This window comes from Scylla paramamosain, chromosome 5 (genome assembly GCF_035594125.1).
Source record: "Scylla paramamosain isolate STU-SP2022 chromosome 5, ASM3559412v1, whole genome shotgun sequence".
Lineage (NCBI taxonomy): Eukaryota > Metazoa > Arthropoda > Malacostraca > Decapoda > Portunidae > Scylla > Scylla paramamosain.
The window spans coordinates 20,616,665-20,688,753 of NC_087155.1; the positions used below are offsets into that span (position 1 = coordinate 20,616,665).

Below are 72,089 nucleotides of genomic sequence, written 5' to 3' on the forward strand. Positions count from 1 at the left end.
TCATTTTTTCTAGGTCTCCAGTATATGAATTTATATTTGATAATATGCTTTAGTAGTTAATATGAGTTGATGTAAAGATAAGGAAATATTTTATATATTATTTCTTTATTTCAAATCAATAGTGCATAATTTTACATTTGAATATATATATATATATATATATATATATATATATATATATATATATATATATATATATATATATATATATATATATATATATATATATATATATATATATATATATATATATATATATATATATATATTTTTTTTTTTTTTTTTTTTTTTTCCAATCTTTATTGTCCTACAATTTCAAATACCAGTCACTTAACCCCCACAATGCATATAAATCTATGAAATGGATATCATAATACTTACATGGTGTATAACCAATTGATTTAATTACATGGTGCATGAACAAATAATGTATCATTTGATTATCATATTGCAACATTTCTATCCATAATCACAAGCCTTCTTTTTAAACAGCACACACACTGTACATATATCCCTGAATCATATAGAATTAAAAAAATATTTAATTTTCTAAACAGAAAATGGCAATGCAATTTATATTGGCATATTTAGATACAAAACTATACGCCAGAATAAAAGAAAATATATTTTCTGCTTCGGGAACCTGAACATGGAATTCACTTATGTTTTGTGGCGTAGACAAGTAAGGCTTCCCTTCACACACGCCACAGTATGTTAATACCTCCTTTGCTCTTCTTGAGGCCACCTCATTTACAGATATGATCTCATAGCAACCGATGCACCTCCTTCTGGCATTTCTTTTTTACCCTTCTGCTTCTGATAAATAGTATTGTTCATTTGGAGAGTTGCCAATACTCGTACTTCTACATCTTTTACCAGGTCTTACTGTTTCAGTAAGTTATAAGTTATAAGTGACAATACAAGGGATTCTTTGAAGTTTAGGAAAGACCATGTCTTGTGAGAAATGTACTTGTTGAAAATAAACCAAGGATTTACTGGAGTTGCTGTTAGCAACTCTAAAGCTATCTTTCTGTACTATTATTTTGTTTTTCTTATGGCTGCCATTTGATCTGAAAGATCAAGCCCATTCTTAGCCTCACTGTAATCAAGAACACTTTTATTTTTATTTTTTATTTCTATTTGTTTATTTATTTATCTATTTTTTATTTCTTCACCATTTCTGGAAGTCTTGCCTGTTGGAACAAACAACTCATCATGTTCTGGTACAGTAGATAATGTTAGAACATTTTTTTTATCCTTCTAGTTAAATATTTTTTTGCCTATATCATTCTCAAGTGAAAATGTTTCTCCTTTCTTGATTTTGCCTTTGTGACTTCATGGGGAAGCCCTTTGCAAAATGCACGCACTGTGCCACAAAGATATGTTTTTTTTTTTTTCTTGCTAAAAGATAATCAGCAAGTAGAAAGGAAGTGTAAAAAAAGGAAGTGTAAAAAAATATCAGTGTAGAGAGTCATCCCAATGCCAAGCAAAGGCATCATCAACCTTGCAGTTAGTGAGTCAGTTTTACCTAGATGTTGGAAAGTGTCAATTTTACCGCAGTATATCTCAAAGTTCCATGTATATCCATCTGTAGTACACAGTTTGAACATTTTCATGCCATATTTGTGCCTTTCACCTTTTCTTTCTTTTTTTTTTTTTTTTATGAAAGAGGAATACTGGCCAAGGGCAACAAAAATCTAATAAAAAAAAAAAATTAAAAAAGCCCACTGAGATGCCCTTCCCAGAAAAGGGTCCAAAGCGGTAGTCAAAAATTGAAGGATAAGTGTCTTGAAACCTCCTCAAACAGGTTTGAACGAAGAATTCAGCTTCAGAGATACATGTGATAGCAGTGGTGCCATCTGGTTGAAATAAAGGAGAGAAAGAAGAAGAAGAAAAAAAGTTATTGGAGATATTTTTGGCTAGATGCCAGAAGTCACAAGGGGGGTTAGAGCTTAAAAGATTTTGACACTTTCTATTAATGACGGAGTTTTTGGCTAGCTGGAGAACAGACTTGGCATGGTTCCGGACAGAAATATAAAGTGCATGAGATTTTGGTGATGGAAGGCTTAAGTACCATTTGTGGGCCACCTCTCTATCATGTATAGCACGAAAACGAGCTATGTTAAACCAAGGTTTGGAAGGTTTAGGTTGAGAAAAAGAGTGAAGAATGTACGCCTCTATGCCAGACACTATCACCTCTGTTATGTGCTAAGCACACAAAGATGAGTCTCTGACACGGAAGCAGTAGTCATTCCAAGGAAAATCAGCAAAATACCTCCTCAGGTCCCCCCAACTAGCAGAGGCAAAACGTAAGAGGCACCTCCGCTTAGGGGGATCCTGAGGAGGGACTGGAACGATAGGACAAGATACAGATATGAGATTGTGATTGGAGGAGCCCAATGGAGAAGAAAGGGTGACAACATAAGCAGAAGGATTAGAAGTCAGGTAAAGGTCAAGAATGTTGGGCGTATCTCCAAGACAGTCAGGAATACGAGTAGGATGTTGCACCAATTGCTCTAGGTTGTAGAGAATAGCAAAGTTAAAGGCAAGTTCATCAGAATGGTCAGTGAAGGGAGAGGAAAGCCAAAGCTGGTGGTGAACATTGAAGTCTCCAAGAATGGAGATCTCTGCAAAAGGGAAGAGAGTTAGAATGTGCTCCACTTTGGAAGTTAAGTAGTCAAAGAATTTCAGAGGAGTCAGATGAGAGGAATACAGCACAGATAAATTTAGTTTGAGAGTGACTCTGTAGTCGTAGCCAGATGGTGGAAAATTCGAAAGATTTAAGAGCGTGGGCACAAGAGCAGGTTAAGTCGTTACGCACATAAACGCAACATCCAGCTTTGGATTGAAAATGAGGATAGAGAAAGTAGGAGGGAACAGAAAAGGGGCTACTATCAGTTGCCTCAGACACCTGAGTTTCAGTGAGGAAAAGAAGATGAGGTTTAGAAGAGGAGAGGTGGTGTTCTACAGATTGAAAATTAGATCGAAGATCGCAAATGTTGCAGAAGTTAATGAAGAAAAAGTTGAGGGGGGTGTCAAGACACTTAGGGTCGTTGTCAGAAGAGCAGTCCGACCTGGGGATATGTGTGGTCTCCTCCCCAGATCGGGACTCCAAGGTTGGTGTAGGATCATAGTTTCATCAATGGAGAGTTTGGTAAACTAGTAAGTGTCACCAAGGCGGCAGCAACAGACATGTCCCCTTCTCACACATAAGAAAATTATCAAATATGCCTACAGTGTCATTCTATATACATAAAGATGCGATGAGTTTATGTAATATACTTTTCTATACAATTCCTTCTAAGTAGTAAAACAGGTAAAATCGAACTGTATTCATGAACTAATGTAATTAAGTTGATTTTCTAGTGAACTGGCATTGAGATTTCTTTGGTCATCTCCATTTATTTGGTCCATCTTCCAAAAAAAGTACACCATTGATTGGAAGTGCATTAAAGTAGACAACAGTAAAAATGAAGACACCATGTCTGTGCCACTTAAAGCTCCAAATTACATAGATCAATTTCCTAGTATATGGAAACAACAATTTTAATTGTAAATAGGTAACTTGAGTGTCCTGGGGAGAGTAATGCTGTATATCTAGCCAAAATAAACATCTGACTGGCTGGCCTTAGTTGAAGTTACAAACAGTTAACTCCTGCTACAGTGTCCAAGCCACTACCCAATGAATCTGTGGCTTCCTGTATTCCTATCCCATTATGCGAGAGCAGTCCTGAGAGATGTTTGATTACCTTGCCATGTCGCTCGCTTTCTGAAAGAGATGCTAAAATCACCACGAAAATAACTATATCCATGTATCACGATGTTACCGAGTATGTTATGTCATACTATATAGTATAGTCTTATTTTTCTTATCTTTTCATTGTCCATATCAAAAGATTTTAGACTTGTAATATGCCGTATTTAAAATACTAGTAACAGTATTACTTAATAATCACGAAAAATATTTATGTTTTTGACCAAGTTCTCTCAAAATTATCCATACAAGATATTGAAAAGTTGGTGCAGGATTTCGAAAGTATCATAATCAATCATATCAATGTTCTATGCATCTGTATCCACATGGGATTTACAGCAACAATATTTTAGCTCGTGTCACTAGGAGACATGCGGTAGCGATGACATCTGGTGGATTAGTTCCGAAAACTCCCAATTGCTGCTTTAGGTCCTGGCATGTATACATTTCGAAATCTTTCCGCCAACATTTCAGAGAAAGGCTTCACTTTATATATTTTGTGTTTGTCTGCATTAGTATTGTTGTCTGAAAAGTACGATGCTCTAAGCAGAGGCTGAAATCGATCTCAAGATATCGTACTAGATATTAGTTTGTTGTCATAGAGTTGGCTTGTAGACCAGTATAAGTGTAACTCTGGCATGGTGTTTATTCACATATAGATGAGTAACTTTCTCATTTCTACGTTGTTTGTATGAGTCCATTCTCTAAGTCTTGAGCTCCTGGTAATTCTTTGTGAAGAAATTAGTTGATTTGCATATAGGTTGGTTTCCCTTACTAGGATATCTATTATTTCATCTGTCACAAAAAGTGAATATACATCTATTGGCCATATTTCAATCACTGATGAAGGTGGTCTTATGAGAAGTTTTTCCTTTTCAGTGATTGGAAAAGCTCTCTGTGTGGATGTGGCAGGTGTGAAGTTGCCCATTGACGATGCAACTACATCATCTACTGAATCATCTGCAATATTTGACTCATCACACATATTATCATCAAAAAGAGCATCAGAATCAGTTAGTTCATCTTCAGAGGAGGAGGAGGAAGTCTCAGTTTTATAAGATGAATAAGATGACTCATAAGAGAGAATATCATCGTCATTGTCAGGATCTTCACGTGTTGAAGACAAGTAGCGTCCATAGAATGTTGCCTTATCCATCTTTCATCACTGAAATACTCATAAAAATATAACACAGATAATATATATATATATATATATATATATATATATATATATATATATATATATATATATATATATATATATATATATATATATATATATATATATATATATATATATATATATATATATTCACTTTTTGTGACAGATGGAATAATAGATGTCCTAGTAAGGGAAACCAACTTAAATGCAAATCAACTAATTTCTAATATATATATATATATATATATATATATATATATATATATATATATATATATATATATATATATATATATATATATATATATATATATATATATATATATATATATATAAACAAAATATGTCCTTCAGTGGGTCATATTGCAAGAAAATTACTTATATATATACAAATAATGCGGTCTGACCCCGGTTAGATGAATCGCAAGTGTGTGATAGTTTATCTATTTATTTATTGTAATGCTATATGACCCACTGATGTCCATGTTCTATAGTGATGGCAACAATCTTAGCAGTCCTTACAGACATCACTCACCTCCGCTCGGTATGAAAGCTATGTATGTGTGTGTGTGTGTGTGTGTGTGTGTGTGTGTGTGTGTGTGTGTAGATTTCCACCTTAACGATGACGTGGACCTTTATGTCTGGCGTACAGCTATGAGAGCTAGCGCGATACTAGTGCGACGGAGAAGGTTTCCTTGCTGCACTGGAAGGGAATCCACCGCGCTGCTAGTCGTACTCAATTAACGTATTAAGGCTCAAGACGTCTAGTGCTGTTTGTTCGTCCATTGTGTTGTTTTAAATCTTATGAAGAACACATCCGAGGTTAGCAGTGAAGGGGAAGACGTACATGGAGGTTTTAATTCCTTGCTTCCTTGCATGCTGTTATAACTATTTCTGGAATTCTGTTCCAGCGGTGTTGGAATAATCAATTACCCCTGGACACTGTTAGTTACTTACCTTTCTGTTATAGGTACAGTCAGTCGTGGTGAGTTTCTGTGGTTTTCAGGTGAATGTCAAAGGTGGACCTATAAAAACATATATACTTAGGTATGTACAAAGTTCTGGGAGAAGGGTGTAGCGTGTACGAGACAGCAGTTGTCCTGTAAGTGGTACAGCTTTATACCCTGGCAAGAAACTGCCGAACTCTCATGGCCATGTTCTTGAATCTTTCGAGTTTTCCACCATCTGGCTACGACTACAGAGACACTCTCAAACTAAATCTATCTGTATTGTATACTTCTCACTTAACTCCTCTGACTATAAGAAATTCTTTGACTACTTAACTTCCAAAGTGGAGCACATTCTAACTCTCTTCCCTTTTGCGAAGATCTCCTTTCTTGGAGACTTCAATGTTCACCACCAGCTTTGGCATTTCTCTTCCTTCACTGACCATCCTGGTGAATTAGCCTTTAACTTTGCCATCCTCCACGACCTACAGTAACTGGAACAACACCCTACTCGTATACCTGACCATCTTGGAGATACGCCTGACATTTTTTACCTTTTCCTTACCTCTAATCCTTCTGCTTATGTCGTTACCCTATCTTCTCCGTTGGGCTCCTCCGATAACAATCTAATTTCTGTATCTTGTCCTATCGCTCCAGTCCCTTCCCACAACACCCTACCTGACCATCTTGGAGATACGCCTGACATTTTTTACCTTTCCCTTACCTCTAATCCTTCTGCTTATGTTGTTACCTTATCTTCTCCGTTGGGCTTCTCTGATCACAATCTCATATCTGTATCTTGTCCTATCGCTCCAGTCTCTTCCCAGAATCCCCTAAGCAGGGGATTCTGGCGTTTTGCCTGTATTAATGGAGGGTACCTGAGGAAGTATTTTGCTGATTTTGCTTGGGATGACTCCTTTCGTGTCAGAGACCGGTCTCTGTGTGCCGAGCACAGAATAGAGGTGATAGTGTCTGGTATGGAGGCGCACATTCCTCACTCTTTTTCTCGACCTAAACCTTCCAAACCTTGGTTTAACACAGCTTGTTCTCGTGCTATACATGATAGAGAGGTGGCCCACAAAAGGTACTTAAACCTTCCATCACTAGAATCTCATGTGCTTTATATTTCTGCCCGGAACCATGCCAAGTCTGTTCTTCAACTAGCCGAAAATTCCTTCATTAATAGAAAGTGTCAAAATCTTTCAAGATCTAACTCCTCTCGTTATTTCTGGCACCTAGCTAAAAACATCTCCAATAACTTTTCTTCTTCTTTCTCTCATTTATTTCAACCAGATGGAACCACTGCTATCACATTTATCTTTAAAGCTGAACTCTTCGTTCAAATCTTTGCTAAAAACTCTACTTGGGATGATTCAAACCTTGTTCTTCCCTATTCTCCATCTTCTGACTACTTCATGCTACCTATCAAAATCCTTCACAATGATGTGTTCCATGCCCTCAATGGCCTAAACCCTTGGAACGCTTATGGACCTGATGGAGTTCCTCCTATTGTTCTCTGAAACTGCGCCTCCCTGCTTGCACCTTGCCTAGTCAAACTCTTTCAACTCTGTCTCTCAACATCTACCTTCCCATCTTGCTGGAAGTTTGCTTACATTCAGCCTGTTCTTAGAAAGGGTGACCGTTGTAATCCCTTAAACTACCGTCCTATTGCTTTAATTTCCTGCTTATCTAAAAAAATTTGAATCTATCCTCAATAAGAACATTTTTAAACATCTATCACTATACAACCTTCTATCTGGTTGCCAGTATGGGGTTCTGTCAAGGCCGCTTTACTGGTGATCTGGCTTTTCTTACTGAGTCTTGGTCATCCTCTTTTAGAGATTTTGGTGAAACTTTTGTTGTTGCCTTAGAAATTTCAAAAGCTCTTAATAGAATCTGGCACAAAGTTTTCATTTCCAAACTGCCTTCCTTCAGCTTCTATCCTTCTCTCTATAAATTCACCTCAGGTTTCCTTTCTGACTGTTCTATTGCTGCAATGGTAAATGGTCTCTGTTATTCTCCTAAATCAATTAACAGTGGTGTTCCTCAGGGTTCTGTCCTGTCATCCACTCTCTTTCTATTATTCATTAATGATCTTCTAAAACAAACTTCTTGTCCTATGCACTCCTACGCTGATGATACCACTCTGAACTTTTCCACGTCTTTTCATAGAGGTCCAACCCTTCAGGAAGTAAACAGTTCACCCAGGGAAGCCACAGAACGCCTGACTTCTGATCTCTCTAAAGTTCTGATTGGGCTAGAGGAAACTTAGTAATGTTCAATGCCTCAAAAACTCAATTCCTCCATCTATCAATTCGACACAACCTTCCAGACAACTATCCTTTCTTCTTCAAAGATACCCAACTGTCTTCCTCTTCTACACTGAACACCCTCGGTCTGTCCTTTACTTATATCATAATCTAAACTGGAAACTTTACATCTCATCTGTAGCTAAAACAGCTTCTATGAAGTTAGGCATTCTGATATGTCTCTGCCAATTTTTCTCGCTTTTCCAGGTGCTAACGCTGTACAGGAGCCTTATTCGTCTATGTATGGAGTATGCTTCACATGTCTTGGGGGGTTCCACTCATATAGCTCTTCTAGACAGGGCAGAATCAAAAGCTTTTTGTCTCAGCTTTTTTCCTATAACTGACTGTCTTCAACCCCCCCACCTCTGTCTCTCTCTCTCTCTCTCTCTCTCTCTCTCTCTCTCTCTCTCTCTCTCTCTCTCTCTCTCTCTCTCTCTCTCTCTCTCTCTCTCTCTCTCTCTCTCTCTCTCTCTCTCTCTCTCTCTCTCTCTCTCTCTCTCTCTCTCTCTCTCTCTCTCTCTCTCTCTCTCTCTCTCTCTCTCTCTCTCTCTCTATATATATATATATATATATATATATATATATATATATATATATATATATATATATATATATATATATATATATATATATGTGTGTGTATGTATATTGTAATGTACAGCGAGATAAAGCAATATAAAATGAAGAAAGTAAGAACACATGAAAAAGAATGATGAAGGAGAAGAGAGAGAAAGAGAGAGCTAGAGTACAAATACCAGATGTACGATTAAGAGTGACCGCTCGCTGCCGTTATCTTACCATAAGAATTTCCATGCCCAGAGACTCTCCTTCCCTGATTAATTTACCCTATTTCCCTTTATTCAGTCAGTTTGAGTCTCACGTAGTCTACAGCAGACAAGTTGTCCTTAACAATGAACTACTCAGTATTCATATAGCCCCCTTTGTTTAATCAGTAGAATTTCCAAAAGTAAAGTGTTTTATTCAAGTAAAGACAATGCGAGGAGGAGCAGTGTGTGGGCAGGTGTCTGTATGTGCGTGTGTTGCATCATCTCCCCCCCCCCTCCCCTTTATCTCTCTTTGTTCCTCCTCGTGGCACCAGGGCGGGAAAGTGTTGAGAACACTTTCCTACAGGGCGGTCACTACCCAGCAGTTGGAAGAAGCAGACATACTGAGACGTGCTCTAATATTTGAAGGAAGCTAAGGCGGGATACTAGTTAGCCAGGTTACTTGACTTAAGGGGATAAGTGTGTCATTACTGGCCGTATGCCCCGGCCCATTTATATAGAATAGGAGTCTCCATAGTAGTTTGCCAGTAAGGGTAGTTGTTTATTATGCAAATTATACCCTGGAAAGTGATTCCTCGACAGTGTATGAGTCCAGGTTGAGCTTACACAGTGAACAGTGACTGAGCCTCCTGTGTGTCCATGGGCATTCTTTTGTAGTTTCTTGTGTCTTTTGTTAGTAACCCTGTTTTGTCTTAAGTGCTACTGCGGTCTGATGCAGTTCACCCACAGAGGACCTAAGTAATTAGCTGCATAGCGAACTTTACTCACTCCTCAGGTCTTGACAAGGCATGTTGTCCAAGAAGCAGTAAATGACACTACTAGGCTTGAGGCTATAACACTCTGTTGGGCAGTGGGAGAACTGTCACAGTGGGCCAAACCCCAACAGGGTATTATACCTCGATCACATATGTGTTATCATATGTTAACTTTTCCTAAATGTGGTTGTCGATTCTTCTACAGCTGTCAGTGTTAAGTGTTGCTTGGAGTATTTCCTTTGTCTGTGGGTAGGTAAAACAGACTGACAACCTCAAATTATTATGACCTGGAGTTACAACTGTTGTGAAAAGGATGCAGGAGTCACAAGGGACCCTGTACACCCGTTTTTTTTTTTTCTTTTTTTTTTATCCCTGCACTGAGTTCACGTAGGAGGTAGCTCAGGGAAGCTAGTCCAGGTGCGATAGCTTGATGAAGTGGCTGGGAATTGTGATGATAACAGAAATTGGCGACCTCGCCAGGATAGCTGGGAGCTTCATCGCCACATGGAGAAGACAGTTTGTTGTTTGTTTTATTGTCTTGTGTGCCCACATTTAGTGTAAACCACGGAGAGCAAGAGCAAGGATGACTCATGACCTAAGTCCCCCATCTCTGCTAGAAGCGGCAGTGTAGATTTGGCCCAATTCGGTGTGAGGACACCTAGTTCCATTCATAGCATCCACGGACGTGTTAAAAAAAAAAAAAAAAAACACAGCCCTGCCCACAGCGTTGGTGGCTTCTCCAAGACCGAAGGTATGTCTGAAAAGATGAGATTTATGCTGGAGATGAGGAGAATGGAGCTTGAGGCCGAGAGGGAGAGAGAATTAAGAAGGCTTGAATTAGAAGCTGAGGAAAGGAGATTGAAGACTGAGAAGGCTAGAGAAGCCAGGAGGTTTGAGGCCGAGGAGAAGGCCTGATTACTTGAACAGGAGAAAGAGATGAGGCTACTTGAAGCCAAGAAGGAGGCGAAGATGCATGAGAGGGAGGAAGCTGAAAAGAATAGGCTGTTTGAGTTAAAGAAGACTCGGATTGAAGTCAATTCATCTCATGGCTTGAGGAGAGAAGGAGTTAAGGAGGATACAGTAGAAAGACAGATGGTGAGGAGTCTGAAGTTGATTCCTGAGTTTGATGAAAAGAAGTTGACAGAGTGGTTTAGCGGATTTGAGAAGAAAGCTTCAGAGCTTGATTGGCCTCGGAGAGATGGATTGGCCTTGTTGCCAATATGATGAAGGGTAAGGCCTTGGAGGTGTATGATAGGATGTCAGTTGAGGATTTGGAGGATTATGAGGAGTTTAAAGTTGACATCCTGAGAGCGTATGAGCTGCGGCCGGAGGCATATAGGCTGCAGTTCCGCGGAGGGAAGAAGAGGCCCAGTGACTCCAGTTTAGAATGTGCTCGCTATCTGGGGGAGACTTTTGAAAAGTGGATTGCAAGCGAGCAGGTCACCTCCTACCATGAGTTAAAGGAACTCATGCTAATGGAGCAGTTTATTAATGTGACCAAGAAGACGTTAGTACCACTGCTCTGCGAGAAAAGGTTCAAGACCTTGAAGAAGGCAGCAACGTAGGCAGATGACCACAAGTTGGCGCACCGGCCTGTGCCACGGTGGATTGGTAGTTCGTCTGGTGGGGCTGGTGATGTGTCCGGTGGCGTGACCGGCGCCAGTTTGTCTGGGAGTCCATGTTATGTAGTGGCTCCAGTAACAAGTGTTGGCGAGTAAGTCCTGTAGGTAACAAGTCTCCACCAAGCCCATGATGGAGACAGTCTGGGGGCATGCAACGCATCTCATTTCTCATTATTGCAAAAACACTGGGCATTTCAAGTACAATTGTCCTAAGTTAGTGTCCGCCACTGCTTCCAAGACGACCCAGAGGCCGGTGGCCTTGATTGTGTTCCATAGTCGGGACCAGCAGGGTGATGAGATCCAGGCTGTGTTTAGTCGTGAGGGTGGAAAGGCTGTTGTGGCCGCTCTCTCATCTGTTGTCACCTCACCGTCCCCTGTGAGGTCTGAGTTGGACTGGTGCCGTCCATTTCAATGCGAGGACACTGTTGAGATTGATGGGGTTACGTATCCTGTCACAGTTTTGAAAGACACAGCAGCACAGCAGTCGCTGTGCAAGAATGTGACTGGGAGGCGAGTTGCTTCCGGTCAGCCTGTGTGGTGCCGGCGCCGCAGAGACCTTCGCTATGAAGGAGCTATGCCTGCTAGTGGCCGCAGAGGTGCGGGTGGCACTAGCGGAGTACCTGCCAGTGTCCGGTATTGATTTCCTTCTGGGGAATAACCTGGCAGGTGGAAGAGTTTGGGTGCGGCTCCCATCCTCGGACGCCGACCCTAATGCGGAGGCTGCTGAGACTGCTGACTCTTGTTACTCGCCCGAAGGCGTCGGGTGCCCGCGAGATCCGTGACTCCTGGGGTCGACTGCAATAAGGTAGGACCACACCACAAAAGGAGCGCAGTGTTTGTCTTGATCCCGCAGTGAGGGCAGAGTGCCCAGAGGCCTGTCCCGCTACTGTCAAAGGTTTTGAGGAGCCAAAGTTAGACGCGTCTTTGAGTCAGTGTGCGGGGGCTGACTGCACAATTGCAGAGCCACCGCACAAAGCACCTGAATTTGTGGAGTATTGCCAAGGGTGAGGCTGGAGTGATGAGTCTGGGTTGTGTGTTTCATGGCTTGCCGCACCCTTTGGAGCCTCTCAGAGGTGGCACTCAGGCAGAATTGTCACCTGTTGTTGAGGCTGTGGGCGCAGTTGCTCAGTCTGGGCCCCAGCTAGTTGTGTCTGGTATGTCAGGGGTCGCTGCTGAGGGTGGGGAGACTCCTGACTCTGCTGGGGAGGTGGGAGTTTCCTTCCCTGTAGGGTGCACTGGAGGCGGGGGGCAGACCAGAACCCTGCCAGGATCAGACACAGTGGGTGTTTGCTCACGTGGTGAGCCACCCGTGCTGGTAGTTGTGTCTACAACTGTCATTATAGTTAAGGAGGGTTCTGCCCCTCGTGTATGTGCTGCCCCACTACTTGCCAAGGCAGGAGTGGATGGCAAGGAAGTTGAGGGTCAGGGAGAGTTTGTTGAGAACAACACTATTGTGAATAGCCGGCAGAGAGAGGAGGACGGATGTTTGTTGCTCCATTTTGATGTACCATCCGCAAATAAGGAGGAACAGGTGCTGGAAGTACGTAGCGGCCTGGTGCTTGGCCGTTTTGGAGTCAGGTTGACTCGGGAGCGTTTGGCGTGGTTTTGGTGGTCGGGTGTAGCCACGTTTCTTAAGCATAACCGCGAAGGTCAGGCTGGCAAGCCTGATGACGTCTTGTCTGGGGCTATTCTCCGTTGTGCTATGGTTAGTGTTGTTTTCCCTGGTGTGGGGATTGTTTGTAATGTTGCTCGCCCGATTCCCTTCTTCCAGGGCAAGTTATGATGTATTTGACGTGAGCGTTACGGCGCCGCGTCGAGAGGCAGCGCTGTGTAAGGCTGTTGGTGATAGTGTGTTGCTTGCTGCTCAGGAAGCACCCTCAGTATTGCCGGGGGCTTTGTTCGGCCAAGCTGTTAGTACTTGACAGGTGCTGGGCCCGAGATGTGCAGTATGTGTTGATGGATGTCAGTTTCCTCAAAAAGCGACAAGATATCACATATGATGAAGGAGGTTTGCACACGGGAGCAGTTGCTGGGACCAGTGGGGCTGGCCCAGTGGCACGTTGGCCAGGCTCATGTTGGAGCTGGGGTTTGTTTTGTGACGGCCACATGTGCTGTGTTTTGCTCTGTGTGCTGCGTCCTGAAAAGGAGCAGCCATCAGCTCGCTGTAGCGATACCTGTGTCATCAAGGGGCCGGCGGGAGAAGTGCAGAGTGATTGTAGTGTTGTACCTGACAGTGAGACGCAAGCTTGATGGTGTCACACCAGGGAAGAAGAATTCCGTTTTACTGAGAGCGACACAAGGGCGTCTCTTAGTTTTGCCAAAGAAGTGGCATTTTTGTTTTATCAGTTTTGTAGGTGTGACACGGAGGCTCCACGGAGCCAGGAGCTGGCAAGCAGGAGTAAGGGTGTGAACAGGGCAGGCCCAATTGAGAACAGTGTTTGGCCGGGAAGTATTTTACCTGGCTCTGCCGTGATGTTGCACCAGGAGACTACAGTCCCTGGTGGGCTCATTGCGTGGTGCAAAGATGCAAGAATGTCTTTGCATGGTGACTCTGGTGTTTGCGTTGTATGAAGGAGAAGATAAAGATGGAGTAGTGCGTGTAGTGAAGAGAGGAGGAGAGGTGAGAGTAGATGGACAAGTAGAGAAGGCAGAGGACAGAGAAGACGACGGAGATGGAGGAGAAGTGGCCAGAGTCACTTCTCAGTCAGTCAGAGTCACTACTCAGTATTCTTCTAGCCCCATTAATTTAATCAGTACTGAGCAGACGTACTGAGACGTACTCTAATATTTGGAGGAGACTATGGCGGAATACTAGTTAGCCGGGTTACTTGCCCGGGGATGAGGGCGTCATTACTAGCCGTATGCCCCGGCTCATTTATATATATATAATAGGGGTCTCCAAAGTAGTCTGCCTGTAAGGATAGTTGTGTATTACACTCATTGTACCCAGGGAAGTGACTCCTTGGCAGTGTATTAATCCAGGCCGAGCTTGCGCAATGAGTGGTGTCTGACCCTCCTGTGTGTTCGTGGGCACTCTTTCGTAGTAGTTTCTTGTGTCTTTTGTCAGTAACCCTGTTTTGTCATAAATGATACTGCGGGCTGATGCAGTTCAACCACAGAGGACCTAAGTAATTAGCTGCATAGTGAACTTTACTCCCTCCTCAGGTCTTGACAAGGCCTGCTGTCCAGGAAGCAGTAAACAACACTACTCAATTTGAGGCTATAACACTCTGTTGGGCAGTGGGAGGACTGTCACAATGGGCGGAAGCCCAACGGGGTATTATATCTCGACCACAACACACGGGGAACTGGTTAGTTCTGGGGAGGAGATTAGTAAAATTCTGGATGAGCATTTTCTAACTGTCTTCGCCTAGGAAAAACATGCAGGATATGCCAAATAGTGAACAGATCTTTAGAGCAGATAAGAATGAGAAGCTGACAGATATTTCCATAACTAAGGAGATAGTGGAACAGGAGATAGACAGGCTAAAAAAGTTCAAGACACCAGGACCAGATGAAATATATACCGGAGTACTTAAGGAATGCAAAGAGGTTATTAGTGAGCTGTAAGTTTCTATCTTTAGGAAATCACCTGAGTTCGGTGAGGTACCAGTAATGTGGAGGCTGGCTAATGTAGTACCCATCTTTAAGAAAGGAGATAAAACTTTAGCGTCTAATTATAGGCCTGTCAGCTTAACTTCTGTTGTAGGTAAAATACAGGAGTCAATAATAGCAAAGAACATTAGGGGGCATTTAGACAAAACATAACTTGATAAATCAGTCACAGCATGGCTTCACGAAGGGGAAGTCTTGCCTGATGAACTTGTTAAGTTTTTACAATAAAGTGTACGAGGCAGTAAATAATGGTGATGGTTATGAAATCTTATATCTGGACTTTAGTAAAGTGTTTGACAAGGTACCCCATCTGAGTTTCCTAAGAAAAGTTAGGGCACACAGGATAAATGGGAAGGTGTTAGGCTGGATAAGGTCATGGCTAAACGACAGACAACAGAGAATTCTAATAAATGGCTCTAAATCTGAGTGGGGTCATGTAATTAGTGGGGTGCCACAGGGATCAGTATTAGGGCCATTGTTGTTTTTAATATATATCAATGACTTGGATAGTGGAATTAGTAGTGATGTTACTAAATTTGCGGATGACACAAAGATAGGTAGATTAATTAGGTCAGAATCGGATGCCATCGCCTTGCAGGCAGATTTAGATAGAATGAATGAATGGACGGATAGATGGCAAATGCAATTTAATATCAACAAATGCAAAGTACTTAGTGTAGGTAGAGGAAACCCACACAGTAGGTACACAATAAACAACGAAACTCTGGTAGGTTCAGGGGGTACGAAAAAGATTTAGGAGTTATAGTTAGCTTTGAACTCTAAGAAAGCAATTTATAGAGGCCAGAAACAGGGCAAATAACACTCTTTAGGAGTATTAAAAGTAGAAGGTCCGAAGTAATATTAAAGTTATATTTGGCTCTGGTTAGGCCTCATCTAGACTATGCTGTGCAGTTCTAGTCCCCACATTACAGGAAGGATATAGGTCTATTAGAATAATTACAAAGGAGAATGACTAAAAGGATAGTGGGGATGAGAAGTATTCCTTACGAGGCGAGATTGAAGCTGTTAATTTTACATTCTTTATAGGTGTAGGTTAAGAGGGGACCTGATAGAAGTCTATAAGTGGTATAAGGGCTATAACAAGGAGGACATAAGCAATATTCTTAGGATCAGCAACCAGGAGAGAACAAGAAATAACGGGTTCAAGCTTGAAAAATCTAGGTTTAAGAAAGAGATAGGAAGAAATTGCCTCTCAAATAGAGTGGCAGATGAATGCAATAGACTCAGTAATTATATTGTTAGTGCTAAGACATTAGGGCGCTTTAAGAGAAGATTAGATGGGTTTATGGATGGGGATGATAGGTGGAAATAGGTAGGTATATTTCATACAGGGACTGCCATGTGTAAGCCTGGTGGCTTCTTGCAGCTTCCCTTATTTCTTATGTTCTTATGTTCTTATGTTCTTATATACATATTATCGTATGTTAACTGCTTTTTCCTAGACATGGTTGTCGATTCTTCTGCAGCTGTGGGTGTTAAGTGTTGTTTGAAGTATTTCCCTTGTCTGTGGGTCGGTAAAATAGTCTGTCGACCTCAACTTAGTATGACCTGGAGTTACGATTATTGTGTAAAGGATGCAGGAGTCACAAGAGACCCTGTACACCTGTATTTGAGCCCTGCACGGAGTCCACGTAGGAGGTGGCTCAGGGAAGCTAGTCCAGGTGCGGCAGCTTGGTGAAGGGGCTGGGAATTGTGGTTGTGTATATATATATATATATATATATATATATATATATATATATATATATATATATATATATATATATATATATATATATATATATATATATATATATATGTATATATATATAAAGAGAGAGAGAGAGAGAGAGAGAGAGAGAGAGAGAGATGAAATATAAAAAGAATTAATGATCAAGGGCCACTGCAGTGTTGTAAGGCACCACCGTTAAAGAAAAACCTGAAGCGTTTCATTTACACTAAGTACAAACAGTGCAGAGAGAAATCAAAATATTTTCAAATTGTTCCGGATGTGAGTGCATCGTGTTGAAAACGCTGTGCTCGAAACCAGAGTGCACCAGTGTGTTACTGTAACTAATCTACTCCACGACAGCCATTTTCCAGTGCTTACCTACGAAACGGAGTAAGGAAAACTGCTGTACGTCAAATTCAGATCGTAGAGATGGCTGTGGTGCTTTGGGTAATGCTGTTGAACACTATGGTGACGTGGGCAGGCAAGCCCCAAGCGATTTTGGGACTTCAGCATCGCTTACTGAAGACTAGTAACAATCTCAGAATGGACAGAGATGGCGTGTATGGAGATGGAGCGTTTGGGATGAACTATATCCTGCCTTGGTGGACGCAGAATCACAACGAAAGACACCCTCCCGTAACTGTCAAGCCTCGCTCAGCATGGAGGAATGTGGCTTTGTCAGTGCCAGTAGGTGTTATGGCCAGTAACAACGACAAAAAGAAAAAAATGAGGCATTATGAACATGTGAAACGAGAGCCAGAGACCATTATTTTTAATGAATACAATGTTGTATTAGTCATATTGTACTTGTATGAGTGTTTGTATGAGAAAATAAGTATATTAAATGAGCTGCTGCTTGAACTGGATAATGCTTTGTCTGCAGAGAGCATTGCCTTAAAGAGAACTATAGGAAGCTGTTCCGAGCTTTTATACTCCAGAAAACAGTCTGGTTACTACACTATATATCTAGACGACGGCATGACGCGACCAGTCACCGTGTACTGCGACATGGAGACAAGAGGCGGAGGGTGGATGGTGGTGCAGCGTCGCCGTAAACGTATCGAGAAACATGTCAATTTCATTAGGGGATGGAATTCTTATAAATTGGGCTTCGGCAATCCAAAAACTGAGTTCTGGCTTGGATTAGAAAATTTGTATATTCTTACTAATCGGCAAAAGTATGAATTACGAATAGATCTCAAAAGCGAGGATGGCAAAACTGCCTTTGCCCAATACAGCAACTTTTACGTAGACGGGGAGGATGAGGACTATCGCCTGCACGTCTCAGGATTCATGGGAACTGCTGGCGATGCATTCGGAGGAAAATATGGCAACACTGAAGACGGAGGAGACGTATCAAGAGGAGTACCGTTCACCACAATGGACCGTGATCGCTCATCGGGAAACTGCACCTCGAAGTATTACGGTGGATGGTGGTACTTGAACTGTGGATGGAACAGATTGAACTCTCCTCACCTTTCAGCAACAGAACATTATAGTCAAGGAATGAAATGGTCCACCTTTACCACAAAAATCATCGAAGATTCCACTATGATGATCAGACCGGTAGCAAACAGTGACACCTACATGGAAGTCTCTACTCCTACATGCGCGCGGGAAAGTATCAGAATGACCACCGCAAGTTTTTGGACACTGTAATCTCGTTTAACTATAGTTTAGACTATTGTTTCTTTTAGCCACAAGGAATTATTGGTGCAATATGGTAAAATGTCACAAGGGTTTTTGATGCAAGAGAATAAAGTTTGTAATTCTGAATATACTTAAAGTTGATTTTAAGATAAATATATATGATAATATGTTTGGCTCTATAGAGTATATTTATTCTTATCAAATATCATGAATTGCATGTATTTCTCTAGGACTTATAAGCTTTACACCTCAATACAATAAGTGATACTGTTGTTGATAAAAATGTTGTTGATCCTTTTTACAATACTTGTAGAGAGCCTGCTTTGGCTGTAACAGTCTCGTCTTTGACGAAATTTTAATTGAAGCTTGAATTAGTACATTGTATCTCAGCGACCATCCTTTTTTCCAAGAATTACCAAGTTTTTTTGTTACTGCTCTTGGGATAAAAAGAGAAAAAAACACTACTTTACTTATATTCCATATTCAAAACATCCCTGAACATATTAATTCATTATTTTGAAACATGAAAAATAAAGGTCCTTTTTTTCAAATTCACCCCTGAGATTCCCGCCCCTCCAGTCATAATAAGACGTTAATAATTCTATTAAAATTTTGTTGAAGGCGAACCTGATACAGCCAAAGCAAGTACTTTGTAAATATTGTAATAGAAAAAAATGAAGGAGCCCAGTCTTCCTTCTTATTTTACCGTGATTTCATAGAAAAAAAATTTTGATGAGGACGACTTTCTACTTCATCATTTATTTTGTCATATTTATAAAGAAATAAGGCAACGAAAAAATTTTTTTTTTTTTTTTATTGATAGTAACACATTGTATTGAAGTATAATCACTTTAAGTCCCTGAAAAATACATGCAATTTACAAAAGAATAATGCACACTCTGTACACAAAGATCTGTTCGCTGGCAACACTCTCTGACCTGCAGCTCTGAATATATTCATTATGAGAAACTTTTGTTGTTGAAACTGAAAGGAGTTTTCTTCAGTGTTTCAAGGTTCCCAGTAAGTCTTTCGGAGCCTCACTCACTTGACCACTAAAGAACAACACACCCCCTCTAAAAAAAAATAAAAAAATATATATATATATATATATATATATATATATATATATATATATATATATATATATATATATATATATATATATATATATATATATATATATATATATATATATATATATATATATATATATATATATATATATATATATATATATATATATATATATATATATATATATATATATATATATATATATATATATATATATATATATATATATATATATATATATATATATATATATATATATATATATATATATATATATATATATATATATATATATATATATATATATATATATATTGCGAAAACACTAGCAAAGAGATGCTTCGAAACTTTATATTATGACTGCTATATCATCCTGCAAGTTTTATAAGCCACAATTGGCCAGTAGTAGTTATCTTTTTGACCAAAAATGCTTTAAATAGGACAGTGTATATTATGTTCTCTCTCATATTTAAATACAACACCATTAAACAAAATACAAAATGTCTGCCAAAGCAAACAATCAGTCCTGTATAATTTCTTTTATTTAACAGAAAATATCACAAGCCCTGGAAGAACACCTATTTACTTCAAAATGGCATATACTTCTAACAGCGAGGGATTAAAGCTGCTGCACTCTCTATGAATGACTCTTCAGCAAGGAACTGTGCAATCGTTTTCTACCCCCGGCAGCAGGACAGCATGACTTTCTTCAGTGATCAAGTGGCCACTTCCAAGAGATAGAATACACCTTTACTGTTTGTATTGCATATTAATAACAAATGACAACCAACATTTTTCTTTCGATTTTTATTCATTATTTTATTATAATGGTTATTTCAGTTTTATATTTTTTGCCTAAAAGTATTGTTATCTGAAGGTGGTTACATTATATATATATATATATATATATATATATATATATATATATATATATATATATATATATATATATATATATATATATATATATATATATATATATATATATATATATATATATATATATATATATATATATATATATATATATATATATATATATTGTTATCTGAAGGTCAGTGATTTGTTTTCCACTTATTGTGTGGATATTAAGTGACACTGATGGTCTGCTAACTTCCAATTTATTCAGAGTGCTTTCCTTGATGAATGAAGCATCAGACTGCTCATCCAGCAGGGCATACACTAAGACTTTATTCTCTTCATTACTTACATGATGTAACCATACAGGAACTATCATGGTGTGCATGTCATGTGTCACTGATTCTGTAACTTTGACCTTATTTGCTACTACTGTGGGTTTATCATCTTTAGGCTGAGTTGTTTGTGCTGGCACCCTTTGGTTCTCAGTTCTTGACATATCATCATTGTGAAGAGCTGTGGGATGGTATCTCTGACATACTTTACAAACTTTCCTTCTTCTACAATCCTTTCCTTTGTGACCCATTTTTAGACACCCTGTACATAACCATTTTTCTTTAGCAAATTTGTACCTAGTATTACCATCAAGTTTGGCAAATTCCTTGCAATCATCTAAATCATGATCCTTTGTACAGTAGTGACAGAATCGTCCTTTCCTTTCCTGGTCCTTGGGATACTGTTTGTTGGCTTGTACATTTACTTTACTTTGGAATGACCACATTGGTTTTTCCTCAATTGCTTTAGTCATGAAAGTTCTACTCCCTCTATTCTTTGTCATGATGTTTGATTCCCTTGGTTTCCAATTGGTTGCCTATGTTTGAGTTTTGATCCAGTCATTTACTTCCTTACTTACTGAATTCCAGAAAACAAAGGGATTGCTTGCTCCTTTTGCTTCTTTCTGGACAATTCACATAACATTTCAAAGGGTGGGTGGTGCTCTTCATCACTACCAGGAGAGTTGTCATTACTGTTAGTATCAAGATATATCATTACTTGCTTTCTCCAGTCATGAACAATATGTTCAGGGAGTTTTGCTAGCACCTTTCTCTGCTCTCTAGGGTCATTCAGAAATAACAAATGAGAAGTGTGCTTCATTGCAGCTAAACAGCACTTCAAATAATCTGAGAATGCTGTTAATGCTGAACCATTATGCGGAGAGATTGGTAGCCAATTCATTAACTTTTTTTGTGTAAGCATCAGCTATGATGCTTTTGTTTCCAAATCTATCCCTAAGAATTTTCTTTGCTTGCACATGGTCAGCATCGGAGTTAAAGTGCATTAACATTTTAATGGCATCCTTTGCCTCACCAGTTGTATACCTGTCTAAGTAGGCAAGTCTCTACCAATAGAAGTTTTAGAATTTAGATTCTACATAAGTTTCAAAGTTTTTCAACCAACTTGGAAATTCCATGGGTTCTCCATCAAAAGTGTTTGGTTCTATTGGAGGGAGGCTCCACTTGGGATCAGGTGTGTTGATTGCAAAGGTTCCCCCAGGATGGGAAAAGGATTGATGATTCTGTCTCACATTATTAGGCATGTTGACATTATGAGTGTGTCTACGTGAGCTTGGTACAAGACTTTGAGCTGTAGGGTTGAGATTTATTGCCTGAGGTTCACTAAATATTTGTCCATCTACTTCATTTGTCATCAATTCATTATCTCTATTGCAAGAAGGCTCCTGTGGGTCATGGAATGTAACATATTTGTGAGGCATGGCATTGTCACTTTGTTGATTTGCAATTGCTTGTGCTTTCATTTCATTTTGTGACTGTATGTATTGTTGAAGATAACTTTGCTTCTCTACACTTTCATCATAACCTGGAAGCATTTTTACTTCTTCAACTAAGCTAAGAGCATTAAGTTCTGCACTAGCAACTGCTAAATCTCTCTCTTTCTTTTTCTTTGCAAACATTGCTTGGTCTCTAGCTAACCTAACTTCTGCCTCTGCTAAACTATCATGATATTCCATTTCCTTTATAAGTCTGGCTACCTTTGCTGCTGCTTCTTGCTTTCTTTGTGCTGATGAGCGTGATGAAGTAGATGAGACTCTAGAATGTCTAGTCCGTTTGCTAGAACAAATTGATCCTTTGTCATTCTTTAACTCTTTTCTTTTACATTCTATACTTTCTAATATTTCATGGTGAACTCGTTGATTGTGTTCCAGCTCTTCATTTAGCTCCTCTGACTTTTCTGGCTCTAGTTCCACCAGTTTTTTGTATTCCACATAATACTGACGAAATGCCTCTATTACTTCACTTGACATGGGCTCTAATTCAAAAGGGCTAATTACAATTTTTAGTCCTTTCTTAATTTTGCTGGTAACACTGCTCCATTTACACTTACAGGACTCTGCTCTTCCCTTGGTTACACTGACTTGATATTCTCTTCCTTTGTCGGTCAGCACTCGCTCCCTGACACTAACTTCTTCATTACAAGCTTGACCCTTGTCGACTTGCTCACCCTCACCTTCCCCAAGGCCATCTACAGCATTAATTTCCTCAGTATCAGACATATCTAACAACTTAATTGTGTCAATACTGAGACACTGAAAGAGCAATTAAAATTACCACTCTAATACTAGCTAATTGTGGGTAATTTCCACTACTCAATTCAGTGCACATACATACTATTATACTTTCTTGCCTGTGACCATGGGTTCTACAAAATGGTGGCGAGGCACAGTGGGTAGAAGGGAGTGGTTGTCGTCAAGGGTAGAGCTGACCCCAAGGCCTCAGAGGTCAACCTATAGGCTTACGTCAGCATCCCCTCGTCCTGTGACTCACTCTTGCTACAGTTTCACATGGAGCCAATTTCTTGCTTGTAGGTCGAGTTTTTACTGTAGCCGCACCGGCTAGGCATCAGTTGGCTCTCAGGTGATCTGTTTTACTGATCACACCCATCATCGTAGGGTCTAGGAAAGGCAGTTCTCTCTCTCTCTCGTTTATTGATGAGGTAGGCATGACCATAAGAACTGCGAACAAGTTCTTGGTCTCAATTTCTTACAAAATAACATTATACACTGATATTTAACACTTTCAACATATTGCAATATTCATTAACAATACATGCAATTAACTTGGCACTATGACAATCAGTTTTTACTACAAAATTAAAGCATTTACCTCGGTCACCATCCTACCCGTCTTTGTCTGAGCGCGACTTGGCCATGAGTGATGCCCGCAGGCGACCAGCGGGTTAACCCCACACTACCAACAAGTGAGCATCGGCTTCAGTGCTTAATATAGCATTGAATACTGATACTTACACATATTACACATTTTCATGCAAACAGAAAACTATTGAACATTTCACTTATATATGCCGAGGAATAATGACATGAGGTACATACGCTTTACATACAGTAACAATTATCATGGCGACTCCTACACCAGCCTCAGAGTCCTCATCTGGGGAAGAGACCACAAATGTCCCCAGGTCGGACTGCTCTTCAGATAACGACCCTAAGTGTCTTGACATCCCCCTCAATTTTTTCTTCATTAACTTCTGCAACATTTGCGGTCTTAGATCTAATTTTCAATCTGTAGAACGCAAACTCTTGTCTTTTAAACCTCATCTTCTTTTCCTAACTGAAACACAGGTATCAGAGGCAACTGACAGTAGCCCCTTTTTTGTTCCCTCATACTTTCTGTATCTTCATTTTCAATCCAAAGCTGGATGTTGCATTTATGTGCGCAACGACTTAACCTGCTTTTATGCCCATGCTCTTGAATCTTCCAAGTTTTTGACCATCTGGCTACAACTACAGAGTCACTCTCAAACTAAATTTTTCTGTGTTGTATATACCTCACCTAACTCTTTTGACCATAAGAAATTCTTTGACTTCTTAATTTCCAAAGTGGAGCATATTCTGACTCTCTTCCCTTATGCAGAGATCTCCATTCTTGGAGACTTTAATGTTCACCACCAGCTTTGGCTATCCTCTCCTTTCACTAACCATCTTGGTGAACTAGCCTTCAACTTTGCTATCCTCCACGACTTAGAACAATTGGTGCAACACTATACCTGTATTCCTGACCATCTTGGAGATATGCCCAGCATTCTTGATCTTTTCCTAACCTCTAATCCTTCTTCTTATGCTGTTACCCTCTCTTCTTTGTTGGGCTCCTCCAATCACAGTCTCATATCTGTATCTTGTCCTATCACTCCAATCCTTCCTCAGAATCCCCATAAGCAGAGGTGCCTCTGGCATTTTGCCTCTGCTAGTTGGGGGGACCTGAGGAGGTATTTTGATGAGTTTCCTTGGAATTACTACTGCTTCTCTGTCAGAGACCTGTCTCTGTGTGCTGAACGCATAACAGAGGTGATAATGTCTGGCATGGAGGCGTACATTCCTCACTCTTTTTCTCAACCTAAACCTTCCAAACCTTGGTTTAATACAGCTTGTGCTCATGCTATACATGATAGAGAGGTGGCCCACAAAATGTACTTGAACCTTCCATCACCAGAATCTCATGCTCTTTATATTTCAGCCCAGAATGATGCCATGTTTGTCCTCCAACTAGACAAAAACTCCTTCATTAATAGAAAGTGTCAAAATCTTTCAAGATCTAACTCCCATTCTGACTTCTGTTACCTAGCCCAAAACATCTCCAATAACTTTGCTTCTTCTTCTTTCCCTCCTTTATTTCAATCCGATGGCAACACTGATATCACATCTATCTCTAAAGCTGAACTCTTCACTCAAACTCCTACATTGGATGATTCAGGGCTTGTTCCTCCCTCTCCTTCACCCTCTGACTACTTCATGCTACCTATTAAAATTCTTTGTAATGATGTTTTCCATGCCCTCACTGACCTAAACCCTCTGAAGGCTTATAGACCTGATGGGGTCCCTCCTATTGTTCTTCAAAACTGCACCTCGGGCTTGCACCTTGCCTAGTCAAACTCTTTCAACTCTGTCTGTCAACATCTACCTTTCCTTCTTGCTGGAAATTTGCCTACATTCAGCCAGTTCCTAAAAAGGGTGACCATTCTAATCCCTCAAACTACTGTCCTATTGTTTTAATTTCCTGTCTATCTAAAGTTTTTTAATCTATCCTCAACAGGAAGATTCTTAAACATCTATCACTTCACAACCTTCTATCTGATCGCCAGCATGGGTTTTGACAATGCTGCTCTACTGGTGATATTCTGGCTTTCCTTACTGAGTCTTGGTCATCCTCTTTTAGAGATTTTGGTGAAACTTTTGTTGTTGTCTTAGACATATCAAAAGCTTTTGGTAGAATCTAGCACAAAGCTTTGATTTCCAAACTACCCCCTACGGCTTCTATCCTTTCTGTAACTTCATCTCAAGTTTCCTTTCAGACCATTCTGTTACTGTGCTGTGGTAGATGGTCACTGTTCTTCTCCTAAATCCACTAACAGTAGTGTTCCTCAGGGTTCTGTCCTGCCACCCACTCTCTTCCTATTATTCATCAATGATCTTCTAAACTGAACTTCTTGACCTATCCATTCCTGCGCTGATGATATCACCCTGTACATTTCCATGTCTTTTCATAGACATCCACCCCTTCAGGAAATAAACAGCTCAAGTGGGGAAGCCACAGAACGCCTGACCTCTGATCTCTCTAAGATTTCTGATTCAGGAAGAGCAAACTTGGTATTGTTCAATGCCTCAAAAAACTCAATTCCTCCATCTATCAACTCGACACAACTTTCCAAACAATTATTCCCTCTTCTTCAACGACGTTCACTGTCCCCCTCTTCTACACTGAACATCCTCGGTCTGTCATTTTCTTATAATCTAAACTGGAAATTTCACATCTCATCTCTAGCTAAAAGAGCTTCTATGAAGGTAGACGTTCTGAGACGTCTCTGCCAGTTTTCTCACTTCCCCAGCTGCTAACTCTGTACAAGGGACTTATCCGTCCATGTATGGAGTATGCTTCACATGTTTTTGGGGGGGTTCCATTCATACTGCTCTTCTAGACAGGGTGGAATCAAAAACATTCCACCTCATCAGCTCCTCTTCTCTAACTGACTGTCTTCAGCCTCTCTCTCATTGCCACAATGTTGAATTCTTTTTTTTTTTTATGTAAGAGGGACACTGGCCAAGGGTAATAAAAATCCAATAAAAAAAAAAATGCCCACTGAAATGCCAATCCCATAAAAGGGTCCAAAGCGGTAGTCAAAAATTGAAAGATAAGTGTCTTGAAACCTTCCTCTTCAAGGAATTCAAGTCATAGGAAGGTGAAAATACAGAAGCAGGTAGGGAGTTCCAGAGTTTACCAGAGAAACAGATGAATGATTGAGAATACTGGTTAACTCTTGCGTTAGAGAGGTGGACAGAATAGGGGTGAGAGAAAGAAGAAAGTCTTGTGCAGCGAGGCTGCAGGAGGAGGGGAGGCATGCAGTAAGCAAGATCAGAGGAGCAGTTAGCATGAAAATAACGGTAGAAGACAGCTAGAGATGCAACAGTGCGGCGATGAGAGAGAGGCTGAAGACAGTCAGTTAGAGGAGTGGAGTTGATGAGACGAAAAGCTTTTGATTCCATCCTGTCTAGAAGAGCAGTATGAGTGGAACCCCCCAGACATGTGAAGCATACTCCATACATGGACGGATAAGGCCCTTGTACAGAGTTAGCAGCTGGGGGGGTGAGAAAAACTGGCGGAGATGTCTCAGAACACCTAACCTCATAGAAGCTGTTTTAGCTAGAGATGAGATGTGAAGTTTCCAGTTCAGATTATAAGTAAAGAACAGACCGAGGATGTTCAGTGTAGAAGAGGGGGACAGTTGAGTGTCATTGAGGAAGAGGGGATAGTTGTCTGGAAGGTTGTGTCGAGTTGATAGATGGAGGAATTGAGTTTTTGAGGCATTTAACAATACCAAATTTGCTCTGCCCCAATCAGAAATTTTAGAAAGATCAGAAGTCAAGCTTTCTGTGGCTTCCCTGCGTGAAATGTTTACTTCCTGAAGGGTTGGACGTCCATGAAAAGACGTGGAAAAGTGCAGGGTGGTATCATCAGCGTAGAAGTGGTTAGGACAAGAAGTTTGGTTTAGAAGATCATTAATGAATAATAAGAAGAGAGTGGGTGACAGGACAGAACCCTGAGGAACACTACTGTTAATAGATTTAGGAGAACAGTGATCGTCTACCACAGCAGCAATAGAATAGTCAGAAAGGAAACTCGAGATGAAGTTACAGAGAGAAGGATAGAAGCTGTAGGAGGGTAGTTTGGAAATCAAAGCTTTGTGCCAGACTCTATCAAAAACTTTTGATATGTCCAAGGCAACAGCAATAGTTTCGCCAAAATCTCCAAAAGACGATGACCAAAACTCAGTAAGGAAAGCCAGAAGATCACCAGTAGAGCGTCCTTGACGGAACCCCTACTGGCGATCAGATAGAAGGTTGTGAATTGATAGATGTTTAAGAATCTTAATGTTGAGGATAGATTCAAAAACTTTAGATTGGAAGGAAATTAAAGCAATAGGACGGTAGTTTGAGGGATTAGAACGGTCACCCTTTTTAGGAACAGGTTGAATGTAGGCAAACCTACAGCAAGAAGGAAAGATAGATGTTGACAGACAGAGCTGAAAGAGTTTGACTAGGCAAGGTGCAAGCACAGAGGTACAGTTTCGGAGGGTTTAGGCCAGCAAGGGCATGGAAAACATCATTGCGAAGAATTTTAATAAGTAGCATGAAGTAGTCAGAGGGTGTAGGAGAGGGAGGAACAAGCCCAGAATCATCCAAGGTAGAGTTTTTAGCAAAGGTTTCAGCAAAGAGTTCAGCTTTAGAAATAGATGTGATAGCAGTGGTGTCATCTGGTTGAAATAAAGGAGGGAAAGAAAAAGCAAAGTTATTGCAGATATTTTTGGCTAGATGCCAGAAGTCACAAGGGGAGTTAGATCTTGAAAGGTTTTGACACTTTCTGTTAATAAAGGAGTTTTTGGCTAGTTGGAGAACAGACTTGGCATGGTTCCAGGCAGAAATATAACGTGCATGAGATTCTGGTGATGGAAGGCTTAAATACCTTTTGTGGGCCACCTCTCTATCATGTATAGCACGAGAACAAGCTGTGTTAAACCAAGGTTTGGAAGGTGTAGGTCGAGAAAAAGAGTAAGGAATGTACGCCTCCATGCGAGACACTATCTCCTCTGTTATGCGCTCAGCACACAAAGACGGGTCTCTGTCACGGAAGCAGTAGTCATTCCAAGGAAAATCAACAAAATACTTCCTCAGGTCCCCCCAGCTAGCAGAGGCAAAATGCCAGAGGCACCTTTGCTTAGGGGGATCCTGAGGAGGGATTGGAGTGGTAGGACAAGATACAGATGTGAGATTGTGATCAGAGGAGCCCAACGGAGAAGAAAGGGTGACAGCATAAGCAGAAGGATTAGAGGTCAGAAAAAGATCAAGAATGTTGGGCGTATCTCCAAGATGGTCAGGAATAGGAGTAGGGTGTTGCACCAATTGCTCTAGGTCGTGGAGGATAGCAAAGTTGAAGGCTAGTTCACCAGGATGGTCAGTGAAGGGAGAGGAAACCCAAAGCTGGTGGTGAACATTGAAGTCTCCAATAATGGAGATCTCTGCAAAAGGGAAGAGGGTCAGAATGTGCTCCACTTTGAAAGTTAAGTAGTCAAAGAATTTCTTATAGTCAGAGGAGTTAGGTGAGAGGTATACAGCACAGATAAATTTAGTTTGAGAGTGGCTCTGTAGTTGTAGCCAGATGGTGGGAAACTCGGAAGATTCAAGAGCGTGGGCACGAGAGCAGGTTAAGTCATTGCGCACATAAACGCAACATCCAGCTTTGGATCGAAAATGAGGATACAGAAAGTAGGAGGGAACAGAAAAGGGGCTACTGTCAGTTGCCTCAGACACCTGAGTTTCAGTGAGAAAAGAAGATGAGGTTTAGAAGAGGAGAGGTGGTGTTCTACAGATTGAAAATCAGATCTTAGACCGCGAATGTTGCAGAAGTTAATGAAGAAAAAGTTGAGGGGGGGTGTCAAGACACTTAGGGTTGTCGACAGAAAGGCAGTCCGACCTGGGGACATTTATGGTTGCCTCCGCAGATGAGGACTCCGAGGCTGGTGTAGGAGTCGCCATGATAATTTTGAAATTTTTGAGTGAAGGGTGTGTGTTATTAGGTGCTTGTAGTTTTGTGTGGAGGAAGAGAGTTGTCTTTAGAGGACAGGCTGTGACTGCCCCCTTGTGTTGTGAGACACAAAGGGAGACGTTCAGTGAGGTCACAGTTGGGTTTAATGATAAGATCACAGCACCCCCTGAATAGTGTTTTAGACCTCCCTGGGAGTAATTATCGTTTCGCAGGTGTCTACTACCTCCTCTTTGCTCTCTTCCACCGCTATCTTCATACTAACTGCTGTTCTGATCTTGTTAACTGCATGTCTCCCCCTCCTCCCGCGGCCTCGCTGCACAAGACTTTCTTCTTTCTTTCACCCCTATTCTGTTCACCTCTCTAATGCAAGAGGTAACCAGTATCCTCAATCATTCATCCCTTTCTTTGGTAAACTCTGGAACGTCCTGCCTGCTTCTGTATTTCCACCTTTCTATAATTTGAACTCCTTCAAGAGGAAGGTTTCAAGATATATTCTTTAATTTTTTACTTGAGGCTTTTTTTTTTTTTTTTTTTAGTTTGAGGCCTTACGCACAGCACTTGTTCTGCGCTTAGGAAGGGGCAGCCTTGCGAGAGCGTGTAGGTTCCCCTATATGCGACCCCATACCAAAGTAGCATCGTCATCATTGTCATCATCAGTGTTTGTTTACACCCGCAGGGTGGAGAAGAGGGAACAGCGGTGAGCAAGTATAAATTACTCTGAAATAAAGAAAGAAAAGTAAGCATTAACTATAGCTTGAACTGCGCTTTTCATAGGTTTCGCAGAAAAGATTCTATGATACGTAGTGAAGCAATGACCATGTTATATATTATCGTATTTGATGTGTTCAGCTGGCGCATTACCCGGCCAAATGCAAGAAATGTTCGGTAACTATTTTAAAAAGGGTATTGAGGATGTACAAACAGTTATATAATTCTAGATTTAAGATATTTCACAAATATTATTACCTGATTCTTACCTAGTTAGACTCCCAAGTGGGAATTCCATCATAGCTAGCACTCCAGCCCTAAAGAGAATTACCAAAGAATGCGTAGCAATAAAAAAAAAAAAAGAGGTAAAACTGCAGGGTTGGACCTCCTCTCTATTCATTAAAAACACATTGCAACGTGATAGAGTACTTACTATAGAACATGTCTGTGATGTTTTCAATGTGGGGAAGGCTTTTGTAAGGCCGTAGTAATTAAATTAATAGCGCGCCGCCTCCACAAACTAAGTCCACAATCATCCCAAGGATATAAATTAGGTTAGGTTAGTAACCCTAGGGGGGGTCCAGGGGGGGCGCAGCCCCTCCGGTTAGGTTAGGTTAAGGTTAGGTTAGGTTAGTAACCTTAGGGGGGGGTCCAGGAGGGGCACAGCCCCCACAGTTAGGTTAGGTTAAGGTTAGGTTAGGTTACTAACCTAACCTAACCTTAACCTAACCTAACTCGGGGGCTGCGCCCCCCCTGGACCCCCCTAAGGTTACTAACCTAACCTAACTTATATCCTTGGGATGATTGTGGACTTAGTTTGTGGAGGCGGCGCGCTATTAATTTAATTACTACAGCCTTACAAAAGCCTTCCCCACATTGAAAACATCACAGACATGTTCTATAGTAAGTACTCTATCATGTTGCAATGTGTTTTTAATGAATAGAGAGGAGGTCCAACCCTGCAGTTTTACCCATTGATGGAAAGTGAGTTCCAGACTTTCACCACTTTAAAAAGATTCTATGCCTGGCATCACAACAACTGTAAGGAACAAAGATTTTGTGACGATATCTTTTCGTGCCAATACAAGGAACCAAAGTAAATAAATCAGTAGGAAAAATTGGAGAGAGATCATGAAAAATCGTTCAGCACATAAGGAGACCTCTCGCAAGTGAGCATGATGTCAAATGACGAAATTACGTTTTATTTTTTCTTCAGACCAGAAATTATCTTTATTTATTTATTTCTTTTTATTTTTATTTATTTTATTTATTTTTTTGTGTGTGTGGATTCTTTATTGAATCTAGTCCTTGATGAATGTTAGTATCATATAACTCTTTTGCTCATAAAGAAAAAATATAGTAAACTTAAATTTTGAAGAAAAAAAATCAGTATATAAAAAGAACTGATCATGTTTACTTCATATTCTAGGTTTCTTTAGTGCATATCCTCAAGTGTTAAAACATGGTGATTCATTGCTCAGCAACTTAAAGTTTTAAGAAAAAAAATTCTTTATATTTTTGTTAGTTTAGAATTAGCTGTGTTAATATTATAATGTCTAGAGCTATGAATCATCATAGTATCATAGTATGAAGTGACAAATTCAGTCATGCTCCAAGCTTTTAGATAGCCTCATAACTTCTGGAATTTTATTCAACATATGGGCATAATGTATGTTTTGAGAAAAAGGCAAAAGGAAAAAGTTTTTTTTTTTTAGCAAGGGTACCTGTTTTGTTTCAAAGAGATTTCATTGGTCTTATCTTTTTACAGTTTACAAAAAACAGTAAATAGGTCATAGAAACTGCTATTCCATAATGGGGTCTGGATGGGACTGTGCATATAAGTCAAGAGATGAGGCTGACTGACAGAATCTATCTCTGCCTTTTTTTCTCTTTGAAGAGGCAGTCTTGGAGGCTACAGAACAGTGCCTCTATGTTCTGTGCTTTCTTGGAAGGTCTTGGCATCTTTAGAGGTAAAAGGAAGATTATAATGCTGCAGAAGACAGAAAAGGCGTGGAGAAACAGAGACAAATAAGCACAACTTCATCTGTTGAAGGCCCACTGAACACACACTCGCTTTCAATGACTCATTGGCCATATTTTAGCAAAATAAAATAAAAAATAGAAAAATAAGCATGATGTAAGCACAGCTATTGACAACTGAGTTGCCAATGTGTATATTTCTGGCACTTAGGTGCAAAAGGGGTAAAAAAAAATATTTTTCCCCAGGCTTCGGAAATACCACACAGCCATCACGCCTCCCTCCCAATACAAAGCAAGGCCACAAATTGAAGGAGGAATATCTTCATGAAAACATGTATATCTTTATTTTTTTCATGAGTGATCTCCTTAATAACTTCCCCAAGTAATATGGGGATAACGTTAGTGTCTTCTCCTGGGGTTAATACTTACATATCAGATAGAATTAAATTAAGATTGTATGATATCATGCAATATACGAGTATATCAACTTCCAGAAATTTGTTAAAGCAAAAAAAAAAAAAAAAAAAAAAGATAAAAGATTAATGAACTGACGCATCCCCATGCGACACCCTCCCCTCCGAGTACTTGAGAGTCACTGCTGGCCAGCTGCTGTAGCTGTGCAAGGCAGGGTGGGGTTAGCTGTTACAGGAATCAGAATACGAGTACTTAGTTATTTGAAGTTCTCACTAAACTTAACCTAATCCCAACCTAACCTAATCTAATCTAACCCTAACCCCCAACCTAACCTAAACTAACCTAATCTAACCAAATCCTTGCCTTTGTTTTATTTATTTTTATTTATTTTTATTTTTTTTTCATAATTAAGCGAGAACTTAAAATAACTAAGTATTCTGATTCCTGTAACGGCTAACCCCTCCCTGCTCCAAACAGCTCTGGCAGCCAACCAGAAGTAACTCTCAAGCACTCAGAGGGGGAGGGTGTTGCACAGGGATACATCAGTTCATTAACTTTTTTTTTTTAACAACTTTCTGGAAGTTGATATATATTGCATGATATTCTACAACCTTAATTCTATCTGACATGTAAATATTAACCTTGAGAGAAGACTCTAAGATTATCTCCATATTATTGGTCTCCCCTTCACTGAAAATAAATCTAAGTACATAAGAATTTGCTAGAATTTGTATGGGTTAAAATGAGACACGACACTGCGGGATATCCTTGTTTACCTTTGCATGTGACATTCTTGAGACCTAGAATTCTCTTTGTCCACTGTCATTGTACTAATTCTAGCAGCAGTAGATCCAAACTCCAGAAGTGGGTGTATGTGAGTAACAAGGAGGGTGACCATAAGTTTGGGAGAGCAGCATAATGTGGACTTTAACAAATTGTTGGCTAAACCAGCTGCTTTGGAAGCAAAAGAGCAGAAGTGATCATGGTATCTCAAAGCCAAGTCAACTGTAATACCAAGATCAACAACACTAGTACTTATGTGAAGTGGCTTGCCATTAATTTGGTGTCACCCAAATCAAAGGTGACACAAAGGGGACACTGTTACTAATAATTTTTGTCTCATCAGCATTATAGTGATACCTCAGTATACATCCGCTTTGGAATAAGTCTAACTTGGCATACGTCCTGTTCAGATGCAAAAAAATTTGCTTGGTGTATGACCTTTGTTTAGAATATGACTCGTGTGCTAGAATTTGTATGGGTTAAAATGAGACACGACACTGCGGGATATCCTCGTTTACCTCTCTTGAGACAAAGTCATGACTGCCCACGAGACAGTGTTGCCAGATTGGTCGGACTCTTCTTCCAAACAATAACATCTCCTCCCTTCTTAGAACTGTCCTAGTAGGCACTCGACTCTTCTCAGCAAGGTAAAGCGAGGCTAAATTTTCATGCAAGTCATCTAATAGCTTTCATATTTAGGTATGTATTTTAATATTAAACAGTGTTTAAATTATTTTATACAACCTCATCAATGGACTGTATAACATGCTAATAACAATAGGATTTTTTCATGGGAATTGATTAATCATTTTCTCTTTATTTCGTATGGAAAAAATTTGTTTGGTATACGTCCTGTTTGATACAAGTGCAAGGATCTGGAATGGATTTAGGACATATACCAAAGTACCACTGTAACTCTTAGATCCCGAGATTCTGCAACTGTTAAGACTGTTAATGTCTCTTTGGACAATTGATATATGCAGAGCAGAGGACAAATTTAAAGGTCTAATTAATAGATACAGTTTCAGATCTTCAACAAATATTTCAACACTTGTTATCAGATCAGCAGATAAGTAATTAATATGGATTAGAGAAAGAACTGGTCCCAACTCAGAGCCTGGAGGAAATCCACTGGTATCAGGGAGGGAAGAACTGGAAGGGCTGCCCACTACAAACTCCATAGATCTATTGGTAAGAAAAGCTTTAATCAAGGTTAAAACTGTATCTTTAATACCAATATATTAGCAATAGCTTATCTTCAACAGACCTCCCTGACTGGAACCAAAATTTATTAACACTAATTATAATTATTGAATTAGTCTCCAAATATTGATAAAGTTTGGAAAATTTACATGGCACAGAGGTAAGACTTACTGTAATTAACCCTATTGTCTGCAGTATGGGTTCAAAACAGTCTACCATAGGGTTTTTTCCAAATAAAACTAAATTTTAAACAAGAGAGAGTTTTTAGGAAATTATTCTTACTATGTCAATCAAAATTTGATAAGAAATGACCATGTAAAAAAAATGCAAAAAAATCAGTCTAATCTATGATATTTTATACTTTTCTTTCAATTGCTCACGAAGCAGCATGACAACAGACGAAAATCAGTGATCACTGCCAAAGGCTACCTCCTTGCCAGTTATATGATAAATTTCCCCATATATATATATATATATATATATATATATATATATATATATATATATATATATATATATATATATATATATATATATATATATATATATATATATATATATATATATATATATATATATATATATATATATATATATATATATATATATATATATATATATATATATATATATATATATATATATATATATATGTGTGTGTGTGTGTGTGTGTGTGTGTGTGTGAGTGTTTTAGTATAAATATTTAGTGTAGTTATTATTCTCTTTCTTGCAGTATTGCATGTAAAAATATAAGAACATATGACTTGTAAATTAAGGGATAACAGGGTACATGTCTTACAATCAGGCAGTGTGATTGGTGTTTTTATGTGTTTTACTCTCTCCTGCATCATCTCATGATAAAACTATAAAGACATAATGGACATAATGTGAGTGCTAAGTAAGTCCAGTAGCTTGGTTCAATCTTGTTTTGACACAATACATGAAATGAAAAAAAAGTCTATCAAAAATCATGCTGATTTCAACTGATATGCAAGGTGGTTATATGGAGCATTTCAGAGACATGGGGCATAATATTTTCGAAAGGTGGTAAGGTTCTCTCTCTCTCTCTCTCTCTCTCTCTCTCTCTCTCTCTCTCTCTCTCTCTCTCTCTCTCTCTCTCTCTCTCTCTCTCTCTCTCTCTCTCTCTCTCTCTCTCTCTCTCTCTCTCTCTCTCTCTCTCTCTCTCTCTCTCTTTACATTATTGAAATAATAATAATAATAATAATAATAATAATGATAACAGTAATAATAGTAATGTGTGTGTGTGTGTGTGTGTGTGTGTGTGTGTGTGTGTGTGTGTGTGTGTGTGTGTGTGTGTTACATACTATAAAAATACAGGGTGCAACCCCAAGCTTCCACCTTGATGGAAGGTGAAGCTACCGCTCACATCAGTAGATATTACCAAGCTTCAATAATGATATGCAGGAAAACTAAGCCTACCGTGGTGTTCAGGAAACATTGCTCCTGATCAAGAACATGATTGAATTACCAGTTCAAAGGAAATCAGTGCTCTCCTTGTTTCCCTGCACTCCATTGTTGCACGGGCAAGCTTTACATTATTGTCACTCATCAGTACCTGCATATTTTTGTATTGTTACTGTCATGTCAACAAAATAACAAAATGTGCTGATTTCAAGACAGTGACTAATAATCCAATGCCAACAACATTACAAGAACAATAGGGAGTTGAAGAAATGGAAAGAAAATGTTTACTCACTTTTATTTATTTAATATTATTATTATTATTATTATTATTATTATTATTATTATTATTATTATTATTATTATTATTATTATTATTATTTATTATATATTTTTATTTATTTATTTATTTTTTCATATTTTATGTATAGTCTACCATAACCAGTTTATAGTCTAGAGATGCAGTAGTGTTTTTTAACTCAATGGTAGGTTCAGTTTTCCTAATCATCATCTGGTAACTTAATGAAACCAGACAACCATGTGATGTCGAGTCTTTTTTTTTTTTTTTTTTTTTTTTTTTTTTTTTTTTTTTTTTTTTGTAGGAAGGACACTGGCCAAGGGCAACAAAAATCCAATTAAGAAAATGCCTACTGAAATGCCAGTCCCATATAAGGGTCAAAGCAGTAGTCAAAAATTGGTGGATAAGTGTCTTGAAACCTCCCTCTTGAAGAAATTCAGGTCATAGGAAGGTGGAAATACAAAAGCAGGCAGGGAGTTCCAGAGTTTACCAGAGAAAGGAATGAATGATTGAGAATACTGGTTAACTCTTGCATTAGAAAGGTGGGCAGAATAGGGGTGAGAGAAAGAAGAAAGTTTTGTGCAGCAAGGCCGCTTGAGGAGGGGAGGCATGCAGTTAGCAAGATCAGAAGAGCAGTTAGCATGAAAATAGCGGTAGAAGACAGCTAGAGATGCAACAATGCGGCGGTGAGAGAGAGGCTGAAGACAGTCAGTTAGAGGAGAGGAGTTGATGAGATGAAAAGCTGTTGATTCCACCCTGTTTAGAAGAGCAGTATGAGTGGAAGGGGATAGTTGTCTGGAAGGTTGTGTCAAATTGATAGATGGAGGAATTCAGTTTTTGAGGCATTGAACAATACCAAGTTTGCTCTGCCCCAATCAGAAATTTTAGAAAGATCAGAAGTCAAGCGTTCTGTGGCTTCCCTGCGTGAAATGTTTACCTCCTGAAGGGCTGGACGTCTATGAAAAGACGTGGAAAAGTGCAGAGTGGTATCATCAGCGTAGGAGTGGATAGGACAAGAAGTTTGGTTTAGAAGATCATTAATGAATAATAAGAAGAGAGTGGGTGACAGGACAGAACCCTGAGGAACACCACTGTTAATAGATTGAGAACAGTAACCATCTACCACAGCAGCAATTGAACAGTCAAAAAGGAAACTTGAGATGAAGTTACAGAGAGATGGATAGAAGCCGTAGGAGGGTAGTTTGGAAATCAAAGCTTTGTGCCAGACTCTATCAAAAGCTTTTGATATGTCCAAGGGAACAGCAAAAGTTTCACCAAAATCTCTAAAAGAGGATGACCAAGACTTAGTAAGGAAAGCCAGAAGATCACCAGTAGAGCGGTCTTCACAGAACCCATACTGACGATCAGATAGGCTGTGAAGTGATAGATGTTTAAGAATCTTCCTGTTGAGGATAGATTCAAAAACTTTAGATAGGCAGGAAAGTAAAGCAATAGGATGGTAGTTTGAGGGATTAGAATGGTCACCCTTTTTAGGAACAGGCTGAATGTAGGCAAACTTCCAGCAAGAAGGAAAGGTAGATGTTGACAGACAGAGCTGAAACAGTTTGACTAGGCAAGGTGCAAGCACGGAGGCACAGTTTCAGAGAACAATAGGAGGGACCCCATCAGGTCCTTAAGCCTTCCGAGGGTTTAGGCCAGCAAGGGCATGGAAAACATCATTGCGAAGAATTTTAATAGGTAGCATGAAGTAGTCAGAGGGTGGAGGAGAGGGAGGAACAAGCCCAGAATCGTCCAAGGTAGAGTTTTTAGCAAAGGTTTCAGCAAAGAGTTCAGCTTTAGAAATAGATGTGATAGCAGTGGTGCCATCTGGTTGAAATAAAGGAGGGAAAGAAGAAGAAGCAAAGTTATTGAAGATATTTTTGGCTAGATGCCAGAAGTCATGAGGGGAGTTAGATCTTGAAAGGTTTTGGCACTTTCTGTTAATGAAGGAGTTTTTGGCTAGTTGGAAAACAGACTTGGCATGGTTCCGGGCAGAAATATAAAGTGCATGAGATTCTGGTGATGGAAGGCTTACTCGTAAGTACCTTTTGTGGCCCACCTCTCTATCATGTATAGCACGAGAACAAGCTGCGTTAAACCAAGGTTTGGAAGGTTTAGGTTGAGAAAAAGACTGAGGAATGTACGCCTCCATGCCAGACACTGTCACCTCTGTTATACGCTCAGCACACAAAGATGGGTCTCTGACATGGAAGCAGTAGTCATTCCAAGGAAAATCAGCAAAATACTTCCTCAGGTCCCCCCCACTAGCAGAGGCAAAATGCCAGAGGCATCTTTGCTTAGGGGGATCCTGAGGTGGGATTGGAGTGGTAGGACAAGATACAGATATGAGATTGTGATCAGAGGAGCCCAACGGAGAAGAAAGGATGACAGCATAAGTAGGATTAGAGGTTAAGAAAAGATCAAGAATGTTGGGCATATCTCCAAGACGGTCAGGAATATGAGTAGGGTGTTGCACCAATTGCTCTAGGTCATGGAGGATAGCAAAGTTGAAGGCTAGTTCACCAGGATGGTCATTGAAGGGAGAGGAAAGCCAAAGCTGGTGGTGAACATTGAAGTCTCCAAGAATGGAGGTCTCTACAAAAGGGAAGAGGGTCAGAATGTGCTCCACTTTGGAAGTTAAGTAGTCAAAGAATTTCTTATAGTTAGAGAAGTTAGGTGAGAGGTATACAGCACAGATAAATTTAGTTTGAGAGTGACTCTGTAGTCGTAGCCAGATGGTGGAAAACTCGGAAGATTCAAGAGCGTGGGCACAAGAGCAGCTTAAGTCTTTGCGCACATAAACGCAACATCCAGCTTTAGATCAAAAATGAGGATAGAGAAAGTAGCAGGGAACAGAAAAGGGGCTACTGTCAGTTGCCTCAGACACCTGAGTTTTAGTGAGGAAAAGAAGATGAGGTTTAGAAGAGGAGAGGTGGTGTTCTACAGACTGAAAATTAGATCTTAGACCACGAATGTTGCAGAAGTTAATGAAGAAAAAGTTGAGGGGGGGTGTCAAGACACTTAGGGTTGTCGACAGAAAGGCAGTCCGACCTGGGGACATTTATGGTCTCTTCCCCAGATGGGGACTCCGAGGCTGGTGTAGGAGTCGCCATGACGATTTTGAAATTTTTGAGTGAAGGGTGTGTGTGTTATTAGGTGCTTGTAGTTTTGTGTGGAGGAAGAGAGTTGTCTTTAGAGGGCAGGCTGCCCCCTTGTGTTGTGAGACACAAAGGGAAACATTCAGTGAGGTCACAGCTGGGTTTAATGATAAGTTCACAGCACCTACTGAACAGTGCTTTAGATCTCACTGGGAGTAATTATCGGTTCGGGAGGTGTCTACTGCCTCCTCCTCTTGAGCTTCCTCTCTTCCTCTGCATAATACCATTCAAGGGTGGCTGCTGTGGCTGTCATGCAGTGTGTGTGCATGTGCATGCATATGTGTATGTGCAGAACATATCCATCTGATGTGAAATGCCAATAGTGATGTGGAGAGGTATGGTGTTAGGAAAAATCATGGCCAATATCGCATGTAATAACGTGTACTACACTATAGATAATCGGACGGAATGGCACCGTACGATATGTTGGGCCTTTTGCCACGAGGCAATCCACAGAATATTGTTCACCTGGTGGTGTTTACCCATACTTAATCCACAATGCCCCAGTCAGGAAGAGCGAAAATCCAGGAAAGCCGCAGACAATAGGGTTAAAGGTATCACATTTTTTCCCATTCTTAAAGATGGGTACAACATGTGACCTTAGCCATTTAACTGGAATTTCACCTGATTGTAATGATTTAGTAAAAAGTAAATATAGAAGGTAAGTCAGGATGCTGGAATAATTCTTAGGTAAAGCTGGATGAATTTCATCTGGGCCCATAGCTGATTAATGCCTTTGTAACATCAGAGATGGACAACTGAACTTTCTGGAAGACCCTTTCATGAAAATGATGAGGTAACTGAGGGTGACCAGATGGAGTAGTGAATACAGATGCAAAGGCTGAACCTAATATACTGGCCATTTTTTTTAGAGTTGGACACGAAGCCATCAGGGCTAAAGAAAGGATAACCCACTTTTTTACCATGTATGAAAGAATGAAATAGCTTGGGATTGGCAGAAAAATTGCTGAGAATCAGAAATTTCATAAGCAGTTTGTCTTTGGGTACCATAATTTCTGTAATAGTAATTTGTGTCAAGGAAGACCTGGAGAGCATCAGTAGTTACTCAAGAGTTCCTGCCATGTACTGTTCTCAACTCTTTATAATTGGTCCAGGCTTGGCTCCTTGAATTATTCAAATCTTTATGTGGCTTGTTCTCCCAAGGCTTATAAGAAGCACTGTGAGTAGGAGGATTAGACTGGCAAGGGACAAAAGATTTACCTAAGGAGATTATGGACAAAAATCGGTTATACACTTCATTAACAGACAAAACAGAAAACTCAAAATCCCAATTGATAGAGGACAGTAACTCATTGATTTTCTTAAAGTGAGCTTTGGACCAAAAGGGTAAAATGGCACAATCTTGGGCAGGGAAACAAACTGAAAAACATCTGCAAAGGATTACACAATGATCACAATTAGGGAAGGATGGAAAAAGTTCTAAAGTATTGCCAGCTCTAATATTACCATGCCTTAAGGTTGTTTATGAGATTCAGAAAGGTTAAAATTACTTGTAATGTAATATCAGGGCCAGAGAAGATTGAGGGTTTGGGAGGCATGACTCAAGATGTACAAAATATTATGAATGAATATATTGTAAAACAGAGTTTTAAGTAACAAAGGTGTTAGCACTCACACCCTTGGTAGAATAAGACCTCAGATCACATCTACATGTTTTAAGAAATCAAATATCAGTAACAAAGGTGGTTGTTAAACTGAATGAATTAAAGGCAAGGATGTGTGACATGAAATCCCATGTTGTAGCCATAACAGAGATCAAACCTAAATTTTTAAGAGAAAGATTGGCACATGGCTTTAAGATTAATGATTTTACATCTTACTTGTGTGATCTGAACTCAGGGGGTAATCGAGGAATAAACATCCTTGGATAAATCAGTAACTCAAGTTAGTGTACTGCCAACTTTCAGTGAAGCTACCCTCATTGAACTGAAGCTCAGTGGAGGTGACAAGCTGTTATAGTAGGGTATGAGACAACAAACGAATATTATAATGTACAATGTAATAATGGACTGAAATTTTAATAAATACTTAATCAGAATAACAAACCAAAACTGGCATAACGAACTCACCACTCATGCGAACACTGGAATTTCAATAAGTATTTAATCAAAATAATGAACCAAAACTGGCAGGACGAACTTGCCATTTGTGCGATCACTGAAATTTTAATAGAAATTTAATTGGAATAACAAACTAAAACTCCCAAGACTAACTCACCAGCTGTGCAACCTGCTGCTCACCTATCTGCTGCCTATCCTTTCTTCCCTTTTGCCCTTTCTTCTCCTTTCTTTCATCTTGTCATAAACCTCCCTCCCTGTCACCTCCTTTCTCCCTTATCTGTCAAAGATAAGGGACTACAGGTGATACCTTGCTCTCTCTCTCTCTCTCTCTCTCTCTCTCTCTCTCTCTCTCTCTCTCTCTCTCTCTCTCTCTCTCTCTCTCTCTCTCTCTCTCTCTCTCTCTCTCTCTCTCTCTCTCTCTCTCTCTCTCTCTCTCTCTCTCTCTCTCTCTCTCTCTCTCTCACCTCATTCATATTATGTAATTATCACTTCATCCTTTCTTACTCTTGTATACGTAATTCTATTTTCATTCTCAGTCAGTCTCATTCTATTGAGTGATCCTTAGGATTGTTCTTATTTTATGATCATATATATATATATATATATATATATATATATATATATATATATATATATATATATATATATATATATATATATATATATATATATATATATATATATATATATATATATATATATATATATATATACAATATATATATATAGAGAGAGAGAGAGAGAGAGAGAGAGAGAGAGAGAGCTAGCTCCGACTTAACTTATGGGGGTCTATTGTATGTATATGTGACGCTGACAGTAGGTAAATGTGACTTATACTTGTCAAAGCAGCCTGAAACTCGGAGTGATAATGCACTAAGTCGGGATAGTAAGAATTTAGGGCTAGGTGTGAAATTTGTGAGGGTGCTGCGTATATTTTTTGTGTTATCTCAAACAAATGCAGTAATGCAAATGTGCTTTTTTTTTTTTTGTGGAATTTTTTATATTATTTTCTGGTTTCCTGGAACCAATTAATTTTTTTCCCATAGATTCCTCAGTCACCATAACACACATTTGCCATAACAAACACTACATTAGAATGAATCATATTCATCGTCGCTTGCCCCACTGTACTTAGTTGTATGTATAGGAGTCCACATTCACCACATGATAATGACCATACTCTTATTGAAGATGATTTCACTGTACTTAGTTGTATGTATAGGAGTCCACATTCACCACATGATAATGACCATACTCTTATTGATTTTATTAAGATGATTTGTATAGAACCTTACTCATACACCTGTTTGCTTGGTGATTTTAATGTACCACATATTGATTGGGACCTTTATACACTAAATGCATCTGAAAATTCATATGATTAAAAGTTTCTGGAAACAGTTCAAGACAGTTTTCTTTTTCACCATATAAGTTAACCAACGAGAATCAGAGGCAATGATGTTCCATCACTTTTTTTATCTGGTCTTTACTATTGAGGATATAATCTTGGATATACAATATCTTGAACCACTCAGATGTAGTGATCACCTACTGTTGTTGTTCAAAAACCACTGCTATACAGATACAATCAAACCCCAAAAATTTTTTAAATATAATAATGGCAACTATAACTTGATGAGAGAATTTTTTGTTTGAGCTAACTGGTTAGTGAACTTTAAAGAAAATACTAAATTCACCAGCAATGAGGAAACTTGGCAGATTATTAAAAGTGAGATATTAGAATTACATGATAAATTTGTTTCCACTTTAACTGTTGGTACTAAAGTTAACTGGAGGAATGACTTTCCAATATCACCTGACCTTTAATTAAAAGACTTTTAGATGAAAAGAAAAGAGCACATCATAAATGGATAGTACATAAACATAGGGTTGAAGCTGATAATTATAGACATGAATATGTAAAACTGAGGAGTAATTGTCAACAAATGTGACACAAAGCTAAATGCAAGTATGAAAGAAAAGTAGCCAAAAAGCAACCAAATGCCTTTAGGAAATTCACTAAGGACAAATTAAAAACTAAATGCAGAGTTTCCCCACTTCTGGCAGATCTAAAATGACTCTAGCAGTTTGTGTCATTAGGATCAAGACAGGGCTGAACTGTTGCATAAATATTTGTCTTTTTACTACCGAGCCAATTGGTGTCATCCCTCATCCACTGGTGGTACAAGTTAGTTGTACTTTGAGTAATGTATGCATCACTGAGTCTGATGTTGGAAAGAAACTAGCCTCAATCAAGATTAATAAAAGTTGTGGTCCAGATGGCATACATCCTAAAATTGTCAAAGAACTTTCTGTCCAGCTAGCCAAGCCCTTAACTGTTTTGTACAGCAAAAGTGTAGATCTTGGAGAGTTGCCTGAGGATTGCAAAGAAGCTACTGTTATACAAATTTGTAAAAAAGGAAAGAAAATACCAACTAATTATAGGCCCATAAGCCTAACTGCAATTTTATGTAAAATTTTGTAATCCTTTATATGTGAGGCAATTACTACACATCTTCAGACAAACAAAATTCTTTCACAAAAGCAATATACAGTTTTTTACAAAGGTGTTCTACGGTACTGCAACTTTTGCATTACTTGGACCATTGTGCTGGGGTTGTGACTGGGGTCAGGGCACTTGATGTAATTTATGTAAATTATGCAAAAGTTTTTAACTCTGTAACCCTACATTGCATTTTGTGTAAGCTTGAAAACCTTGGAATTGAAGGCAAAATCTTGAGATGGGTTTCAAATTTTTTGGTAGGGAGACACCAGTCTGTGAGTGTAAATGGTGTTATCTTCTAGAGCCCAAATTTTAAGTGGCATTCCACAGGGTAGTGTCCTTAGGCCAACTTTGTTTATTTGTTATGTTACTGTCAATTCACCCATGTTTGCTGATGATGCTAAAATTTTACTTGAGATTGCTGGTTGTGATGATTCCTGCGTCTTCCAGAGGAACTTGGATGCACTAGAACTGTGGTCTGACAGTTGGCTATTAAGATTTAGTGCTCCTAAATGTAAAGTTCTTACTAGTATAATGAGTATACATCAATATATGTTGTATGACCAGGAGCTGGAGCATGTGGAAGCTGAAAGGGACTTGGGTGTTATTTTTTATTTGGCACTAAAATCTGAACAGTATACATTGAGGAAACTTAAGGTAGCCAATGCTATGATGGGACTTGTACATCATGTTTTTTTTTCATACCTAAGCCCAGCTATGTTCAACCTGCTGTATACTGTCTTTGTGTGAAGTCACTTTGAATATGCCCAAGCTGTATTGTCACCTAGATATAAAGGTATGGAAAACAAAATTGAACAAGTACTGAAAAGAGCCACTAAACAAGTAGATGAATATAGACAACTTGACTACCTAGAATAACTTAAATGCCTTAGACTACCTACTCTCAAATTCAGATGCTGCAGAGGAGACATGATAGAGCTGTAGAAACATTTCAATAAATATGAGGAAGACCTACTGCCCCCATCCTTTAAGCCATAAGTAAGAGCAAGTAGACATCATAACAAGCAACTCTTCCTGCATCGTCCACTTGACTGAGTTTATGGAGTCCAGAATAACAGCTTTTACTATAGGACAGCAAATACGAGTATGTGGAACTGACTCTCCTCTAAGGTGGTTGAGGCTTAGATGATTGACACTGTTAAGAACTGATTGGACAGACACTGGGATGCTGCTGAAATTAAGTTTGATCCATCCAAGCCACCATCCTCAACAGCAGCAGCATTTGATTATGACCTTATGATCACAGAAATGAGTCATCTCTTTGCTTGGACTGCAAATTATACTTAAGTGTAAGTGTATTAGTATCCCACTAGCCTTTATTTCATATTTGTCTCCTAGAAACAGTGATTTGACATAAGGGAGACACAGTGTCTATCAACTTCTAGTGACAATGTGGCTCAGACTTACCTACCTATTTTTTAGAATGGTCCTTATCTGTTCGCACACATACCCTATCTTGACTGTATGACCAAGTTGCCCAAATATGTAATAAAGCAGGACTGAGTTGTGTGCCATATGCTGACCAGATCATACCCCAAATAAAAATCATGATTGTAAGGCAATTATTCAATATACTCAAAAAGCATATGGCCACATTATGAATGGAGGATCCTTCTACAGGACACAACTGTCCTGTCATTGCCTCAATAAATTTTGCCATCTTGAAACAACTGCCCTGTCATTGCCTTCATAAATTTTGCCATCTTAAAAATCACTGACTTTAAATTGTAGTCATGGATATGTGTCCACAGATGTCACATGGATTTCAATGACACAACACTGATACATCATTGGTATGTATGAATCCACCTTTAACTTGTGCTACCCAGTTGTGACCTTAGATGTCAGATGTGTTTAACTTCTGCAATTGACATATGATGGTTAAGTTTTAGTAATGATCTTTGATGTTGCATCAGTAAAAGTTCCAGCATGCAAAGTGGAAAAGAGGAAGAAGACTATGTAATGAATTACTTTTTTTCTTCATTTAAGAAGGTCCCAGTCTTGAGTAATGGAATAGTAACTGTTAACAGATGCAGAACAAGCCATAACTTGATGATTAAATATATTTCTAAACTCAGTCTGATGCCTCTTCATGATATCCTAAGCTCTTGTTCTGTGCAGTAGCATAAGTAAGGCTAGGGGGTTATTATGATGAATTAAATTTACCTAGTTTAAAAGTGTCCTTCATCATTACCTTGCTTAGTCAATACTGACAGTTGTTACTCTGCTGCCAGCAACTAGTATATTTATTTACTTATTCATAAGCAAACTAAGTGATTTTTTATACTCTATTTCTTCCCCATTTTATATTAAAGATTTGTTACTATTGTGGCAGCTCACCTGGCCACATACTAGAGAAACTACAACTTTGAACTCACCAGCCTGGTGAACTCAATGAAAAACAAAGCTTGTCTGTAAAATGAAACCCAATAACCAGACAACCCAGCTGAGATTCTACTGTTAGGCTGTGATGAGAAAAATATAAATTAATTTCCATGGTTTACTTTACAAAAATGTACAACAAAAAATATAAAGAAATAACTTAAGCTTAGATAAGAAACCCTAAAGTCATCCCTGGAGTTATGACCTTACTTAGTGACCCTCGCTCTGGATGGTGACCAGGAGAAGGAGGACTGCTCCCAGCTAGACCTATTGGAGATAAGAAAGGAACCCTGGTATCTCAGCTGTCCAGTGGTGAAGTATGGTGGTAGAGAAATTGGCCTGGGCCAGGAAGCTGGTTCAGCATTGTCCCCAAGACAATGGCAGGATGCTTCCTAGCAGAGATGGGTCTGGTGAAAATGGTCTGGAGTCCCCAAACACAGTGCTAGTCAGCAGGTGAGGATGGAAGCCGGTGAAAGTGCAGAGCTGTTGCCACTATGGATGCTACATGCTGCCACTCTGTCAGTCTTGGCCACTGGATGTCACTGTAGCCTTTGTAGTCACTTTAGCCACTTGACAAACCTTGTGGTAATAGAAAACTCATCACTCTCCTTGTCCACCAGCCTGGCATCATTTCCAGTCACCATGTTTACATCCTTCATGTCCACTCACTATGTCTGCTGGAGGGTTAGGAGGGCACTGAGGTGACCATGTGGATTGTACAGGAGGAAGCAGTGGGCAAGTCTGCTCGGTCTGCTCACTGAAGCCAGAAAGAGTGAAGGGGACCCACATGAGGTCCAGCATTACAGCCTTCCACTGCCTCCACTTGGCTTGGTTTCCCTTGATTGGCTGTCTCTCTCACAGGCATTACTGTATATGCATGCCTTTATCTTTTCTTCTCCTTTGTACTATTATACCTATTCTAAATCCTCCTTGACCTGATTTTGGGAAAATTATCACAGTTAATCCTTTCATGAGTGAAATTCCACTTGGTCGTGAAACAGAGACACAAAGTGCATGTGAATTTGAGTAAGGAGAGGGGTGTTGAGTGGGAAGATTTTGGGGAAAACTAATACTGTGCTCATGAGACCAGTAACATTTCTGTGGAAATCTGGAAAAAAATTATGAAGATGAAGCCATTCAGTAATATTGCACCAGGAAAAACTTGTGATGTGTACAGTATTGACCCTAATGTTGAGTTATAGGTCTAGGATTGAGGTGGCTTGTGATGAATCATTGGAAGCTGCAGTGATAATATTCTGATTCCAACTAAGCATCTTTTAGTGTATCGCTGTTAAGAGTCACTAGAACAAATGAGATCCACATGATAACTTTATGTAGATTTTATGCCAGATACCCTTTCTGATGCAACCCTTGCCATTTATCCAAGGTTGGGACTGGTACTAAGCTACACTGGCATGTGCTTTCAATGGCTGGGAAACTGGTAGTGAACAGGTACCCAAGAAAAAGCAAGCCAGGATTTGAACTTGGGACATCCTATATTGTAATCAGGCACACTACTGTGTACACCTCCGTTTCCTGATGCCAGACAAACTTCTTATTTATTTATATACCAAGGTGATGTCCCAGCAAAGAGGGTATTCAAGACAAACTCTTTCAAGAGAAAGGTTTCAAGATACTTATCCTTTAATTTTTAATGACTGCTTTTGACTGTTTGGGGACCAGCACCTCAGTTTTTTTTTTTTTTTTTTTTTTTTTTTTTTTTTTGCTGGTGCCTCCTCTTACATAAAAAAAAAAAAAAAAAAAAAGGCAGCAGAATTGTATAAACATATTTCTCTGTTTAATTAGATCTTTAGTTTGAGCCAACATCATACAATACACTCTGCTAGGATGTTTTGTTTTACTTACCACATACTTAACAGATACATGTAAAATACATTCTTTAAATTAACTTTCTCTCACCTGAACAGAATATGACAACAGAAGAAGTACAGCATGTGACCCCAGATACAAACAGCTTATCCTCCATCAAAGTGAACATCAGCTGTCCACAAGGTTGTTCTCGTACCTTTGCCAATTCCTCTGCTCTTAGGCTTCATCTTAGTCAGGTATGTCAACCAAGTTTATTTAAATCCTCTTCAGTTGAACTCTTTGGGTTGCAGCAAGTGAGCTTTTTATTTTATTATTTATCTAATTATATATCTTCATTTATTGTTATTATTTTTTCTTTGTTGCCCTTGGCCATTCTATATTTTGTTATGTGTAAGAAAATTAAATAATTACTAAAAAATTAAACTAGATTTAGGAGAAGTATCTGTGGAGATGAGCAAGATATGGCCAGAAAAACAGATGCTAGAGTAAGAAACTAAATCACAACCAGACAAGAGATAGTGTTATGACTCAGGAAAGGTTTTGGGAAATTATGTTCAGCATCAGATAAGGACAATTATGTCAATTTTATTATTATTGTTGTTCATGCATTATTCTTAGTATGTTTTGCTTTTCTCATCAGGTGCACCATCATGAGATAGAGTGTACTACATCATCCAATGCAGATGTGTGGTACCACTGTCCTGAAACTTCATGCATCTATCACATTAGTTTTGGTATTAATGGGAAACATTTTTCCAAGCTTAAATATGTGAAACAGGTATATAATTAAAATTTTTTTGTAGCTGGTTCTTGTATTGATGGGAAATTGTGAATAAATATACAAACATTATTTGTTGATTGAAAAACTGATAAGGGCTGTCTACTATGTTATCAAATTAACTGGAATTAATTGACTACATTGGTTTATATTCTGTATATGGCTTTGAATTTGCAATTTAGATCTACTTTGCATTTAAAATACATAGGAATATAAACAATAATTTTTGCTTTCCAAAGAAATGATAGCATATGTGACTTGGTTACAGCATTACCTTAAAGTTCATGCCACTCGGCATCATGGGTGTGAATGTGGTCAGGCCTTCAGCACTGCAGCACACCTGGCCCAGCACCGGCGAGCATGTGGACTTGATCTGGTGTGCACCTGTGGTCGCTCTTTTCAAGCACTGGAAACTCTACAGACTCACGTGCGACGTTTTGGCCATGCCATCATGCACTCCACTCTTCAGGCCTTGAGGTTATCATTTTACTGTTTACCTATGAAATTAATGAACATGATATGGAATTATTTTTATGACTATTTATTCACTTGAATTATAATTGGACCTTAAACTGATTGTTTTCTTATTTCTTGAATAATTTCTTGCTGTAAATTTAGGTCAAGGAAGAACTTACTTGCTGAATCAATGACAAGATCACAGTCTTTTGCTGAGTCTCAATCACAGGCTGTCATTGCACATCATATTCCAATCAAGTAAGTTTCTTTTATTTTATTATTTTTTTTATTTATTTATTTTTTTTTTTAGAGAGAATATTTGCATGTTTTAATCCTTTGATTGTTATGGCTTCTCTCCAAAATAAAATGGTGCAGTACTGATTTGGAGAATATGTACTTCAATCTCAAATAGCTCCTCTGACATTATAGAATAAACACTTGGATCAAGAGGCAAATATTTTGGATCTAAAGAATTCTCCCAACATCACTTGACTGGTCCTTAGAAAAATTACCGGAATATAAATAAGTTGTTGGTCAAAACACCTATTCTTACGAGGTAATTTTTTAGGTTCATAGACTTTTTTCCAATACATGAAGAGGCAGTAGACACCTGCCAAAACGATAATTACTCCCAGTGAGGTCTAAAGCACTGTTCAGGGGGGGCTGTGAACTTATCATTAAACCTAGCTGTGACCTCACTGAACATTTCCCTTTGTGTCTCACAACACAAGGGGACAGTCACAGCCTGCCCTCTAAAGACAACTCTTTTCCTCCACACAAAACTACAAACACCTAATTACACACACACCCTTCACTCAAAAATTTCAAAATCATCATGGCAACTCCTACACCAGCCTCAGAGTCCCCATCTGGGGAGGGGACCATAAATATCCCCAGGTCGGACTGCCTTTCTGTCGATGACCCTAAGTTTCTTGACACCCCCCTCAACTTTTTCTTCATTAACTTCTGCAACATTCGTGGTCTAAGATCTAATTTTCAATCTGTAGAACACCACCTCTCCTCTTCTAAACCTCATCTTCTTTTCCTCACTGAAACTCAGGTGTCTGAGGCAACTGACAGTAGCCCCTTTTCTGTTCCCTCCTACTTTCTCTATCCTCATTTTCGATCCAAAGCTGGATGTTGCATTTATGTGCACAATGATTTAACCTGCTCTCGTGCCCACGCTCTTGAATCTTCCGAATTTTTCACCATCTGGCTACGACTACAGAGTCACTCTCAAACTAAATTTATCTGTGCTGTATACCTCTCACCTAACTCCTCTGACTGTAAGAAATTCTTTGACTACTTAACTTCCAAAGTGGAGCACATTCTCTCTTTCCTTTTGCAGAGATCTCCATTCTTGGAGACTTCAATGTTCACCACCAGCTTTGGGTTTCCTCTCCCTTCACTGACCATCCTGGTGAACTAGCCTACAACTTTGCTATCCTCCACGACCTAGAGCAATTGGTGCAACATCCTACTCGTATTCCTGACCGTCTTGGAGATACGCCCAACATTCTTGACCTCTTCCTGACCCCTAATCCTTCTGCTTATGCTGTCACCCTTTCTTCTCCGTTGGACTCCTCCGATCACAATCTCATATCTGTATCTTGTTCTATTGCTCCAATCCCTCATCAAGATCCCCTAAGCGAAGGTGCCTCTGGCGTTTTCCCTCTGCTAGTTGGGGGGACCTGAGGAAGTATTTTGCTGATTTTCCTTGGAATGACTACTGCTTCTGTGTCAGAGACCCGTCTTTGTGTGCTGAGCACATAACAGAGGTGATAGTGTCTGGCATAGAGGCGTACATTCTTCACTCTTTTTCTCAACCTAAACCTTCCAAACCTTGGTTTAACATAGCTTGTTTTCGTGCTATACATGATAGAGAGGTGGCCCACAAATGGTACTTAAGCCTTCCATCACCAGAATCTTATGCACTTTATATTTCTGCCTGGAACTGTGCCAAGTCTGTTTTCCAACTAGCCAAAAACTCCTTCATTAACAGAAAGTGTCAAAACCTTTCAAGATTTAACTCCCCTTGTGATTTCTGGCATCTAGCCAAAAAATATCTCCAATAACTTTGCTTCTTCTTCTTTCCTTCCTCTGTTTCAACCAGATGGCACCACTGCTATCACATCTATTTCTAAAGCTGAACTCTTTGCTCAAACCTTTGCTAAAAACTCTACCTTGAATGATTCTGGGCTTGTTCCTCCCTCTCCTCCACCCTCTGACTACTTCATGCCACCTATTAAAATTCTTCGCAGTGATGTTTTTCATGCCCTCGCTGGCCTAAATCCTCAGAAGGCTTATGGACCTGATGGTGTCCCTCCTATTGTTCTCCGAAACTGTGCCTCCGTGCTTGCACCTTGCCTAGTCAAACTCTTTCAGCTCTGTCTGTCAACATCTACCTTTTCTTCTTGCTGGAAGTTTGCCTACATTCACCCTGTTCCTAAAAAGGGTGACCGTTCTAGTCCCTCAAACTTCCGTCATATTGCTTTAATTTCCTGCCTATCTAAAGTTTTTGAATCTATCCTCAACAGGAAGATTCTTAAACGTCTATCACTTCACAACCTTCTATCTGATCGCCAGTATGGGTTCCGTCAAGGCCGCTCTACTGGTGATCTTCTGGCTTTCCTTACTGAGTCTTGGTCATCCTCTTTTAGAGATTTTGGTGAAACTTTTGTTGTTGCCTTGGACATATCAAAAGCTTTTGATAGAGTCTGGCACAAAGCTTTGATTTCCAAACTAGCCTCCTACGGTTTCTATCCTTCTCTCTGTAACTTCATCTCAAGTTTCCTTTCTGACCGTTCTATTGCTGCTGTGGTAGACGGTCACTGTTCTTCTCCTAAATCTATTAACAGTGGTGTTCTTCAGGGTTCTGTCCTGTCACCCACTCTCTTCTTATTATTCATTAATGATCTTCTAAACCAAACTTCTAGTCCTATCCACTCCTACGCTGATGATACCACCCTGCACTTTTGCACGTCTTTTCATAGACGTCCAACCCTTCAGGAGGTAAACATTTCATGCAGGGAAGCCACAGAATGCGTGACTTCTGATCTTTCTAAAATTTCTGATTGGGGCAGAGCAAACTTGGTATTGTTCAATGCCTCAAAAACTTAATTCCTCCATCTATCAACTCGACATAACCTTCCAGACAACTATCCCCTCTTCTTCAATGACACTCAACTGTCCCCCTCTTCTACTCTGAACATCCTCAGTGTGTCCTTTACTTATAATCTGAACTGGAAACTTCACATCTTATCTCTAGCTAAAACAGCTTCTATGAAGTTAGGTGTTCTGAGATGTCTCCACCAGTTTTTCTTACCCCTCCCCAGCTGCTAACTCTGTACAAGGGCCTTATCCATCCATGTATGGAGTATGCTTCACATGTCTGGGGGGTTCCGCTCATACTGCTCTTCTAGACAGGGTGGAATCAAAATCTTTTCGTCTCATCAACTCCTCTCCTCTAACTGACTGTCTTCAGCCTCTCTCTCACCGCTGCAATGTTGCATATCTAGCTGTCTTCTACTGCTATTTTCATGCTAACTGCTCTTCTGATCTTGCTAACTGTATGCCTCCCCTTCCCACGGCCTTGCTGCACAAGACTTTCTTCTTTGTCTCACCCCTGTTCTGTCCACCTCTCTAACGCAAGAGTTAACCAGTACTCTCAATCATTCATCCCTTTCTCTGGTAAACTCTGGAACTCCCTGCCTGCTTCTGTATTTCCACCTTCCTATGACTTGAATTCCTTCAAGAGGGAGGTTTGAAGACACTTATTCATCATTTTTGACCACTGCTTTGACCCTTTTATGGAAATGGCATTTCAGTTGGCATTTTTTTTTTTATTGGATTTTTGTTGCCCTTGGCCAGTGTCTTTCCTATATATATAAAAAAAAAAAAAAAGGCAGGTCTGAAGAATCAATACATGGAATGAGACATCCCTTTAACATGGTGGAATCTGAGGACTGGGGTAAGGGACCTTGCTCTTGCTTCTGTGAATGACATGTGACCTAGAGAGCTGCTAGATCTGCTCCCTGCATCACAGTTTTCCCTTGTTAAATAATCACTAATAATAGAACATATTTCATTATATTATAATACTTGTAGTCTGTCTAGACAGTCCAGGATAATAAATAGGGATACCTAAGAAATGGAACGCACACAAAACATGGAAATAGTGTGAAAATACCAGCAAAGAGATGCTTTGACATTTCATTTCATAACTGCTGCATGTACATTACTATGTAGCAAGTTTTACTAGTCACATTTGGCACCATTTTGACCCAGAATGTCTTATCCAGGCTTTGGCATATTACTATATTCTTTTTCATTAAATGTAAACCATGCAAACAAGAATAACCAACGTGTCTGCCTGTCTCTTTCCTTTGATCAGAAAAAAAAAAAAAAAGCAAAGAATTGGCCCTATACGATTACTTTTATTCAACTGATATCACAAGGTCAGGAAGACCACCTTTTCATTTCTAAATATATAAAATATAAACTTCAAGGAGCAAGTGGTTAAGACTGCTGCTGTCTCTGTGAGGGACACATTGCCAATGAACTGTATGACACTTTTTCCTTGGGTAGCATGCCACACAACTCCGCTAGTCTGTTCTTTAGTAGTCAAGTGAATGGAGTTCCAAGGGGCTAAAAATCTAAGCCTTTATGAGAACTGAGGAAGACGCCTAGGAATATTCAGTTGAAATATGAACTAGATTTCATCTTAAGTGAACTGGTAAGTCAACAGCTGGTCCAACAGCAGCTGCCCCTTCCTCCTCCCACTAGAGCACTCTATGTTCATGCTTAGGATTAATTCATCCTGAAAGATTCTACCATCTGTATCAGACAAAAACTACTCATAGTCTGTGGCTGTGCTAAATTTCTGTGGTTAAATTTCTTACAGAATTATTCATACTCATTAATTTTTTTATGCTTTCTTACTAAACATAACATAATTTCATAAAATGCTTCCATTATCCTTCATATTGATTTCATTCCTACACTAGATACTCTCAGATACCTCACTTCCATTGACTTTCATGCAGTGTCCAGGTTTCATTCACAGTCAGTGTTGACTGCAAGGGTACAAATATAAATCCTTTGTTTTCTCTAAATAAAACTACAGAAATTTATACTGAATTTTGAAAATTTTATCCAGTGATTGAACTACATAAGAAATACATTTTCTTTTAGGTATCAGAGAATAGATGAAAGGAAGGAGGAGAGCATATCACCATCCTCCACCTTTCCCACTTCAATTGCTCCAGCACCAACCACCATCTGTTCTGCAGCTGCCACACTTAATCCTGTTACTCCTATTCACCTACGACAACCAACCCATCTGCTTGCAGCTATTGCACTCAGTGAACTTGCTGCCACATCAATTAAAAGGTGTAGTATACTGAATCCTTAATTTTGAAAAGATGACAACACATTGGATCTTATCCTAAGGATCCTAGCTATTTGTTCTTTTCTATCTTTTTTTTTTTTCTTTTATGCAGCCAAGAGTAAAGTCATATTTATTCAGCAGCTTTTTCTAAGAGATTGTGCTAATTCAAACTGAATATACTCTGTCAAGACTATACAAGCAGTGATGTGTATAGGAATTTTAGGTTACTTACACATTAGTGTAGATCTTGCACAGAAATATGGGCAGTTTTGCTAGGTTCTTTCCACATGAATTTGATTTTTAAAATTATGAACATAAATGCCAAAATATCTAAGTAAAATCTTCCCATGTCATGTGTAGTTTTAGTAAAAATAGCAGGAAGTTCCATAATTTTAATAAGTTATCAAATATTTCCTATTGTTTTATCACCTTTTGGGATCTATAGCGTAAATTATGGAATTACAAACTGGGGTTAGATTACTTTTTGTCTTAGCTATTTTGGTGAAAGTCACTACAATATTTTGGAACTCAGTTCCACTTCAGTCATCCACACTACTCTTTATTCATTATTTTCACACCATAAGCTTATCTCAGAATTATGTTAGCATTGTCTGGTTATGCTCTCATATCAAAGTCATGTTTTTCTTGCAATTGCCAAATGTTGATCCCATGATACTATCACATTATCCTTGTTCACTTAAAATTTTGTTATCCTTCCTTTCATCTTCCTAATTTTTTTTTTGTTTTATGCACATTATGTTCAGACACTCCACTGCACCTCAGTTAAGATTTGTTATCCTTTTCCTGTCTATGATCTGCAAAGATGGGCTTATGTATGTTAAGATAAAATAAGCAAAGATGGAAAAAAAACTTACACAAAACTGCTATGAGCTTCAGTGAAGGACTGTGTTATCTGGACTGTTTCACCACACAGCAGACCTTATCTAATTACTGCCAAATGTGAAGGAGTGAAAAGACATTTTAGAAGGCCAGATAGCATGAATTGCAAATGCTCAAACCAGATAATGCAGACATTATGATAAATGAACATAGATACCAAGTAAATGGACCATTTGGACTCGGCAGATAACTTAAATCACATAACATGAGCTATATTAAACTTGAGTGGTCATTGCATATTATTCTTCTGTACTATAATATAATGGTACCTTGTGATTCAAACTTAGATGGTTCTTTTGGGCTGTTTGAATTGGGAATGTTCAAATTAGGAAGCAATTTAATCTATTCAAATTAATGTAATATGAATTAGTCTGTTTCAGGTCCCCAAAATTTTATTTATTTTTTTATGGGTTTATGTTGTGCCCTAAACATTGAACTGAATGAAAATAACTAATTATACATAGAAAAAAAAACATTAAAAGAAAACAATGAAATACTGTATAAGACAGCACTTGAATCATCCTAAAAAAGACAAAAAAAGTGGGTTGTCCTATGCGTCAGATACAAAAATTAATTATCTTAAAATTTTATGCAAAATATTACTGAAAATAAGCACCAACCTCAAAATGATGAGTCATCAAAAGTTCCTGCCTTCTTCACTCAGGAAAGCAGCTGTTGTAGTGTACACAATTTTTATTTTGCACTACGATCTCTCTCTCTCTCTCTCTCTCTCTCTCTCTCTCTCTCTCTCTCTCTCTCTCTCTCTCTCTCTCTCTCTCTCTCTCTCTCTCTCTCTCTCTCTCTCTCTCTCTCTCTCTCTCTCTCTCTCTCTCTCTCTCTCTCTCTCTCTCTCTCTCTCTCTCTCTCTCTCTCTCTCTCTCTCTCTCTCTCTCTCTCTCTCTCTCTCTCTCTCTCTCTCTCTCTCTCTGAAAGTGAGAAGAGTCCTGAGATTTGCTAAATAAAATGAGATTGATAGAGAATAAAAATGGAATTATACAAGTGTGAAAGGATGATGGAAAAATGACATAGAATGAATGGGGGGGGAGAGAGAGAGAGCAAGGTATCACTCTCATGACCCTTATTTCTGACAGATAAAGGGGAGGGGAAGTGACAGGGAGGGAGGTTTGAGACCAGATGAAAGAAGAAAGTGGAGGAGAGAGAGAGAGAGATGGAAGGAGGCAGGGTGGCTGGGATAGATAGAGGAAGAGAGAAAATGGGGAAGGATAAGGGAGAGGAAGGGAGGGGGAGGAGGAATGCTAGAGGACTGTTTGAATTGGAGGACAAAATTTGTTTGCCAACCCTATTCAAATGGGGAGTTATTCAAATTGAAGGACATTCAAATCACAAAGTATGACTGTATTTGATGTTTATATATTCTTGTTTGTTTCAGACTACCATGTGTGGATGTTGGCATACAAACAGACTCTGAACATCAAGGCAAACGTGCTCGGCGGAAATCATCTAGTCCAGCAAAATGCTCAGAATACTTAGGAGTCAGCACAACCAGTCGACACTCAGGAAAACGAAAGAGAACTGCTGAAACTCAAACAAGGTTAACTCATAGGGACAGCAAATATATGCGCAATGGATCACACTGTGCTTCCTCACCTTTAAATACCCCTGGCAATAGCAATGAAAGTATTACTAGTCATGGCTACATTGAAGATTGTAATAATGAAAATGGGTCACTTGGAGGCCTTTCATTACAGGTTGACTTACCAGAATTTATCACCACACAACAGAGCACATCAGGCACACAAACAAGTCCTCGAGTTGGAAGAATTACACAACCTAGCCTCCATGATTTTACAATTTCATTTTTTGACCGAGCATGTGGGGAGGATGAACCTGGAATAAGTCCATCACTAACTACTATAACATCAACACAAACGTCTGATGATCTTGATTCCTTTGAGTCATCACAGCTATTGATTGAAGAGGATGAAGAACTTTTAGGAGTTGTTGGAGATTCTACCACAGCTGCTAGGCAACGGCCTCCTTCTCTGGGTCATATACGCTCTTCAAGTATTGAAACTCAGACTGATCATGATGTTCTTCTCAGTAAGAATGCTAATACACCTGATGATGTTGATGGAATCATTCTTACAAATAATGAAACTCAGACAGATCCAAGTAATCTTCTCATTCCAAATGTTAGTCATTCATATCAAAATCCAGGAGCATCAGAAGGATGCCATATTCATGAAGGGGACAGTTTATGGTGTACCAGTGAAACTCAGACATATGAAGACTTCTCTGATATTGAACAATTCATGCGCTCAACAATTCACACACAGACGTCAGATAACAGCCATAGTGAACTATTTCCTGAACTTTCCTTCACTCACACACAAACTCAGACAAGTCTTGATGATCCACCTTCACTTGTTACAACACATACACAGACCTCCCTAAATGAGTTGTAAATATATATATATATATATATATATATATATATATATATATATATATATATATATATATATATATATATATATATATATATATATATATACACACACACAGACCTCCCTTAATGAGTTCTAAATATATATATATATATATATATATATATATATATATATATATATATATATATATATATATATATATATATATATATATATATATATATATATACAGACCTCCCTTAATGAGTTCTAAATATATATATATATATATATATATATATATATATATATATATATATATATATATATATATATATATATATATATATATATATATATATATATATATATATATATATATATATATACACAGACCTCCCTTAATGAGTTCTAAATATATATATATATATATATATATATATATATATATATATATATATATATATATATATATATATACACAGACCTCCCTTAATGAGTTCTAAATATATATATATATATATATATATATATATATATATATATATATATATATATATATATATATATATATATATATATATATATATATATATATATATATATATATATATATATATATATATACATACACACAGTAGCATTTGCAACAACAAATATGATTCTTTCCAATGTAGCGTTTGTGATGGCAGATGTGCATTATAGTGAGTGAAGAACCTATGGGAAAATATTTATTGGTTCCAGGGAACTAAAAAATGATTTCTTAAATTCCACAATTTTTTTTTTTCTTAATACATCAAAACGAGCATATTTCTACTACGACATTTGAAATAACAAAAAATTTATATAGTGCCCTAAACTAACTTTAAGTTATTGTATGGATGAGCCTGCTTGGCTGCTACTGCTGGATATGAAGATGATGGACTGAATGTTTATGTTGTTAGTTCATGGAAAGTGGCACTAGTGGTGGATAGGTGAGCAGTGGCTAGCACAGCTAGTTTGTAATTCTGATTAAACTTTTATAAAAATTTCACTGCTTGCACAAGTAGCGAGTTAGTCATGCCAGTTGTGATTCATTATTCCAATTAAATTTTTATAAAAATTTCAGTGCATTATGGCAGTTGTATATTATAATGACAGTACATTGTCATCTACCTGGCTGTATACATGTATTCATTTATTTATTTATATATGCAGTAGATTTTTGATAAACCAAACTAATTGGGAGGGAGAATAGTCACTTTATCTGATAATTCATGCTATCAGAATCAGATATCCACTGCCTAAGGACTTTGTTCAGTTTGATGTCACCAAGGAATGAGAGCAGAGAGATATACATTGATGCACAGCAACAGCCAGCACCAACTACACACTCCAATACATGTAAACTTCAACTTCAAAAACGCTCAAAAAAGAGCCAAATATTTTGTCAGTTAAGTTGTGCTTGACAAAACCACTGATGCACCATAATCATAGTTTTGCAGAACTTGCATGCTGCATGTCTTTCAGGGAATGCTTGCTATCTACTCTGAGTATGTCTTCTTTCTCCTTTTTGCCTTTTTTTTTTTTTTTTTTTGCCATACTTGGCTCACTTGTCTATGTTGTGTAGCCTATAATACAGTAGAATGTACAAATATGTGATATATGCAAATAATAATAATAATAATAATAATAATAATAATAATATGTACTTTATTTACCCTTTAATAAGTACATGTATATACAAGAGAAACTTTGTTTGAGTGGAGCTCCTTTACTAAAAGCAAAAAAACTTACGGTCAATTTATCAAATAACCTGTTCCCTCTTTCTGCCTCGAAACCACTCTTTGTGAATTATCAGTCACAAGGAGGCTCCTCGAGCAGCGTGTGAAGAGGTTGAGTGGCGGAAAAATGAACTAATGGTACTCCTTCATGAAGAGTGGCCCAGCATCACCTCTTCGTCATCCTCTTCGTTTGGTTCATACTTAATTATATCATTTTTCCATGTTATTATATTAGTAATTGGTTATAGAATAAGATATGAAAAATCATATGGAAAATCATACCTTGCAGGAAATATTACTTTTCTCTGTGTTAAAGAAGCACTCACTTGTCCCCCAGGCAAGGTTGTCACCAGCCAGCCCTGTATCCCCTGGTCCCCCCTCTCCCATCAGCCACAGAAACGGGATCCTCATCATCCTTCAGCTCAGCTATTAATTGTAGAGTTTTTTGAGTTTCTTTTCGCACATCCACTATTTAATGGCTTTTTATTTCACTTGTTGAATATAAATTTGCATTGTATATGAGTTTATTTCTTTGGTCATTTTGAAATGATGGCCAGAAAATCCCAGGGTGGTGGTGGCTGGCAGGAACACTTCCCATACCAACCTTGTTATGATGAATTGACTTTACTATTGTGTTTCTATGAACATATCTCAATTTTATAGCTCTTTCTTACTCATGTTCACACCCAACTCTACCTAGGTAAAGTGAATATGCTGCTTTATACTGATGAAGCTGCAGTGAAACTGGAGAATACTGGACTTCACTTGAAAAAGTTCCCATAGCTGCCAACAGAAGACTCACCTGTTATTTTCTGCTAAACCTATTGTATGCCACCATATCTCATGTTTATATAAATGTGAATCACAGAATATTTTCCATCATTTCAATATATTTAAAATGCATTAATTTTCTAGTTTTCAAAGTTTGTGTGATTTGCATGAGTACCAACACAATAATGAACACCCTCTCACATGGAGAAACAGAGGAGAGCATCTGTTAATACAGTGACACGAAGCATCTTCTCTAGAAGACTCTCCAGGGAAAGGGAAAGAGGTAGACTGATAATCTGGCCATTAATATCTTCTGTGAAATCTTAAAACTATTTTATAAAATACAATTGCACACTTTAAAACATTTATAAAAGTGACTAAACATTTCAATTGATTGCATGATGGCATAAGTGGGTGTTATTATGATAAATTATTACGATAAATTATTGTGATAATTTATCACAATAATGATATTGGGCTATCAGTTATCTGATAACAATTTTTCCTGCATTATCAGTTCATTTGTATGCCGATACTTTTAGTTCCAAACTAGCAATATTTTTTTTTTTTTTTTTGAAACATGAGCATGTTGAAATTTTAACTTTTCAAAATCAAATGAAGTTACCATATTTGCTGGCATATTAGATGCACCTCTGTATAAGATGCACCCCTATTTTAAAAGAATGTGTTGTTGAAAAAAAAATGTATTATGTTTCATCATAAATTTGCTGAAAAAAAAAAAATAGCAATGTGTGTGTGTGTGTGTGTGTGTGTGTGTGTGTGTGTGTGTGTGTGTGTTATGAGAGCTACTGGCCAAGGGCAAAAAAATTTGTAATAAAAGATAGGCCCACTTAATGCCAGTACCCATAGGGATGTCAGAATGGTAAAAAAGATAGACAATAAGTGTCTTGAAACCTCTCTCTTGAAAAGTTCAAGTCTTAGGAAAGAGGAAATACAAAAGCAGGCAGGGAGTTCCAGAGTTTATCAGAGAAAGGGATGAATGATTGAGAATAATGGTTAACTTTTGCATTAGAGAGGTGGACAGAATAGGGATGAGAGAAAGAAGAAAGTCCTGTACAGCGAGGCCACAAGGAGGGGAGGCATGCAGTTAGCAAGATCAGAAGAGCAGTTAACATAGAAACAGTGGTAGAAGATAGCAAGAGGTGCAATATTATGGGGATGAGAAAGAGGCTGAAGCCAGTCAGTTAGAGGGGAGGAGTTGATGAGATGAAAAACTTTTGATTTCACCCTGTCTAAAAGAGAAGTATGAGTTAACCCCTCCTCCACCCCACACCTCAATGCATGTGAAGCATACTCCGTACACGAATGAATAAGACCCCTGTACAGAGTTAGCACCTGGCCGGTGAGAAAAACTGACAGAGATGACTCAAAATCCCTAACTTCTCTCAACAGGAAGATTCTTAAGCATCTGTCACTTAACCTTCTATCTGATCACCAGCATGGGTTCTGCTGTCAAGGCCAATCTACTGGTGATCTGGCTTTCCTTACTGAGTCTTGGTCATCCTCTTTTAGAGATTTTGGTGAAACTTTTGCTGTTGCCTTGGATATATCAGAAGGTTCTGATAGAGTCTGGCACAAAGCTTTGATTTCCAAACTACCCACCTACGGCTTCTATCCTTCTCTTTGTAAATTCATCTCAAGTCTCCTTTCTTACCATTCTATTGCTGCTGTGGTAGATGGCCACTGCTCTTCTCCAAAATCTATTAACAGTGGTGTTCCTCAGGGTTCTGTCCTGTCACCCACTCTCTTCTTATGATTCATCATTGACCTTCCAAACCAAACTTCTTGTCCTATCCACTCCTACGCTGATGATACCACCCTGCACTTTTCCACATCTTTTCACAGACCTCCAACACTTCAGGAAGTAAACATTTCATGCAGGGAAGCTACAGAATGCCTGACTTCTGATCTTTCTAAAATTTCTGATTGGGGCAGAGCAAACTTGGGCTTGTTCAATGCCTCAAAAACTCAATTCCTCCATCTATCAACTCGACACAACCTTCCAGACAACTATCCCCTCTTCTTCACTGATACTCAGCTGTCCCCCTCTTCTACATTGAACATCCTTGGTCTGTCCTTTACTTATAATCTGAACTGGAAACTTCACATCTCATCTCTAGCTAAAACAGCTTCTATGAAGTTAGGCATTCTGAGACATCTTCACCAGTTTTTCTCACTCCCCTCCCCAACTGCTAACTCTGTACAAGGGCCTTATCCATCCATGTATGGAGTATGCTTCACATGTCTGGGGGAGCAGGGGGAGTTTCGCTCATACTGCTCTTCTAAACAGGGTGGAATCAAAAGCTTTTCATCTCATCAACTCCTCTCCTCTAACTGACTGTCTTCAGCCTCTCTCTCATCACTGCAATGATGCATCTCTAGCTGTCTTCTACCACTATTTTCATGCTAACTGCTCTTTTGATCTTGCTAACTGCATGCCTCCCCTCCTCCCGTAGTCTCACTGCACAAGACTTCCTTCTTTCTCTCATCTCTATTCTGTCCACCTCTCTAATGCAAGAGTTAATCAATATTCTCAATCATTCGTCCCTTTCTCTGGTAAGCTCTGGAACTCCCTGCCAGCTTCTGTATTTCCACCTTTTTATGACTTGAATTCCTTCAAGAGGGAGGTTTCAAGACACTTATGCTTCAATTTTTGACTACCACTTTGGACCTTTTTATGGGACTGGCATCTCAGTGGACTTTTTTTTATTGGATTTTTGTTGCTCTTGGCCAGTGCCCCTCCTACATTAAAAAAAAAAAAAAATCATAGAAGCTGTTTTTAGCTAAATATGAGATGCAAAGTTTCCAGCTTAGATTATAAGTAAAGGACAGACTGAGGATGTTCAGTGTAGAAGAGGGGGACAATTGAGTGTCATTGAAGAAGAGGGGATAGTTATCTGGAAGGTTATATAAAATTGACAGAGGGAAGAATTGAATTTTTGAGGCATCGAACAATATTAATTTTGCTCTGAGAGAGTAGATGACAGGATGAAACCCTGAGAAACACCACTGTTAATAGACTATGGTCTGACCATTTTGAATTGAGCAATTGGGCATTGTCCTTTGCGGTGGTTCTCAGCCTGGGGCACCACCACACTTACACCAAGACACACCTCATTTCCGGTGCTTCCTACCTCAAAATTAAATGGTGTTGTAGTATATAACGCTCTTCTAGACAGGGTGGAATCAAAATCTTTTCATCTCATCAACTCCTCTCCTCTACCTGACTGTCTTCACCCTCTCTCTCATCACTGCAAAGTTGCATCTCTAGCTGTCTTCTACCACTATTTTCATGCTAACTGCTCTTCTGATCTCGCTAACTGCATGCCTCCCCTCCTCCCATAGCCTCACTGCACAAGACTTCCTTCTCTCTCTCATCTCTATTCTGTTCACCTCTCTAATGCAAGAGTTAACCAGTATTCTCAATCATTCACCCTTTTCTCTGATAAACTCTGGAACTCCCTGCCTGCTTTTGTATTTCCACCTTCTTTTGACTTGAATTCCTTCAAGAGGGAGATTTCAAGACACTTATCCTTCAATTTTTGACTACTGCTTTGGATCCTTTTATGGGACTGGCATCTCAGTGGAGTTTTTTTTATTGGATTTTGTTGCCCTTGGCCAGTGTCCCTCCTACATAAGAAAAAAATAAATAAATAAATAAAAAAAAAATTATATATATATATATATATATATATATATATATATATATATATATATATATATATATATATATATATATATATATATATATATATATATATATATATATATATATATATATATATATATATATATATATATATATATATATATATATATATATATATATATATATATATATATATTGTGATGCCCTAAAAAAGGCAAGTTAGTGTAATATATGTTTTCTTTAATGATACTTGCATTGTTTCTTTGCAAACACCACAATACTTGGCAACATTTCTTCCAAACATTGTCACTTTTCCATGGCTGACCGAGTGAGGTCACACTGTCAGACTGACTATGTTAATCCATAGGTCACTTCCTCTTGTGCCACCAGCCAGGATGGAAGCTACCTCTTCTGCTCATTCTTGTTATTTCCACAGCCAAGAAAAAGAGCTTATTTACTCTGCAAATAAGTATTTTTTGGAAGAAAACATCATAGTTTGAGGGAAATATCATATCTAAAAGGAAACCTATCACATTTAAACAAAAATCACAATAGAGAGAGAGAGAGAGAGAGAGAGAGAGAGAGAGAGAGAGAGAGAGAGAGAGAGAAAGGGGGGGTGATGGATGGAGGGAGAGAATGGGGAGGGAAGGAGGGAAGGGAAGGGGGCAGAAGAGAAGGGAAGGGGAAGGTAGGAGAGAGAGAGAGAGAGAGAGAGAGAGAGAGAGAGAGAGAGAGAGAGAGAGAGAGAGAGAATTTTCTTATTAGTAATATCATTAGTAGCAATGTTTGTGCTTAGTGTACTAATGCTTCAACTCCACACTTATAGGCCTAGGCTTACAGGCCTAGGCATCTGTCCTATGGCTGCATTAGATGCATGGTAATTATTAGTTTTTTTTTTTTTCAAGAAAAGTGAGTAATGTGCCAGCAAATATGGTATTTTACTTAAAACAGTACTTTTCACTAGTGAAGAGACAGAATAAACATTGAATTTGAATTTTTCTAAGATTTTTCTAAGTTTTCTAAGATAAAGGTAAAAATAAAGATTTGGATTTATCATTTTTTTTAATTTGAATTATCATTATCATTATCGCTAGTATTGGAATTTTGGATTTATCGCTTTATCAGTTATTGGTTATCAGGTGATGAATTTATGACCAGTTATCGATTATCAGTTATTGCCGGTAAGGTTATCATTATTGATTCATCAGTTATTGTGATAAATTTTTCTGTTATCATGGCCAGCTATACATGATGGTTTATCATTTTTATGCTCATATGCACAAAGGATCTTGTAGTTTGCTGTACTGGTTCTTTTAATCTCCTGCCTGATCTTAGATATACATAGTTTTCCTGCAGTGGATGTGTCTTGTCTATCATGATCTTTTTAACTAGGGTTATAGCATTTAACTTATATTGCTCCTCTAGTGAGGTTACATCTGCTCTGAGCCTTTTCACTTGTTTTACAGTTTTGTTGAATTTATTTTTATATTTGCATGTCATACTACTGTATCTTGTTATTGAAAAGATAGAAACTGACTTGACGATCAATTTGTATACCATGAAAAGAACAGGAGACAACATACATCCCTGGGGAGCTCCTGTGCTTGTGACTATGATATCAGAATTGATGTTAAATATGCTAACAAACTGTTTCTGATTTAAGGGGTAGTCTAGTATCCACAATATGAAATTACTGTTAACACTCATGGTCAACAACTTGTGAATTAGTAGATGAGGTTAAATGGTACACAAATAGTACACAAATGTAAGAATCATGTTTTTTAAGATGGCTCATTATTTTGTGATTCATGGTTAGGACAGCATCTTGCACACTTCTCCCAGGTGAATAAGCAAATAGGTGTGTGTCATTATGTTCACTAACAAACCTTCAGAAAATATGCTTAATGATGCTTTCAAGACATTTAAAAATTTCACATGTGAGAGGCACAGGTCTGAAGTCATTGTTCACTTTAGGAGACTGATTTTTTTGGTATTGGAATGATTTTTGATAGTTTCCACAAAGATGGGACTCTACCTTGGTCTAGTGATGCCTGAAATAGTGTATATAAAGGGGAGATTAATTGCTCAGCACATGACTTCAGTAATGGGCTCACTATGTAAAGGCTTTCCCAGTTTTCACTCTTTTTAAAGACATGCAGATTTCCTCAGGTGATAATGATAAATGACTATAATCTGAGTTTCTTAATTATGATATTAAGCTAGCATATTCCTTTTCAAATTTGTGTATAATGAATCTGGCAAAAAAATTGTTTAGTTCAATAAGTTTTTCATATTATTTAATTCTGGCATTTTACGTCTTGTTTGGTGGCTATATTGTTGTTTCGATCCTTGCCATGCATTTTGAGAATGTGAATCCTAAATTGCTACTCCATCTTGTCTTTATAGGCTTTCTTGGTATTGAAAACTTTACTTTCAAACTTCTTCTGAACTCTTTTCACTTTATCACAGTCACTTGAGAGGGGACTTTTCTTTTCATTTGACATTTGTTTAAGTTATTTCTTTACCCAAGGTTTCTTGTTAGAAAAAATGGTCACTGTTTTCGATGAAAAATTATATCTGTACAGAACAAAATGTATGAAGTCAGCACATCTACATTAGCATCAATAACTATATTAAGATCATATAAGGTTTGCCAGTCTGTGCACATAAAACAATCTTGGAGTTGTGAGATGGATTCTTCATTCCAACATTTAACTGTGACTTTTTCTTTCTTTTCCCTTTTAAGTTTATGTCTGTATATGGAAATACAATGTAATATATTATGGTCAGAGTTTCCAAGCAGGGTTTTCTTCACAGCATGGTAGCTGTCTTTTACATTGCAAAAGATAAAGTCTAGTGTGCTGTTTCCTTGGGTCATGGACTTAATGTCTTGCTCATATGATGGTAATTGATCATGAAAATTACAGCTATTTAAGTCACCAATGGTGACTTAAACACCATTGGTGACTTAACACTTTCATGGCTACTATTTTCAAATTTGTTAATGCAGTTTGACAGTAGTTCACCTGTCACTTCCATATTAGCAGATGGAGGTATATATATACTAAAAATCAATACATTATTAAACTCCCTGGGTAAATAATAGAGTTGACAGGACACAACCAAGTACTCTAGGTTATCACAACAAAGAGTCTCTTTGTTTGTAACATTGTTGCATTATCTATCATTGATAAACATGACAATACCAGCACCCAGTACCACCACTTTTCTTCATGATATTTTCCTGTCTGACCATCCTGAAACCATGTACTGAGACAGTACACTCATCATCCCTCTCTTCCAACCAAGTTTCTGTTACAGAAATTGTTGTAAACACTTTAAACACTTTAAACACTTTAAACACTTTAAACACTTTATTATGTTTGTCTGTAATACATATATAAGCTTAAGGTACAATTAATTGAAAGACAAACAGCCCCTTATGAAGCACAAGCTTTTTGGGCACACTTAATATCTACTTAATACTGAAATGTAAAACAACACTAAACTAAAAATCTAATTGAAGAAAATGTAAAAAAAAAAATATTAATAGCAATAACAAAAGATTTAGAGATAAATGGCTTTGCAAGAACAGGAAGGAAAGGAGAAAAATCATAATTATACATGAGAAATAGAGAAAATTGAAGTGGAATCTGATTATAAACAAGCAAATATTAGTTTTGAGAATAATTAAACAAACAGAAATAAATATGTATATATACTAGAGGTTATAAACTATTTTAGTTACAGAGGATATGAACTATTTGGTTACAATACCAAGAAACAAAATAATTGATATTGATAAAAATTGATTGAAGTACAAGATGTGTCAGTATTGAGACAATAAATATTCTTTTAGTTTTCTCTTAAAGATATTTACGCTTAATGAATGTTTTATGTGTGACAGGGTGCTATTCCATATTTTGGGACCTTTATACATTAGAGAGTGTTGGTAGAGAGTTAGGGTATGATGGGGAATCTGTAGAGAATGCCTGTAGCGTGTGGAGTGGTTATGAGTTAGGGTCAGGGTATTGTTGTTGTTGGAATTTATCAATTTGAACATGTATGATGCAATAGAGAAGTTTGATAAGTCAGAGAGTTGAAGGATTTTCATAGATTTAAAGAGTGGAGGTGTGTGTTGGAGGAAGTCACTATTAGTCATGATTCTAATAATTTTCTTGTGGAGGATGTTTAGATTTTGTAGATGACATGGGTAGGTAGTGGACCAAATTGGATTACAGTAGGTTAAGTGTGGGTATATATGGGCATAATACATGATTTTCATAATTTCCACTGGAACAAAGTTTTTTATTTTCAGCAATAGAGCTATTGATCTAGATAATTTTAGGCAAAGGTTTGATATGTGATATTTAAAGGTAAGATTATTGTCAAATGTGACTCCAAGAAATTTTGTCTTAGAAACTTGCGTGATATCTTTATCTAATATGGTAAGTCTAGGTAAGGGTTGGTATTTGGTGGTGGTATTTGTAAATAACATGTAGAAAGTTTTAGCTGTGTTAATTGTTAGGCGATTTGCAAGACACCATTCAGAAAAGGCAGATAATTCTAGGTTGGCTCTGTAGATTAGGTCAGTGGGATTATCACCAATCATGTACAAGGTGGAGTCATCAGCAAACTGTATAGTGTTGAAAGCAGTAGAGGCATTGCTGATATCATTGATATATATCAGGAAAAGAATAGGGCCTAAGATGCTACCTTGTGGCATGCCAAGATGTATAGGTTTGATGGTTGATTTAGAGTTATTGTAGGATGTAAAATGAGATCGGCCAGTTAAATATGATTTGAACCAATTTTCCACGCAACCGCGAATACCATAGTGACATAATTTGTCTATTAGAATGTTTGGGTCAACTGTGTCAAAAGCTTTGCTGAAATCAATGAAAATGGATATTATAGACTTATGTTTATTCAAGGCATCGTGTAGGTCAGAGGTAAACACATTTATAGCGTCAAAAGTATTTAGTCCGGGGCGGAAACCAAATTGCCTATTATTTAAGAATTTTTGTGAATTGAGGTAGTTCATGAGGAAGTTCTTCATAATGATTTCAAATATTTTAGAGAACACTGGTAAAATAGAGATTGGTCGGTAGTTTGAGATATTAGTTTTACTTCCCGATTTATGGATAGGGATAATTTTTGCCAGCTTGAATCTATTAGGGAAAACTCCATCTTTTATTTAATCATTGAATAATTTTGAGAGTGGCTCTGCTAGAAGATTTTTGTTCTCTTTGATTATTTTCACAGGTATTTCATCCGTAGGGCATTTTTTATTTTTTAAGGCAGAAATAGCTTTTACTATGTCATTTCCTGTCACTATGAGAATATTCATGGAATTTAGGAAATTACCTCTGAGATAAGAAATGTGTGAGTTTTGAGCTCTAGGAAGCTGGGAGCTAAGTTGAGGTGCAATTTGTGAAAAATAGGTGTTGAATGCATTTGAAATTTCATGTGGAGTGTGTAGGACTGTGTCATTATAGTGTAGTGTGTGGGAGACCGTCTTGTTATTATTATTAATGTTTTCTATTTCGGTAATTAGTTCCCAAACTTTTTTTGTGTTAAGTCTAAAATTTTCAAACCTTTGTAGGTAATATTCAGATTTTTTGCATTTTATTAAGTTATTTAGATAATTTCTGTAATGTTTGTAGTGGTCCATTGTAATTGACCCTAGTTTGTATAGTTTGTACAGCTGATATTTATGTTTTGTTGAATTTATTAACCCCTGTGTTAACCAAGGCTTACTTAGTCTTTTGGATGTGATAGTTTTGGTTATTTTGGGGAAGCAGGAATAGTATATTTTATATAATTTATCCAGAAATATGTCACAGTTTGTGTTTGTGTCTCTATATTCATAAAAGTATCTGCAATTTGCAGCCAGTTCATCTGTTTAGTTTCTGAGTGAGTGAACATTGCCAAACATCACTGTGGGTAGCGGAGTCCTGATCCCTTATCTTCTGAATTGTGTATGTACCCCTCCCCGCCTTTCTCATTGCCATATTTATCTTTACCAATGATAGACATCTTCTATATAAGATCCAGGGTTCCTCATCACATCTAGCCATTATAAGTTCTCTATGTGTCTAGCTGCCTGCTGGTAGGTAAAGGGCAAGCAGTTCCTAGCGGCCATGTTGTTTGTTAATGTTGAGTAAAGTGACCAGCTTTACGTTGAAGATGCTTAGTATTACCCACATGAATGCATGACAAGTCTAATGCATTGTTGCAGATGGACAGGAGTTGCTTATGTACAGTTTCAGTTAGCTTTCATCCTCAAATTCACATGCAGGCCTATGTACAAAGAGAATTTTTCCTATCCAGCCACTGCTGCTGACTGCTTTATACATGAGAATGAACTGGCTATGGATGTGACATGAAGTGTAGATGTAGGAATGGGGTGGGATCAGTGACAGTTAATGAGGTCACACAGATCCATACCCTCAAACTAATCTCCCTAGAAAGAGATCACACCTTATATGTCAGCCAGGTAGCCTTACTTGACTTAGGTCAGGTGGGCATCTTACTAATCTGATTTGAAATGTAAGTTAGTCCCCAACTTATGAACAGGTTCTTTTCAAAGAGGCTTTTCATAAGCCTATCATTTGTACTACAGAATACAATATTGGAATGGGTGTTTTTGGTTATAGACAGTTCTAGATTTGGACATACTGATATAAACAATATTTTTGGGTGGTTTTAATGTGCTGTAAACAACCTTGAGGTACATGAAATAGAGTTCTTAATAGTTTCAAAAATAAGATCTTTAATCTTACCTTGATAAGGTGACTCAGCTGGTATATGTGGAATCTTTCTGTGACTTAACCGCCTACACATTAGAATGCTTAGATGTGGATATTGTACACTCTTTCTGCTACCATTCCTATCATACTACCATCTATCTCTCATTCTCATCCTAGCTACAACAGCATAGTGATCTGAACAGTCAAATATCCCTCTCACTAACTTGTTATCCATCACATCCTTTATCAGTCTTTCATTTGCTGGTACATAAGTCAGTCAGGCTCTTCTGTTCACGACTTTGTTCCCCTCTCCTCTATGTGTACCTGTGGATAATTTTTTGCTGGAAAAAGGAGTGTTTGGAACAACCCTTTTCCTGCATTCACTCAATCTACTCTTCATTTTCCTAGTACATCTAATGTCTCACTACTTCTATGCTTTCCATTCACATCTTCAATTAACACTACCCTTCTCTCAGTTTTCCTGAGGTATTCATTTGAATCATTCCAAAATTTCCTCATCTCCTCTCTTTTCTCGCTGCCTACATTTACAACTGCATGCACACAAATCCAATCATGCCTACTTATCCTTACTATTTTTAGTGCCCACACTCTCCTAGATTCTTGTCATCCATTTGCTTCTATTTCCTTCCATACTGTTGGGATATGGCGAATGCATATCATTCTTTTCTTCTTCCCTTGCTTCTCCCATCCATACCATCACACCACACCACCCATCCTTCCACTTCTTCCCACACATCACTCATTTCCATTCATGCAATTAATAATTCCCAGATATTTCACGTGTCTTTTTTTCTGTTAGATCAATCCCTCTCTTCCAAACACTGTTTCTATTAGACAACCAGAGAAGCAGCTGGGAACCAGTTGGCCTATGGTACAGAGGCATTTCTGTGACATATACTAAGTTTGCTTTCATAGTGATGCCACATTCAGTCTCTTCTCTGTTTACCTCCACTACATTATCTATGTTTTTGCACATTTTATCATAGAATTGTAATTATACAGGTATGTATGCCAGTATGCGT

The 72,089-nt window shown here is 38.4% G+C and overlaps 3 protein-coding genes across 9 annotated transcripts in view; all 3 read left to right on the plus strand.

Moving 5' to 3' along the window:
• The window catches only part of LOC135100327 (angiopoietin-1-like), a 1,751-nt gene extending 1,712 nt beyond the window's left edge, over positions 1–39 (plus strand). The window contains exon 1 of the mRNA XM_064003164.1: positions 1–39. This exon is cut by the window's left edge and continues 1,712 nt beyond it. The gene's annotated coding sequence lies outside the window, so the exon portion shown is untranslated.
• Positions 40–17,022: 16,983 nt separating this feature from the next.
• On the plus strand, positions 17,023–19,399 carry LOC135100328 (angiopoietin-1-like). The gene has a single exon (XM_064003165.1). The coding sequence runs from the start codon at positions 17,111–17,113 to the stop codon at positions 18,338–18,340; it is 1,230 nt and encodes a 409-aa protein (XP_063859235.1). The 5' UTR covers positions 17,023–17,110; the 3' UTR covers positions 18,341–19,399.
• A 10,625-nt stretch (positions 19,400–30,024) lies between these two features.
• Positions 30,025–58,145, plus strand: LOC135100641 (ATM interactor-like). 7 transcript variants are annotated; one of them, XM_064003711.1, is made up of 8 exons: positions 30,032–30,130; positions 34,302–34,470; positions 48,276–48,413; positions 48,818–48,955; positions 49,224–49,432; positions 49,574–49,669; positions 54,605–54,802; positions 57,091–58,145. In XM_064003711.1, exons 3-8 carry the CDS (start codon positions 48,279–48,281, stop codon positions 58,124–58,126), a joined length of 1,812 nt encoding a protein of 603 aa, XP_063859781.1. In that variant the 5' UTR covers positions 30,032–30,130; positions 34,302–34,470; positions 48,276–48,278; the 3' UTR covers positions 58,127–58,145. The 7 variants fall into 7 exon arrangements, with proteins under 7 accessions (XP_063859785.1, XP_063859781.1, XP_063859782.1 ...); XM_064003712.1 differs by having other exon boundaries at positions 30,035–30,130; positions 34,341–34,470; XM_064003713.1 differs by having other exon boundaries at positions 30,076–30,091.
• The last annotated feature ends 13,944 nt before the right edge of the window (positions 58,146–72,089 follow it).

Coding starts and splice junctions, on each gene's coding strand:
- LOC135100328 (XM_064003165.1), top strand. CDS start 17,111: ATGGCTGTGGTGCTTTGGGTAATGCTGTTGAACACTATGGTGACGTGG.
- LOC135100641 (XM_064003715.1), top strand. CDS start 48,279: ATGACAACAGAAGAAGTACAGCATGTGACCCCAGATACAAACAGCTTA. Junction 48,414..48,817: donor TTAGGCTTCATCTTAGTCAG/GTATGTCAACCA, acceptor TTTTCTCATCAG/GTGCACCATCATGAGATAGA. Junction 49,670..54,604: donor GCACATCATATTCCAATCAA/GTAAGTTTCTTT, acceptor ATTTTCTTTTAG/GTATCAGAGAATAGATGAAA.